Source organism: Leptosomus discolor, chromosome 1 (genome assembly GCF_034619465.1).
Source record: "Leptosomus discolor isolate bLepDis1 chromosome 1, bLepDis1.hap2, whole genome shotgun sequence".
NCBI classification, from domain to species: Eukaryota; Metazoa; Chordata; class Aves; order Leptosomiformes; family Leptosomidae; genus Leptosomus; species Leptosomus discolor.
Genome location: NC_141391.1, coordinates 24243474 through 24304421, shown reverse-complemented (window position 1 = coordinate 24304421; position 60948 = coordinate 24243474). Strand labels below are relative to the sequence as shown.

General features: G+C 42.7%; 1 protein-coding gene across 4 annotated transcripts; it reads left to right on the top strand.

Moving 5' to 3' along the window:
• The first annotated feature begins 1323 nt into the window (after positions 1 to 1323).
• HSPH1 (heat shock protein family H (Hsp110) member 1) lies at positions 1324 to 23892 on the top strand. 4 transcript variants are annotated; one of them, XM_086481860.1, is made up of 19 exons: positions 1324 to 1430; positions 2265 to 2322; positions 5383 to 5523; positions 7294 to 7416; positions 8561 to 8660; positions 11751 to 11884; positions 12381 to 12625; positions 13529 to 13757; positions 14111 to 14217; positions 15462 to 15595; positions 17760 to 17965; positions 18754 to 18885; positions 19605 to 19742; positions 20170 to 20295; positions 20842 to 20949; positions 21049 to 21168; positions 22357 to 22518; positions 23015 to 23165; positions 23430 to 23892. In XM_086481860.1, exons 1-19 carry the CDS (start codon positions 1324 to 1326, stop codon positions 23456 to 23458), a joined length of 2550 nt encoding a protein of 849 aa, XP_086337986.1. In that variant the 3' UTR covers positions 23459 to 23892. The 4 variants fall into 4 exon arrangements, with proteins under 4 accessions (XP_086337986.1, XP_086337985.1, XP_086337984.1 ...); XM_086481859.1 differs by having other exon boundaries at positions 23015 to 23892; XM_086481858.1 differs by having other exon boundaries at positions 17760 to 17969; positions 18710 to 18885; positions 23015 to 23892.
• The last annotated feature ends 37056 nt before the right edge of the window (positions 23893 to 60948 follow it).

Below are 60948 nucleotides of genomic sequence, written 5' to 3'. Positions count from 1 at the left end.
CAGGGGATGGGGACCTGAACGAATAGCTAGAGCTAGACGGCTAGGAGGCAACGGGACATTTATATTATAGCACGTTGTGGCACTGGACAGAGATACAGTCCTCTTAAGCACAGCAAGTGATCTGTACGAGTAATATGTTTAGTCTGTGCTTACTTTTTGCAAGCCCTGAGAGCGCCCCAAGAGCACAGTGGGGAAACACCTGTAACAATGCGACAAGTCGACTCGACAGGGGGGTTTCCCCGTGTATTAGAGGGGCAAGGATACCGTCACAGATAGCCGCCTGTCTTCCGCGCTCGCACACATACAGGCTCAGCAAAACACAAGTTCCTCCAGCAGCAGAACAGACTAACACACCCAGACCGCAGAGCGCCGCCCAACACCCCCTCCGCCCCAGCCCTCCCTCACCCAGCCCCCCCGCCACCGCGCTCCCTCCGTGGCCGGCGGGCCCTGCCCCCTCCGCGCCGCTCCACCCAGCCCGCCATGGCGGGAGCCCTGCCCCCCCGCCTACACCACGCTCGTTCCGTGCCGCCGCCGCCAAGGCAGGCGCCGCAGCCCCGTACCGCCATTTGCAGACACTTCCACAAGCCCTCACCGCCCCCACAGCCGCCCCCCAACAGTGTGTTTTTCGGTCAGAGAGCAACAGCAGAGCCCTCCGCACGGCCCCGCGACCGCTCCCGGCCAGCCCCCGGGCGGGGGGAGACCCGCACCGCCCCTCAGGAGCGCCAAAGCGAGGAGGAGAGGGGAGGCGGGGAGCGGAAGGGCCGGGGCAGGAGGGCGGCGGACCGAGGCACCGCGCGGAGGACCGAGGCACCGCGCGGAGGACCGAGGCACCGCGCGGAGGAGGCGCCTCCAGCGACCGCTCCCGGCCGCGCGGAGGAGCCGCCTAACGGCCCCCTGCGGGCGGGAGCGAGACACCGTCCCCCCGCCCCTTCCCGCCTGGCCCCGCCCCCGCCCCGCCGGCTCTGACACCGGCCGGCGCATCCCCGCCCCGCCTCCTCCCCTCGCGGAGTCGGCGGCGTCCGCCGTCGCCATGAGAACGGCCCGCGTCACCGGGCCCCGGCACCGCCGATTGGCAGGAATTGTTCGAGAACGCCGCCGAAGGCGGAAGCGGAAGCCGCACGTGGAGCCGGTGAGTGGTTGCCGCAGTTTCTGGAAACTTCGTCTCATTGTCATATTTAAAGCGGCGGTGCCGGCTCCTCTCCTCTCCCCTCCCCTCCCGCCTGCGCACGGAGCCGCTGCTGTGCTCGGTACCGGGGCCGGCGGCCGCAGCGCCGGGAGCGAGCCGGGGCAGGGCGGGCGGGGTCTCCCCCTGGCGGCGGGGCCATGGCCGTGGTGGGCTTTGACCTGGGCTTCCAGAGCTGCTACATCGCCGTGGCGCGGGCCGGCGGCATCGAGACCGTCGCCAACGAGTTCAGCGACCGGTGCACACCGTGAGTGGGGGGTGGACGGGGGGGGGGGCCAGGCAGGGGTCGGTCAGTGGCCGGCGGAAGGTGCTGGAAGCTTCCAGCTGGGTGGGATGGGGGTGGAGGTGTCCGCTGTGTGGGACCAACGCGGCCCCCGACACTCGCCGCCTCCTCATGGGCCCCGGGGTGGGGGGGGGCGGGGGGGTGGTGTGTGCGGAGGGTCGAGGGGGGGGGGGCGGTGTGCGGTGTGTGTAGGGTCGGGTGGCAGCGCTTCTGTGTCCCCGTCCCCTCCGCCCCGAGCCGGTCCTGGGGGCGCGGAGCTGGAAGGGGAGGGCAGCCCGCGGTGGGGAGGCTTTTCGGGGGATGGAGCGGCAGGCTGGGAACGGCAGCGGCTGCGAGGCGAACCCGCGTCGGGGCAGCCTGGTTTGAGTGGGAATCGGGGACATCACACGCACGCCGTTTCTGTCCCTCTGCGGTCGGGTGGGCTCTTGCCACAGCCCCAGAGCAGCTCTCCTTTCGCCTGGGGTCCGGTGTAGGAAGCCTCAGGCTCAAAGCAGGAGGTAGTTGTAAAGTTACGAGCAGCCAAACGCAGATGAGCAGGATGTAGTCTGGATGTGAGCTCTTAATTGCGATCATCGTGTTTAACTGTTTGGATAAACCATTATGAAAAGTCCTGGATTCGAGCCAAGACTTAAAAGATAGGGAAGAGTCTTATTGTAGCGTTTTACCGCAAGCTGGAAGAATGGCACTTCAACGGAAAGACTGTGGTGTTTTATTTGCATTTATAGAAAATGTATCTGTGGCAGTCCTCTGTCACGTTTATTGTCCGTACTGAGTTAATTAGCCTGTTGTTCTTTTCAGATCGGTGGTTTCTTTTGGATCCAAAAACAGAGCTATTGGTGTCTCAGCTAAAAACCAGGTGGGTTGTTTCCTGGCATTTGTGCAATAAATCGGCCAGTGCAAACTGCTTGGGTACCAGTGGGTGTAAAGAGAGTTAAAACCAAACAACTTCATTTTCCTTGTCAAGCCTTTTATTCTAGAAATGCTGCACTATGTTGCCTGCTTCCTTCAGAGAAATGCAAGATGTTTTTGCTAGAACGTTACTACTCTGTTTCAGTAATGATAATATTTTTTAGTTGAACATGTTCCTTTTCTGACAAGTTAAGGTTGTAGAGTTTCTTTTCCTACTGGTTGTGGGTAGGTTTTTCCTTGCACTTGAAGGAAAACATTTTAAATGCTGTGTATAGTTTCTTGAAACTAGATGCACAGGGAGAGTCTTGGCTTAGATCCTTAAAGCTGTTTAGGTGCTACCTTTGGTTTCACTGAAAGGTAAATGCCTGTGTGTTTGAGGGTGTAAGTCTTTAGGTTTGGTTTTTTTTAGCTTGAGGTACTCTGAAAGATTGAACCTTTTCTTCATTAAAGTAGTACTTTCGGTTTAGAAGGCAAGCTTAATTCTGACAAGTCTTAGAATAACTAAATGTGATGGTTAAATAAATCTTGAGGTATTGTGTTGTAGGTGGTTACGTAACTGCTGCCGGTGCAGACCAAGCGTGCAGCCTCCGCTGGCCTGTGCGGATCTCGTGTAGTAAAAGGACTGCAGTGGGTTTCCATGGAGAGAGCACTAAAGGAGACTTCCCCCCGCCACACACTGTAATAGCTCCCCTCTTAATTTTGAACAGCCAGGGCAGTATGAATAGGTTACATGTTCACAGGCACACATACGCTTTCAGCTGCGGGTCAACATTTGGACTAATAAAGTAAATGCATATGTTTGTGTTTTTTCTTTAAATTTCATTTCAGCTTTGCTTTTGTCTATTTGAATGCTTCTACTGTTTCAAGTTGGAAACTAGTATGCTTTGTCAGTGTGCAGAAATTAGTTGTTACTCAAAACAGCAAGCAATCCAAATTCTGTGTACTCTCGAATGTTTTAGTATTGTTAGATTATTCCAGTAAATGCTGTTGAAAATGTGAAGCTGAAAGTGAAGTAGATTGTCTCTTCAATTGCAGTTAAAAGCATGTATGTGCAGTGATGAGCACCTGTGACTTCAATTTCTTTCAAACTAACCTTTATGTTACTATATTGAGTCTTCTGTGCTTGATTGTCCTAGCAGTTGGAACTAAACATTTTTGCTAGAAGAAAAGAGTGTGATACTTAAAATGATAAAAGATTTCAGAGCATTTATTTCTCTTGCTGTAAGCAGTCCAGTTTGGCTGACCATCTGAGGTGTAAATCATGGTTTTTTATAAAAAAGTTTCTTGACATGGACAACTGAGAGTTATATTTTCAGTTCTAGGGTGTAGTAGCTACTTAAATCAAGAAGTAAAATGATCCCTTTGGTTCGAATGAGTTTCTTTGTTTTTTTAAAAAAAAAACACAAAAGAAAAAAAAAAACACAACAGTTTTTGACTGGTGGTGGCTTCAACAATGTGAGAGAGCTCATAATACTCAGGGTGCTCTCTTAACACTTGAGGAGCTGCTGTTAGAGCAAAGTTTCAGAGAATTTCTGTTTCCTTTAGATGAGTCTGGTAGCACTGGAGATGAGAACAGTATATTGGTTAACAGACCATAATTCTCAGCTTTCTTAATTGTGACTAAGCAGGAAGATATTAAAACATGCTAGAGACCTAATGGCATACAATTACTCTAAAAATATCTTAAGATTGTTCTCTTAGAACAGGCTCTGAGGTTAATTCTAAATTAGGCTGTAAAAGCTACCAGAGTGTGTGTGCTTCTCTGCCCACTGCATGGTAGTAATTTTTGCTTCTACATTCTTCAGCAATACAGCTGTGAATTACACAGCATTCAAGTACTCTGAAGTTATGGCTATGCAAATAAAAGAAGCCATTGGAAACCATCTTGGACACAGGAACCTAAATACTTTATTGCAGTAAAGTACTGGAATGGTTCCTGGCATGATTTTTGACCTGTACTAACTCATGATCTTACTAATAAATACTGAGTACTGTTTGATGATTAGAGTAAACCAAGGATGATTCCCAGTAGGGAGTTAGAGTGTGGCATCTTTATCTCCACACACAGAGCTTTCCAAAAGTTACTGTTTAATAGTATGGGTATGGCCTGCTGCTTTGCCAGCGAGCTTTTCTGGTGAACTGTCATAATTGCATAGTTTTCTAATAGAAGATGTTGCTCAAATTCCTCAATTCCATGACAGAAAATTTTTCATACTATAAGAAACTGGTGCTTTTCTTTGAGGGCAGTGAATGCTAGAAATCTTCCTTGGTATGCTTGTCATTTGAGTTATTATCATGCAATCTGTTGGTGCCCTCCTAAATCTATTCTGGAGAGAACAACACACTTTTATAGTTTTTCTGCAACAGAATAGGACTCATTTGACTCAGATTTAGGCCAGTCTAGTTGTCTTGTATTGCATTCCTCATAAAGAATGCCTCTCTAGGCCAGTTGGTTCTGTGGGGAGCTTGCACTGTAGTTTAGCATATACTGTATGCTGACATTGTTACCAAGAGTCCCATGTTTCTTGCTGTTGTCTATGCACTGTATCGTTTCATCTGCTAGGTGAATATAAACAGGGGAATGATGTGGTTTAAAAGCAGCTCAGGGGAAAAAAAAAAAAGTATTGAAATGTATGGGGAGACTTATCAGCTTGAAATTTAGTAACTGGGAAACCGGTTGTTTGCACTTCATGTGATGGGGTTTAAAGTGAACAGCCGGTGGTGAGGTGTCTGGGATTGGAGTGCCACAATGCAACTACTTGTGAAGCTGGCTCCTGTCTTTAGATGATGGTCCGTAAGTATCTATGTCCATGACTCATACAATCTTCTGCAGTAATGAGCTGATAAAAAGTACCAGATAGTAATTACAGGTGTTATAGAAACAGATGTGACAAGCAAGTGAGCAGTTGTCTTAAAACTCGACTGGTGCTGGAGGACATACAGAACAGCACTGGACATTGCATGTTGATTAAGAGTGGATTTCTAAATATCCTGTATTTCTTTACAGCAAATTACTCATGCCCACAACACAGTGTCTAACTTCAAGAGATTCCATGGCCGTGCATTCAATGATCCTTTTGTTCAGAAGGAAAAAGAAAAGTTGAGCTATGATTTGGTTCCTATGAAGAATGGTGGAGTTGGAGTAAAGGTAAGGTTGTAGTGTATCTTTTTAGGTTTTACACCTAAACTTAAAAGTTTACATTTCAGCACCTAGTGATGAAAATACTGGTTTCATTTAATTACCCTAAAGTTCTTTAACCTTTCTGCTAAAGAAGGGCTCTTGTATAAATAGACAGCTTCATCTTTAAGTAGTGGATGTTAACTATCAAATTAAGGTTCGTTTGTGAGTAATTGCTGAAATGAGAGCTTCCCTGTGGGCAATTGCACATCTAGCGCAAACATCCCAGCAGAAAAACTGCTAAAATAATTACAAGGTCATATGGTTTTAGTTCGAAGTATTAACCTTTATGTCACTCTTGTGTGGAATGCATTGCAACAGTCTAATTATGTGGTTACCAATTACTTATAAAGTAGTAGGAACTCTTATAGCAGTATTTTTTTTTTTAGAATAAATGAGCAACCTGTTTAGTCGACTGCCTGGTATAAGTTTCTTGCAACAGATGGTCAAAAGCAGTTTGTACCACATCGCAGGTTTGACTCTTGCATACATTTTGAGGAGTTTGCTGATAGAATGTCAGCTCTTCCTAGAATAGGTGCAGTTAATAACATTGTACTTGTTTACAGAAGTATGTAAAAATATTGATAATGAAGCTTTGCTGGCATAAGCTTTGCTGGCTGCTTCACTAATGAAGACCCTAGCTTAGGGCTGTGGATTTAGTTTGCTGCTTTTCTCCATATCTTGAGCTGGTGCCTCAAAACTTGGGTATAGATCGGGCTGAGGTAATGAATAGATTACAGAAGAGATTATACATTAGGAAGAAATCTGACTGGAAGCTTTACAAGAGAGGAGATGCTTTTTCTTATGTTTGACTTGTGAGGCTAACAGATAAATTCAGGTATAAGTTAAAGTTTTCCTTTAATTACAGTGTATGTAGGAGTCCTACTGTATGCGAGAGTCTAGTATTGGGAGAACTTGGTACTTGGTACTTCTTTGTTCTCAGGCTGTTTGGAGAAAAAATGAGTGTTTTTTCTATTTAACTGTGGTTAAAAAGTTTTAAGAATTAATTCAGTAGGTAACAGTAAGACTAGGATGTTTAGAGAACAATTTTTTTATTAAAACTGAAATGCTTGATTTTTCCCCAAATTGGAATGATGAGAATAAAAGGCAAATGCTGTTTTCAAGAATCAATTGTAACACATTCCTTCGCTTCATCATTGTCATTTATTCTATTACACAGAAAAATGGTGATTCAAGAATAATTTCTTCATAAGAGAGCAAAAAATAAACTTTTTGCTGAGCTTAATCTTAAGCTTTTAGTTGGTTTATGTGCATAGGTGAACTGTTGTGCAGTTCCTTCTTTCAGAGACTCTTCACATATTTGAGCAGAAGCATAAAAATGTCAGGTGAAAATAGTCAGCAAGTTATTCTGGATTTTTTTTTTTGCAGTTGGCAGCAGTTTGAAAATGAATGGGTGTTTTTACTTTTTTGGCATAATGCTGTGTGACCGTGTCTAGCTTTAGTCACATTTTAACTTGTGTCACTTTTTAAATCATTTCTTCACCATTTCTTTCGTCTGTAGAATTCATACGGTTCTAATTTTAAGTCTGTGAAAATGGAATTATTGCTTCTGCAGACAGTCAACTGGGGAATTAAATTGTAAAGTGAAGTTCTATAATGAAATAATTAAGCCTATCATGATTGGAGTATTAGTGGGCAGTCTATCAAAACCCATCAAATGTAAGTAATTTTTCCTTGAGTTGCAATAAGGGAATTACTTTACCGATTTCTTCTATCCAGGTCATGTACATGGATGAGGAGCATATCTTCAGTGTGGAACAGATTTCAGCTATGTTATTGACTAAATTAAAGGAGACTGCAGAGAGTAACCTGAAAAAGCCAGTAACAGACTGTGTTATTTCTGTAAGTAATTGTAGTGCACAGGAACATGATGTCTTTTAACTTCAGCTATTGAGGGCATTTTGTTTCTATTCGTGTAGAGTGAAAAAGAACACTGCATAAGGACTTAGAAAGGGATTAATCCTAACTAGCTTTAGAGCTTTTGACTTAGAGAAATCCAAGGGCTGCTTCCGTATTCCAGACCCTGACCCACTTCATGTACTCATTCTCTTGGAGATGACTGAACTTTTGGACCCAGAATGGTTCTGGGAACCAGGTATATACCCTTTTGCTGTAGCTTGTTTCCATTACTAAGCACACTAATTACTCGTTAAAGACACCTTTGTTTATCAAAGTGTGTCCTCTGGCAGCTAAAAACTTTAGTTTTGGTCCTGTTTATGTTCATTGTCTCAGTAAGTTAATTTTTTTTCAATTCATGACTGCACAGAAAATTACCTCAGATAAAGAACAGTCATACCATTGCAAAGCCTGAGTATAAAATAACATCTCCTTCTGTGTTCTCAATGACTTTGTGAACAAGCCTGTATCATGTTGCATCTAGGAATATTTAGTTCTGTTATTAGAAGAGTTTGTTCTCCAGCTGATAACCTGTAAAGTTAGTGTCTTCTAATGATGTAGTTTCTGTCCCTGAGGACATCAGAGGTCAGTGTCCAGTGCCAATGCTAGAAACCTGTAGCACACTTTCAACAACTTATTCCTTCAGAATCCCTTACACTTCTTGCCCAAACTAATTTTGGTCAAAATAGATTCTCTTTGTTCATTACCCTGTATTTCTTCACATCTCTCATATGTTATGTTGCTGTACTTCCTCCTTCTTCCCCCTTTACTTTCTTGGACAGGAGTACATCTACTAATTCTGATTAAGGTTATTCTATGTCTCTGTCTCCATAATACCCAGTTTCATATGTTTCTTGTTAGTGTGTGCTCATGTAAACTAGCTGATGCTCATTTAATTCCATCCCTGCTTGATTGAATAGAATATTTGAAGTCTCAATTCAGTACAGTAGTTGCATGATAAGACTTGCAGTGAGCAAGCGTCTTCCCCAAAGAGGAGGAATAGATACAATTTTAAATGAATACTTTAAAATAAACAGTGTGATGTCTCATTTTCTGGAAATAACTTCCCATTCTCACCTGTTTCCTTTAGGTTCCATCTTTTTTCACAGATGCTGAAAGGAGGTCCCTTCTGGATGCAGCTCAGATTGTTGGATTAAATTGTCTTAGATTAATGAATGACATGACAGCAGGTAAGTAGGGTAAAATAGCAGTTTCTGCAAATGAAAGATGTGATAGAGGGTGCGTTTAGTCACTCTGAGAAACAGGGCTGACTTGAAAAACCAGACATGAGACATAAATGTTCTAAAAACTTGTTGCTCTTCTCTTGATTTACAGTTTTTCCTTTTAATAATGTCTTCTGTGTGAAGGCGTAGAAGAAATGAAGCTTTAGTGATAGTTATCTCTCTGAGTACTTCTTCAGGAGTCACCACATGTGCCTGGACTACTTGTCCATTTATTTTACTGTCCAGATTTCATGGAAGAAACTTTATGATGTACAGTTGCACTTTAGGCACTCTTAAAAGAAGTTTCTTGCTTAAGCATCAACACTTAGTAATTTCCAAGGCTTTTGTCAGTATAGTTGTTTTAAACTGTGCGCACACACACGAAAAGGCAATTAATCTCCTTTGGTAATCTATTCAGAACTCTAAAAACACACTGGCAGAACCAAGAGTTTTTGTCTTTCCTAAAACAAGCATTCTTACCCTGTCGTCTTGTGTTTTTCCGTTTGTGTTTGGTGAGAGCGCATTTGTTTCATGTTTTTAAATGGCATGATAACTAGCCCTTATTTCCAGCGGGAAGGGTTGGGCAGTAGAGATCTGTACCAGAAGACAGTTACTTTTCTGTTCCTACTTCCCACGTTACTTAGGTAAGTAGGGAAGAGCTTACTTTGGGAGAATGTTCCATGTGAGCATGTTTGGTGCACACCAGCTGGTTTCATGCTTTTGAATGTTTTTTTTTTTTAAGGACTAAAGCAGTCTTAAATATGCATTGATGGAGTGTTATGTTAAAATGTTTTTCCCAGAATCAGTTTCAGATGAGTATATACATGGTAATGTTTAGGATTTCTAGCAAATGTAGTTTCGTAAGTGTTATGATCTTTACATTGAACCCTAAGTATTTGCACCTAATGAAGAGCAAATCTGACAGTATCATTGCAAAAGCCATAGGTGCATGTTTCTGTCATCTAGCTTTAGCTTTGTTCTTTGTTCATACAGCAGAGCGCTACAGAGAATGCGTGATAGTGTGAATTCTTGAGCTGGGTAAATGCAGACCTCACATTTGTTCAATGTGCCTGGATTCTTCTGAGTTATGGGGCTTGTACATCTCAAGGGTGACTGGAGAGAGGAGGAGGAAGTATGAATATCCAACCCTCTGTTTTTAACCTTCAGATTCCATTTTCAAAATGTTTATGAAGAAACTTTGTATCTGTAAAGGAAAAAAGTTAGTTCAGCACTCGGGGGGGGGGGGGGGGGGGAAGTGTTTTCCAGCCTTAGCAGTCAAAAAACCAGTATCTTTCCAACCCCTTTCTGTATTGAAGCAAAAATAATCCTTCACACCTGATTCAGAGATGACCTCTTGTGATGGGGTGATATAAGTCAACTAAAGGCCTTGCCAAAGAGGGTATTGTCACTTCAGTTTTGTTTGTTTGGCAGAATGCATCAGGCCGGTCTTTGGCCATGCAAGAGCCTTGAGAGCTTTTAAGGACTCTTTAGCAAGGATATTTGGAAGTTTTGCCATTGGAATGAACACTCCCCAGAAAAGCAGATAGCTCTTTTATCCCCTTAGCAGCACCAGCAGCTCTTTTTTACTATGTAGCACATAGCATTTCTAATTTTATTTTCTTTACCTTGCAAGGCTAATGAGTACTATCCAAGTTTTTCTAATACATTAAATGTAAAAAGTCTTTGATTATATCTTTGGGGAAGGGGTCCTGAGGTATATTAGGGCAGAAAAGAAAAATAGTGGTGGTGTGGGGTTTTTGTTTTGTTTTTAACAAAAGGCAAATTCTGCTGTGATCTATCAGGTTTTGTTCATAATTCTATTTTTATATTGGAAGCAGGGTTCAGTCTGGTCAGAAACACAAATGGTATGTGAACAAATAGACCAGTACACAATTTCAGTTACATCTTGATCTCAAGGATGTAACAGATACATTTTGTGAAATAGTTTCTGTTTTTAATTGACCACCTCTTAATGACTGCTTGTGGGAGGGATTAATGAGTGCTGGTGTTGGGTTTTTATAGACTTAGAAGAATCCACACAGATAAAGATGGCTGCACCAGCTGCAGAGGAACTTTATTAGACAGCAGAATCCATAAATCTCAGGTCTCTGATCAGTGGGAAACTTGGCTGTCCTTTTTCCAGATGGTCTGGAACTACTGCTTTTGACATGAGAGGGGGAGTCGGTGTCCCTTTCTCTTAAAGTGAGAGAATGTCAGTGACTATAAAACATTGCTCTTCAGAGCATGCATTTCCAGCCTTCCTTACCACATTCTCTAATGCTCTAATTCTTGTACCTGATAATCTGTCTAGTATCCTGGCTGTTATCTTCATCTTGGAATTTTCATATGCAAATATACGTTCTTGCACATGTTATCTCATGCAAAATCTCAGCCTTTCCTGTGTAACCATGTAACCAAGACTCTGTAGGGCTTTAGTTATCTTCAATTTCTGCAGCAGCCTCTTGCTTAGCTGTGGCACTGCTATCCACCCAGAATGAATGCTGCTGCAAAAATTCTGTCCTTTGACTTCGTCATCCTGTGTTTACATGCCCACGGGCTTCTATTTTACACTTTTGATGCACTTCACGAACTGTCCCTGCCTGATATTCTGTATAGACTGAGATTCTTCCCTTTTGCAGCCTCTGCTGACCACTTACACTATTCTCAGAGTGTTCATGTCTGGGAGGTACTCCTAAATACAGAACTGGGTTTGGGTTTTGTTGTAAAGATGCTCTGTGTCTTTAATTACTATGCGAAGCAAAAATAATGAGTTGTTAATAAACAGATTGAAGTAGAAGACCCCCAAACAGGGTTGTTGCTTCTGAGTTCTACATGCTTAAACACTTAGCATATACTGAGGAAGGATGTTTTGATATTCAGATCCTACAACATATATTAATAGAATAAAGCTTCCATGTAGGTACGACCTTGCATAGGTGTATGCCTGAATTTGTCTTGCTGCTTTTGATCCTATAGCTTAATATTCATAGAGGTGTGATGGCATGTGATTGGAGACTCACTAGTTTGCATTGATAATATCTGACACTTGTTTTGCAGTGGCTCTGAATTACGGAATTTATAAACAAGACCTTCCAGCTCCTGAAGAGAAGCCACGGATAGTTGTGTTTGTTGATATGGGACATTCTGCATTTCAAGTATCAGCCTGTGCATTCAACAAGAGTAAACTAAAGGTAGTAAGATTAAGTGAATATAAAAGGGTTTATGAGACATTAGAATCAAATAGCCTGTAAACCTGCCTTGGTTTTAAAATTCTGAAATAATTTAATGCATGGGAAGTGGCAATTAGTGAAAAGGTGAAGACTTTTATCAGTGTTCTTCACTTCACTAGGATGGTTTCAAAAAGAGGCTGTGAATTCCTTGCAATACACCTGCTTGTAAGATGTACAATACAACTGCTATCATCTAGTTTGTTTTATCTAAGTGTATGAATTAAAATTGTGACTGCTTAGGATTGTCACCTGGTTACTTAGTCGAACTTCTACTGTAGAAGTGAAAAGCAATTTTTGGCTGATGTGGTTGGTTGAAGTACTTAAGCCTGTGCATGGGAAGATAGGCTGACTTGTCCCCAACCTTGTTGGAAGCAAAGGCTTACTGATGTTGTAAGACTGGTATTCAGTTTGATTTTTACTGAGTGTGAGACTAAATAATCGTATCCTTTCAAACTAGGTACTTGGCACAGCATTTGACCCTTTCCTAGGTGGAAGAAACTTTGATGGAAAGCTAGTAGATTACTTTTGTGCAGAAATAAAATCAAAGTACAAACTGGATCCAAAAGCAAAAGTTCGAGCTCTTCTTCGTCTGTATCAGGAGTGTGAAAAGCTGAAGAAACTAATGAGTTCAAATAGCACAGACATTCCCCTAAATATTGAGTGTTTCATGAATGATACTGATGTATCTGGAAAAATGAACAGGTGAGTTTTGTACAAGACAGGCAGTTGCTTTGGTGGCTGTATTTCTTAAACAAGTGTTTCTTTCTGTGTTTGAAAGAAACTTACTGCGCTAAAATTAAGCGCAAGTGTTGAGTAGCTTTGGCATTTTTGTAATGCTAGAGTAACCAAGGCTGCGAAATGTAATGTTCAGCTACCTGAGCAATGTTTCAGTGTAATAATGCATGCATAAGAAGCTTGGATTCTTCTTGTAGAATGACACATTCTTAAAACCATGGATTGATGCATGCAAACCAGACGCAGGGGGGTTGGCAGCATATTTAGCCTCCTGCATATTTTAGGTAACTTAAATCCCATACTGCTTTTAAGATAGCAACAATTGAAGCTTTGTTCCTTTTTCATCCTTACTGTACAGTGGATATTGACAGAGAAATGGAGGACAGAAGCAGTGCTTATGGGGGATGACTTGATTATGGCTTGAGTGTAAATGAAGTCTGTGTGTGTCTCTTGCACACACTCACAGGCATGAATTAATTTGTAGTCACTGTTAGTCCTGTAACTGCTGCCGAGAGAGTGGTGGAGTTTTTCTTCCCTCTAGTATTTAGGCAACAGATTTTCATTGTAAAGGAAGTATCAGTGTTTTCTGTATTATCTGTAACCTCTGAGAGGCAAATACATAGCACCTGCCCAAACAATACCTTTATCTTACTTAACTGCATTGATGGCAGCATAGGAAAATCTGTAAGCAGCTGTTCATGTACTACCTTGTCTATGGTTGTCATTTCATCCTACTCACAGGCATTTAGCTTTAAGTCTCTTTGCAGTGTAGTTAACAAACCTGGTCAGCATCAGTTTGGAGACAAGAACACCAGGAAATCTTGGTGATGGGACAGTCATTCTTTTGGTTAATTCCATTTCTTTCCTTAGGTCACAATTTGAAGAATTGTGTGCTGACCTGCTGCAAAGGATAGAGATGCCTCTGCTTTCATTAATGGAACAAACACAACTGAAAGTGGAAGATGTAACTGCTGTAGAGATTGTGGGAGGAGCAACCCGCATTCCTGCTGTTAAAGAGAGGATTGCTAAATTCTTTGGCAAGGATGTCAGCACAACGCTGAATGCAGATGAAGCCATAGCTAGGGGCTGTGCTCTTCAGGTATAGAATCACAGAATGGTTTGGGTTGGAAGGGACCTTAAAGACCATCTAGTTCCAACCCCCCTGCCATGAGCAGGGACACCTTCCACCAGACCAGGTTGCTCAAAGCCCCATCCAACCTGGCCTTGAACACTACCAGGGAATAGGGCCAAAAGTCCCGCTAACCCATAAAGTATACGAACTTCTGTGTGAGGTTTCTGTTTTCTTGCTATACGCTGTAGAAATCAAGCAATTTGCCTAGCTCTGTTTTAGTAAAATCAGTTCTCTTTCTTGTTTAAAGGTGTTTATCTATCTTGGGGGTGGGTGGAGTAGAGAAGTTAACCAGCTTTAATGCGTGTCTGTTTTTTGTTTAGTGTGCAATTCTTTCTCCAGCTTTTAAAGTGAGAGAATTCTCTGTGACAGATGCTACACCATTCCCAATATCTCTGTTGTGGAACACAGAAGCAGAGGACACTGAAGGGTAGGTAGCTCAAACTCAAGTTTTGTGAAGCTTTTGGCCTTCAAGAATAATGTTCTTGGCTGCATTTAAATTAGGATTTTGGCATTCTGGTGCAGAAAACCCGTAGGTCATGTACCAGAGGGTTGATAGTGGAGATTGTGTAAAGGCAGGCGTTGAAATTTTAACCATAACTCCTTGTATGCTAAAAAATAAAGATTAAAAAACCAGTGATTGAATGAGCTACTAGCCAATATCTTGTCTTGCATTGTCCTTATCTGCTTGTCAGAACAATGACTGGATCCTGATCCCATTTTCCTTTCTGGCTTATTTTTTTTATTCAAGGTGTTCCTAACACCTGTCTGGATTCTTAATTTTATGCACTCTGTAAATATTGTGAGCTTACATGAATGCTATTTGTCTGGCTGAAAACAGAAGCAAGGATTTAATTCTTAGGTTTCATAAGAGAAATTTTTTTGCTCTGACCTCTGCTACTAACTATGTCATGCCTGTGGGAAATGCAGTTGCTGTCTGGGATGTAAAGATGTCTGAGCTGAACTTTTGGGAAGTTTAGAGTTCTAGAGGGACCTGTTCATACCTTTCTCATAGTCTTTGTAGTTCAGCCTTTTCCTTGGTTTTTTGTCCGTCTTCTGTGGAGATGCAGAATGTAATTGTTCTGCCACATGCTTCTGAGAGCAACCTGTGGGTTCACATTCTAGGTGAAGCTCTTTAATTTCTCATGTTTAGGTTATTAGATGAGATCCATCCATAGTTGGGAGATAGAACTTTGTTGGAAATTAGAATCAGACTGGCGTAAGAGCAGACAGACCCTAGAGGAAGAAATTAAAGTCAAGGTGGTTGTCTTTCTGCCATATTAAGGAATGAATAATAATTTGGTGTCAGAGTTCTCAACTGAGCTGTAGAAAGTAAATGAGTAAGGAATTAACAGGGCTATAATTAGCCTTTTGAGACTGAGGAAGAGTGCAAATTATGATTTAAATTATGCTATTCCAAGCTTAGAATGATGTCTTTGCAGGAAGCAAATTTTGGAGGTCTGCTGGTAGTCTGTCACTGAATTGTCACCTACATCTAAACCTATTTGCTTGAGACTCAAAATTAGTGGAATAGGACAATTTCCTATTACAGTACACACAGTAATTTTTTTCCTTACAGTAGTGAAGTATCTTTCTTTGAGTTGTTCAGAAGGGTGATGTTTCTCTGAAGAGTTCTGACCCTAGGTCAAAGGGTTTTTTTTCTCTTAATTATAGGGTTCATGAGGTCTTCAGCAGAAATCATGCGGCACCCTTCTCCAAGGTTCTTACGTTCTATAGGAAAGGTCCATTTGAGTTAGAAGCTTTTTATTCTGATCCTAATGGAGTCCCATACCCTGAGTCAAAAATTGGTAAGTAATTGTCCTGGAAATGGTGTTGTCTCCCATTGTTCAGTCTTAAAGCAGTTCTGTAACTGTGGTGTGTTACACTGTGGTTGTATGATCTCTGTATTTGTTTTTGTGTCTGAAGGACTCAATTTTCAGTTCCTCCATTTGATGGGTAACTGAATTTGGATTTTTTTATTTCTCTATCTTCTGAAGTTGCTTCAGTCCAATGAAGAAATGAGGGGGAACTATAACCAAATGCCCAGGACTATAATGGGACTATCACTACAAAAGATAACTTTTTAACTTTTAAAGTCTTCTCTTCTGCTTATCACTAAAGCAAGCTAGGAATACTTGAAAAGCATCTCCTGCATATAAAAACTTAAACACATCTTGAGTAACTAGTTGTTTCTTCCTATACTTTGAGTTTGACAAAATGCTGAATAAGTTTTAAGGCAGCCTGAAATAGTGGTGGCTACAAGACTACGGTATTGATTTGAACTGTCTAGGTAACATTTATAAGCAGCTCTTCCATCTTTATTGACAAATTACAGCATTGACAGCGTTGACACAAAGAGTTTGCAATGTAGTTAGTTAGAATAAATGTTGTGATGGTAAAAACAAGCCAATAATTGCTCTTGAGTTCTAAGCATGCGATTAAATGCTGTATATATGCATGTAGAATTACAATGAAAGCTATTACTAGTTGTCAAGTAACTGCTTGGTTTTGTTAGAAAGCTCAACTGGTTTTTTTTTTTTGAGTGGTAGAAGAAATGACAGATCTTGGTTAAATGTTTGACAACACAGCTGTCCTGTTGGTTAACAATGCACTTAAAATACACTATTGCTAGAATTGTAGTGTTAAAAATAAGCTTTATAAATATTCTTAAAATGAGTGGGAGAGCATACAGAGCAGAAACATCTCCATTTGATTTACCAGTATTTCAGCTAATACCTAATGCACTACAGTTAACAAAAACCATTATCCTAACAGGGAAACATCAGTTATTTTCTTTGCATTGAAGCAGAGTATGTGGTTGTTTCACTGAGTCACAAAGTTCAAATGCCATATTTGCACAATATTTTGTAGTTGCAGAAACAGCAGGCTTCCTTTCATGTTAACTCTTACCATAAAGACTGATAGTGGGATTTGTGAGTGTTCAGTTTGTGGCTTTAACAAACGAGATGTTTAACCACTGTTCTGCAGACTGGTAAGAACAGAACTGAAAATCAGACTGGTTTCAGCTCCCTCGCTGATTAACTCTGTGCTGAGAACAGAGTTAAGTAGTCCTAATGGGTGAGTCAGTAGTTCTGATGAAACTGCCAAAAGGGAGGACAGGTCACAACTCCAGTATTACTGGATTTACAAGAGGGGGGAATTATATCCTTTAGCCTGTAAAGCAAGCAGGTAAAAGCTTGTATGCTTGTAGTTTAGATCTATTGATAGTGGTGTGTGCGAGCACGTGTATATCCAGCCTGTGATGAAATTAGTGAACTTGTACTTTGCAGTTGTACAAGCATCGTAATCTCTAGGTCACTGTTTTGGTGATATACATACACCATGTAGTAGGCAGGAAAAACGTCTGCTCTTAATGTCAAGGAGATCTGATTCTTCATTTAATGTCTTTTACTAGTTGTCTGTTTCTTAGTTTCACAATGCTTGTTTCAAGTGTTACAGGAGTTACAAAACCATTATATTCTGCCCTAGAGTGAAAGGTAATGGGGACTTAGATGAATGTTAGGAGCCGAAAAGAACACGTCTAGAAATACTGTTTCTATGTTAGGCAGTAACTTGTATTAAAGAGACATACCACTTAACGATGGCATTAGACTAAATCTTTGTGTAGTTTTCTTTCATCCTACTATAGCATCACAGATAGCACAAGTAAGGGGGAGTGAGCTTTTACTTGTATTTACTATGTTATTAGTGATAGGAGAACCTACCCTAGATGATGAAAATAAATGTTCTCTCTTTTGATTTGTAAGGTAAAATCAGCTGAAAAGCAGCATACTGTTAGGTTTGGTGTTAGCTGTTTTTTTTTTGTAGTATTAGTTTCATTTTGGAGACCATGGAGAGCCTTCATCAAATATTTAGAAAATGTGTCCTCTGTGAAAAAGGGGGATGTCTTCCTGGCTCTGTTACATTAGCTATTTAATTCCCTTGTGTGAGTATTGATTCTTTTGTTTTTAGGTAGGTATGTTATCCAGAATGTGGCAGCCCAGAAAGATGGAGAGAAGTCTAAAGTCAAAGTGAAAGTCCGTGTCAATACTCATGGCATTTTCAGTGTGTCCACTGCGTCCATGGTAGAACCAGTTAAAAGTGAAGAGAATGAAGATGTTGGTGTTGAGACTGAAGTGGAATCTCAGGACCAGAGGCCTGTTGAAAACTCAAGTGATGTAGGTTGACCTTTCTTGTGCGTGAGTGTCCTTATTGGTGAAAGTGTGTTTTGCTGTTGCATACTCTGGAAGAAAAATACCTTTTTTGAAGGAAGCAAAATCAGGTTAATTTTGAGATGTGCATAGGTGTTGGGAAATAGTGTCTTTATAAGAACAGGAGAAAATTTTTGCCATCTTGAAAGTGTGTGGATTTGAAGATCAATTATTGGACGAAGTGCTAAATAGTGGGTGGGTTGCTTGAGGGTGAGGTTGCTTACAGCTGCTACAGTTATCAGACTGTTACAAATAGGAAAACTTGGTTTGGATTATTAGTCATCCATGCTCTCTGTGTTAAAAGAATTTGTGTGTAATTCTTTGTGTTTACTGTAAAGTTTTTGGCAACTTTTTATGAAAGTGGAAGCTGGATCGTTTTCTGGAACACTGGGGAATAATGCAGCATTGCTATTGCGTACTTGGTGTTTTAATAGTTTTCTGAGGGGGGCAAAAAACTTACAAGCTATGCTCAATACATTAAAAGCTACTTTCTGTAAGAGAAAGTGGTAGCATGTGCACACACGCACACAAGTATTGTGCTGCAAGCCTGGCACTGTGGCATTTTCACTAAGTCCTTCTGAGCTTGCACCTAGTGTATATCTCCTAGTTAAAGCGTGTGTGTTTCTGCGTGTGCACAGAATGCTTTGTAGGGCACTTTGTACAGTACGTGTGTCAGAAGTGAAGTGCCCTATAACTTGTATTAAATACAAGTGCACATGCCTTCTACATCCTTTGTGCCTGGGCTTTCATTTCAGAAAAATATCCAGCAAGAGAACAGTGAGGCTGGAACACAGCCCCAGGTACAAACTGATGGTCAGCAAACGTCACAGTCTCCCCCTTCATCAGAACCTCCCTCTGAAGAAAACAAAATCCCAGATGTCAAGAAAGTGAGTGACACTTTAACTCTGTTGAAAATGTTATGGTCTGTAATGGTGGCTGTTAAAATGGTAACATATTCCAGGAAAAAGTAAGGAGCTTGGTGCTCAGAACCTTTTTCATTTTTATACCTTTTCTGTTGTGAAAAATAACGTATGTATCTCATGATAATTTTCATACAGAGTTTGCAGAATTCCTACAAGAAGTCTCTCTACCACTTCCCTGGCTTTGTGTAGTGTTGTAGAGCTGATTTGTTTGGGTTGCAGACAGCTGTTAGCAGTCTCAATAAGCTTGGCCTTTGAGAGAAGCAGGGATCAGGAAATCATATACCTGAAAGGAAATAATCTGTGTGAAAAACATACACCTGCATGATATTACTAGTAGTTTGCTCTTTCATCTGTATAAGATGAAAAATGTTTTAGGTTAAAAATCTTACCACTGTCAGCATTGCTAGTAAAGTGCTAAGCTACAGATAGATGCAAATACACCATATATCTGAGAAGTGTCCTTCCTATAGCTCAGTACTTACTGTTCATGAAATGGACTGTAAGGAGACTAGGATAGGAGGTGGATTACCCAAAAGGAAAGTGCCTCACAAGTATACTTTGAAGATTCTGAAAGAACACAGAAAATCTCTGCATGTTCTTCCTGTGAATATTTCTTTCATCATAGTGCTACTTCATGAGATGGAAGTTGGGAAAATTATCGTATTTTCTTCTCTCCAACTCAGACAAATGAGAAGAAAGGTGATCAGCCCCCAGAAGCTAAAAAACCCAAGATAAAAGTGAAGAATGTGGAACTACCTATTGAAGCTAACTTGGTTTGGCAGTTAGGAAAAGATCTTCTCAATATGTATATTGAAACAGAGGTGAGTTAGTGTGGTTTCGACTGCTTTCTTGATTGCAGTTATTAACCATTTAACTGCTTTTTAAGGCAACCTCTGATCTTTTACTGTAACTCTAGAGTGTGGACTTGAATAATTTGCAGTGAGCTAATATCCAGTCCAGCTTTAACACATAACTGATACATTAATTGGAAAGATTGAAATGTTGTTTATAGCAATAGTATCAGAGCACTGATCCATGGAATGACATCTCAGATTACTTCAAGCTGTTGTAATCTACAGAAGTGCAACCCATTTCTTTAGGTGAGTCCACAGCATAGCAGTGAGAATTCCAACAGTTTCATAAGCCAAGGCTTCCGGGAGACTGCTGTGTTTTTTGGGAGCTGTGCTTTGTAGAATGTTGTTTGAACATAGGTAGTTTTTAATTAAAATATTTCCTGTGGTTATACAGGGAAAGATGATTATGCAAGATAAACTGGAGAAGGAAAGAAATGATGCAAAGAATGCAGTGGAGGAATATGTGTATGAGTTCAGGGACAAGTTGTCTGGACCATATGAGAAGTTTGTTTGCGAAAAGGTAGGTTATGGTTTCAGAAGCTTCTCTGAAAATACAGGTAACAAATACCTATTTTTGTATTCCTTGGTCAAGCTTTCTCATAGCCACCCTGGAAACAGCTGAAAACAGTAACTCGTTTGAATGATGGCTGGGACTGATCCAGAATTAGGTTTAGGCTTAGCAAATAGTACATATCCCTGAAAAAAGTTTTCTTGCAAATAGAGTAAAGTTTTGTTTCCAAATATAGTTGGTGACTAGAAGGGGAAGCTGTGTTGCTGTATCCATAACAAAAACCATGAATTGAAGCCACACCCCAAGCATTGGCCTAGTTAAGGTCAAAAGGCTATAAATGCTACCTATGTTATAGATGTGTGTTTCTCAGTTCTGGAGCTGGTGTGGTTTAAGCGACTTAATTAGGCAAAAGCTGCAGTAGAAATGTAATTTTTCATGTAGGAGGTTAAGAATTAATATGTATACTTACCGCTGTGCTGTTACTGCAAGACAAACAAACACAGTCAATTGGTGCATATTTTGATGTTTGACTTGTTGAATTCTGTTGACACATAGGATCTGCAGGGATTCTCTGCACTCCTAACAGAGACAGAAGGCTGGCTGTATGAAGAGGGTGAGGATGAAGCTAAGCAGGTCTATGTAGACAAATTAGAGGATTTAAAGGTAGGTCTGTTAGTATGCCCAAAATGCAAATTATCCAAAATATCACATAAAATGTTAATGTTAATGAATTGCATAACACATAGAAATTGCTTTTTCTAGAAATTAGGTACTCCAATTGAAATGCGCTATCAAGAAGCAGAAGAACGACCAAAGCTGTTAGAAGAATTGGGACACAGGCTCCAGTATTATGCTACAATAGCTGGGGAATTCAGGAATAAAGTAAGTGGCCTCAAAGTACCTTTCTTTTTACCACATGGTGTTTCACTGAGGCTCACCAGCTGGCAGAGGCTTCAAATTCACTCTCAGATGAGCTGCAATCTACTATTATAGGTTGCGAATGTAACACAGAAAATGTTTCCCAGCACTCAAAAAAAAAAAAAAATCTCGCACAGTGTGTCATACCTTCAGTTGCTTGATACTTCTGGATGTTTTCAGGCCAAAAAGAATGTTCTTATAGAGAGTGAGGGTTAGACTGTGGTCTGATTCTTGATCTTTTAAAAGCTGATCTGACTTTTTTAGAAGTGTGCTCTTCTAGTTTTTTTGGGAACAAGAACTGTGCCATGGTGAGAAGCATTAGTGTAAAAGCTACTCAGGATAAACTAAAACATCCAGCTTCATTATATAAGGATGTTTGGGGGTTTTTTGCCACTGGTATTTGAAGGTTACTTTCTTGATAAGCATTCTTGCCTTTGAAAATTTATTCCTTGACTTTCAACTTAATGAATTTTAATAGGGCAGCTCGCAACACTCAATCTAACTCAGTTTGAGGTTGAGACTTGCGTCAAACAATTGTGTCCTCACAGCTATAGATTACAAGATTGTCGTTATTAAGTCCAGTCATTCAGTAGTATTACACAGTCTTGTAATAACTAGCATCATTGAAAATAGTGTATTTAAGACTTGAATCCATATTTAGAGTTCTTAACTGAAATCGTAGGTCGTGTTGCTGGGTAGGTCATTCTCCTGCTATCAGTTCATTGTGTAACTGCAGCATTGTAGGAAATGCTCCTAAAGTTGGACAACTCTGATCCTTTCCCTTTCTGTGTACAGCAGAATCACACTGTCTAAACTACCTTGGGCCCATGTATGACTCTCCAGGAGGGGGGGATGCTTTTTTTTATCAGCCCTGTTAAGAATGTTACATTTTATTGTGTGACCTGTTTGTGAAGTCTCTATTCCCTGTGTGAACTAGGTTTCTTGGTGGATTATTGGGTAAAGGAAGCTTTATTTTGACATCTGTATTTCTTGTTTTCTCTTGCTGTAACAGGTCTGGCTTGTTGCCAACTTCTGTTTATTTTGAAAATCAGTAAAGATTAGAAGCTGTAAATAATTGGGAGAGTCTTGTTGGCATAACAACGGTGCAAACTTGTCATTATTAACTAATACAAAATGTTTGTATTTGGGCAGGATGAGAAATACATCCATATCGATGAAATGGAAATGATGAAAGTAGAGAAGTGTGTTAGTGAAGTGGTAGAGTGGATGAACAATGCTGTGAGTGCACAGGCAAAGAAGAGCTTAGATCAGGATCCGGCTGTGCATTCAAGTGAAATTAAGGCAAAGCTACAGGTAAGTACCATAAGAAACCAATTTTAGAGGCTGGTGCTAAAGCTAGACTGGTATCTGTCTCCCTCCCTCTCCCCCAATTTCATCTTACTGCTTCAGTGTTCTTAAAAGGTAGTTGGAAAGTGTGGACAGAAGAGATTCAGTAGAAAGCAGAAGAGCTGTACTACACTGTATACAATTCTGTGGAGTTTATTGACATTTCATGTCTTTCAGTCACTTAAAATATCAGGTTATTTTTCAGTTACTGGTAGGCACAAAGTAGTCTTGAAAAAAACCCATGTGAAATCCACACCTTTAAGTTGAAGAACTTTGCCCACAGGACTTCAGAAAGCAGGCCAGTTAATTTATTTTGGTACAGTAAGTACTTTTCTGTTTGGACTTTGGAAACAAATGCAGAAGCAAGCTTTCAAACAGTCTTTTGGGCACAGGACTCTTCACACTAGTGAAGCTGCTGAGTCTTTAATATATATTCTGAGCACATCTTTTCAATTTCTTTTAGGAGTTAAACAATGTCTGTGAGCCTGTTGTGACACAACCAAAACCAAAAGTTGACTCTCCTAAGGAAGAAACCCCATTAAATGAACGGAGTGATTATAAAACTGAAGACATGGGAGAAGATGACAAGAATTCTGAAATGCCCCAACAAAATGGTGAATGTCATCCAAGTGATCAAAACACCATTAGCATGGACTTGGACTGAGCCACTGCAATTGCAGAAAGTTATTTCACCCCATGACAGAAGATATTTTTGCCGTTGTATGTGATGGGTGGGTGGGAATGCATTGTTTTGGGACCTATTTATATTTTTTTTTCCTAAAACTTGTCCAGGATATGTTGTATCATGGGAGGAAGATTAGTAGTAATAGTGTTGGTCATGACTATCCTAAAAGGAAAATTGCCTTGGTAACTTTCAGATTCCTGTGGAATTGTGAGTTCATACTAAGCTTCTGTGCAGTATTTAACCATTTGCATCACTGAAGATGAAAAGAAGCCCTTGCTCTGAAATATACTGCTCCTTCAAAAGGTGGTAATCGAAACCTTCGTAGGCATTTGTAGATGCCAAGGTAGTTTTCTTTTGTCTGGACATCTAATTGGGTATGTCAATAAAAAGCCAGTGTCTGTCCCGTTCATAAGGACTTTCCAGAAGAAATCCTACTGTTCCAAGGTTTTTGATTATTGCAGTCTAAAGCATTTAGCAGATAATAAGATGGTGAAATGTGTTAGTAGCATGCAGAAACGCTTACGTTTCATCTCTTGCTAAACAATACATTTTTCATGTGGGGTACATAAAATGAAGGAAATACTGATTCTGTTAGTGTTATTGTGAAGCTTTTTAATGAGCTTTAAAATAAAGTTCACTTTACTGGTATCTCCTGACTTGTTGGGTTTAGCTGTTTTCAGTACTTCTGGTGTGTTGCCCTCTTCACAGCGTTGAAAGTAACTTAGCTGCTTAATGAGTTAGGCCTCTTCCTTTTCTTTGCCCCAGGGGTTGTACATACCTGAAAGAACCTGGAAACTTCACAGATGTTGAAGTGTAGGACAAAAAGCGCAGAATGCTATAGCTTAGAAACAGTAATCTGCAGTTCAGAATAAGATGTTAAAACCTGATTGAATACTTAGGCCAGGCTTTGCTACCTTTTGTTACAGGCTAAACTGAAATGGTAAAGTGAGATTTCAGCCCATTCTGCTGAGCAAGTGACTCCAGTTAGACCTTGGTAAACGTTTTAAAAATTAAGAATTCCTCTCAAGTAAATCCCTGTAGTCTATTGAAGAAGCTTATTTTTAGGTACTTGGAGCAGGGGAGGATGCTGAAAGAGATTGTTTGTATCATCTGTGTTAGACATCAAATTACACTAGGAAATCAGGCTCCTGGAGTACTGAGGGAAGGATTTTTCTTGGAAGTGGATTCAAAGGGTGTTACCTCTACTGATGCATTGGAGTGTAGACCCCATCTATAAGCATGTGACACCAGATGCTGAAAGATCTGTGTCACTAAATACCAAGTTGTTTGTTTGGGATTTTTTTAAAAGAGTTAGTGTGGCTCCAGCCGTATTTTGTCTGCAACACAACTAAAAAGTGAGAAATTGGTCCCACTGGAGCTACTGAAGAGGGAGTACAGGTGAGAGGACTGGTGCTTTCTACAGCCAACTAATCCTAGACGAGGTGGGTGTTTTGTTTTGTTTTTTTTCTAGTTGGTGCTTTTAGCAAAACCCTAAGTCTTCTCACAGCCACAGGCAAGGGCAATACTACAGTGTGTGCAGCTTCCCACAGTAGTGCCCAATTTTCTAAACTGACTAAGCAACTGGATTATCAAAATGCAGATCCCCGTTACTGGCTGCTTTGAGCTGCCTGTTCTTTACCTTTGCTGATCCATTAGACCATTGTATACAGTAGGCAACACTAAGAATACTGTGATTGTTCCCCACCCATCCTTTTCCTAGAGCTAAAGAATAGGAAGTCAGACCAGACTTCAACACCATGTTTGGAGTGTGGGACAGTACTTGTGTGTTGGTAGTGGTAGCGTGGTAGCATCAAGGGTTAAGTTTTTGCAACAGACTACTGCTTGCGTAGATTATTGCTGGAATGGAAACTGTGGTACTAGCATCATAAAAGATACGAACTTACATTGCAAAATCAGTAGGATGCCATAGCAGGAAGCTTAGCCTGATCAGAGGAAAACTTTGTAGAGACGTTTAAAGTAGAATTCTTTCAGAATATCTAGTCCTGGATCTACAAAAAGAAGCTTTACTGGCCCTGGAGTGAGGGATTTTCACGTGTTCGCTTACCTCTATAGAAGGTACTGCTCTAATTTTCCTCTAATGAACCTTCATAAAAGAAATCTCCACTGAGAAGAGACAAATCTGGGTTTTTTTTTCAGATTTCTGGAACATTAACTATTTCATAGCAGCTAATGGTGTTGTGAGTGATTGATCTTCTATGATTAAGTGACTTATTTAAATTCTTAGTGCTTGTGCTTTAACTTGGGGGGGGGGGAGGGGGGAAGAAATGAAAGCAGAAATCAGTGATTCGACTTTTCTTCCTTCCCCTTCCCCCAGTTTAATGAATTTCTTTCTAATGTACCTTTTAACAGGCACACACATGTGTGTTTCTACTTTGTTCTCAGCATCAGTCACAGGGAGGTGAGGATGTTCAGGATGGCAGTTTCCTTCATGCTGCACATACCAGAAGAACACTCAGCAGTGCAAGGCATAGATTGCTGGCCAGTTTAATCTTACTGGAACAGGGATGTAGTGGCCTTACTGTGTTACTGACTACATATTGCACAAATATGTAGGTTTGCATCTTTTGTTTGTTTGTTCAAAGAAGGGAACTTGGTTACTCTAAAACAAGCTTTTAAAGTTCTTTCAATGGAGTATTTTGGGTAGTGTCTGTGAAGTAGTTACATTTACTCACAATGTGCTTCTCTAGGTTCCAAAATTTACTGAAGTCTTTACAACTTTTTGCTATAGTGACTACTAATAGGGAGAATTTACGTCAGTACTCAATGTATTTTTATTTTTGCAGTAGGGTTTTCTCAAGCTGCGTTCTGAGATTGTTTGGACTCCACTTCTTTCAAAGATCCTAGAAAAGTGTCTAACAAATACAAACCTTCATTAGATATATAAATATTTCTTAACTGCCACTATCTTCTTGACGTAGTAGACTTCTGAATTAACTCTGTCTTCAAAATAAAGTTTATAAGCTCACAACATACACCAAATTGCCTGAAATTCAACCTTTCTGTAGTTCTGAACCTTAGATGATTCAAACTTAGGTGAAATATGAGACTTACTAGAACTCTTGTATTTTACTTTGCCATTATGGGTTTTTTTGAAAGGTTATGGGGAACTAAAAATTGTGAAATTATGCACAGCCTGAGAAATTATTATAAATCAAATTTTTAACTATTTTAAGCCGCTAAGATCTTAGAACCACAAAAGGATAAGGACAAAATAAATAATAAAAAAGGTAGAATCTTAGATGTACTTTTATCTGCTGTGTAACCTCTCTCAAAGCTTTGATCTAGAAAGTTTTGATGGACTAACAGTGCATAGACTGACTACTATTAAAGTTCAAATGATGCATTTAACACTTGGTCAGGTATCTCGCCCCTCAGTGAAGCGTTCCTTTTATTATTTGCTGCTTCTCCCATTTTTGTGATAGGTTTTACTTTCTTCATGGTTGTATGTGATGAAAATGATGGAGCCAAAATAAGATAATCTGTCTGGAATAACAAATACACTTGCTGCATGTCTAATGAAGTTTTAATTTATCAGATGGTAGTCAAATACACCTCATGCTGAATTTCATCCTTTTGTTCCTTAGCCTGTTGTAGGAGATGCAAAGACATGCCCCAAGTGCACCATGTTGTTCCCACCGCTTGTTTCCCTGGAGGAGGCAAGGTGCAGGCCCTGGAGACTTTGCCTGTTGTACCAGGAAAAGCCCCTGCCTGTGCACAAACCTCAGGCACAGGCTTCTCCTGAGCTTTGGGTTACTGGTCTGACTGGAGGATGTGCGGGACAGAAGATACTCCTCCTAGCGCTAGGGGAAGGGGCGGGCTTTATGGGTCTGTTGGTGTTTCATAGGGAACCCAGGGGTGATTCCAGGAGGCAGGAGTGGAAACCTCCCAAGGCTCAGCCTGACCAGAGGTCCTGGGGTGGGGGGAGAGGGAAGGTAACTGTGTGAAGACGTGCACAAGGAGAAGTCATCTTAAAGCTCAGGGTAATACCAGTTGTAAAGCTGGTAGGAAGTCTTCATTTAGCTTCTGGACAGAGGAGGAGCAGAAAGCAGGATCATGACAGACCTAACAGAAAGCTCAAACAGGGAAGTGTCACTGTTTAAAACAAGTTATAAAGGAAGGAGAGATTTTTTGAAGGCTTGCTATGACTGATCTTTGGCTACTGCCTCTTTATTCATGTGAATTAGGGCTATGGGTTCTCTTAACTCTGTAGATAAGGATACTGGAGACAGGTGAGTTACTAAATTGGAGTGGAGGTTTTAACTTCTATGTTACAGCTGAGCACCTGATTACCAGGGTATCCACTGCTCCAGGACAGATAATGTTTGTTAGATTGGACATGAGGAAAAATTTCTTTACTGAAAGAGTGGTCCAGCATTGAAACAGGCTGCCCAGGGAAGTGGTGGGGTCACCATCCCTAGAGGTGTTCAAAAAACATGTCAGTGTGGCACTTTGGGTCCTGTTTTACTGGGCATGGTGGTGTTGGGTTGATGGTTGGACTTGATCTTAGAGGTCTTTTCCAATCTTAATGATTCTATGATATATTTCTGTATTTTGTATCTCCTTGTGATTAAGACACAGCACAGCTCTGAAAAATATTCCAAATATATATACATGTTTATGTAGTCTTCGAAGTCAGATGCTACTTATTCCATGGACCTTGATCCATCCTCCAAACTGTTGCTGGTTTTGGTGGATGTTAATTCAGGTAGTTTCAGCTGACTTTCAAAAGTGGTAGAGACAAAACCACATAGAAGAAAATAGCATTTAAGTGTAAAATTTCCACAGTGTTTTTTGCTTATTAAAAAAGCATAGCAGACATAATAACCTCTTAACATCTGCATTTTCAGATTCTGAAGTGTCTTAAAAGCTGGCCTCTAGTTCTTCTGGCTGAAGGAAGTCAGTCTTGAATATTGACGGTGGTCTTCCTCGTTGGAATGTAGGATGCATATGGGAAAACAGATGAAGTCAAAGATATTCCCTGTGGAATGAAGAAACCTCATCCTCTCACTCAAATGTAGCCCCTAGTGATTTAAAATATAGATGAAGACTGAAACAGAAAATGCAAGACAGAAAAGTATAGGTCTAAACACTAAATGCAATCCATGAATCTATGCCATAGGGCTCTAGCAGTAGAGTAATTAGGAAAGGCCAGGTTGGCTTCTGGCAGATATTTCCTTCATGTGCATCTGCTGTGTGCCATTTGTGTGCTTAGTTGTCAGCGTTACTTACCTATATGTCCTCCAGCTAGGCTCTAGAGGCGAGCTGTGCCATCTGTGGATGAGGACAGCGGGCCTCTGTCTTCGTCCCTGTCTTGGTTTGAAAAAAGACAGGTGTCTGTGGAGGAAGGCAGGAGCCTCCCTTGAAATGGAGAGTGCAACCCCCTTCCCTCCAAACTATTATAATTTTGAAATTAACGGGCCTTCAGGCAAAGATATGGGGAATAGGAATAACAGTTCTTTACTAATATATATATATATATAACACAAGGCAGGGAAAAAAACAAACAACCCACTGGTTTACACTGACAGAGTCAGGAATACAACCTGACACCCTGTTAGGGTGGCAGTAGCAGTCTGATAAGATGCTGGCTGCAGTCCTCCTGAAGTGATGGGTGTAGTTCTGTGGAAGCAGCAATCAGGTAAAAGAGTCTGGTCTTCCTCCGGAGGTCCAGTGGTCGGCAGGTAGCTCTCGTCCTCTGGAACTCAGGTGGGGGGAAAAGCTCCTCTGGGAATCCAGTGGAAGAAAGGCGGCTAGGGTGTTCAAAATCTCCGTTTTTATTTGGCATGGACTGCTTGGCTCCTTCCCCCCCCCTCCCCGGGCGGAGCATCTCACAATGGGATGGGGAGTCGTGAGGCAGTTCCTTGATGGGCCATTAACAGGAGATAGCCCAGGAGCGAGTTACCGATGGGTCAGGCGATAAGGCATTGTTGTGCCCAGTAACAGGAGATAGTCCAGAGGGGGGGAGGCAGGGAGCACTGCCCCACCTGGTCTCAACAGCTCCTGAAGATGGTAATAGAATATATTTTTTTTCTTTTGGCACATTTTACACTGTAACCCAGGACAGTCCCCTCCGATCTATCAAAGTAGAGGCAGAACAGCACGTAGATGCACACAGGCCTACCACAAAACCTGTGACAGCATCGCTAGCTAATGGTGCCTGTTGTTAACCTCTACCATCGGCAATGGCAGGTAGCTTTAAAGATTGACTTCAACACACGGATGCTCATCCCTCTTGGGATCCTGCTCCAGAGAATGGGGAGGAGAGGGTTTCCCCAAAGAGACATTTAGCAAGGGAATTGAGGGATCAGACTACAGAGGGCCCGAGGGCACCAGCCTTCTCCAACAGAGGAGTGCTGGCTGCACGTGCAGTACCTGTGCCCAGTGCTAATGCTGTGACCCAACTGCTTGTTTTGAGGAACTGAGGCTCCAGGGGGGATCAGGCACATCTGAATGATGCTGAAGTAGAAATAGCACCGTGAAATGGCACTTCACATGATTTGAGAAGCGATCACCGCTGGCAACCTCTGGACCACGCAGAGGGCAGTGCTGAGGTTTTCTGTGCTGCCAAGGGGGATGATAATTAAGTAACCTAATCACATTGCCATTGAAAAGCAGCTGGCTCTACATCTGTGTACTTTGTGGATATTTCCACAGCCCAGACTGAGCTACATAAGACCATTCTTACAATACAGCTGTGTTTATGTGCGCTCACCAATGATACATATCTACAGCAAAATAAAGAATAAATCTGTAATATTTCATATGATTTGCAGTAATACACAGGTATAGGTCAATAGAGAAGAGTATGTTGCTGAAAGAGATTGCCAAGAGGCCATGCTTTGTGCAGGACCAAGCACAAAGCCTAATAAATGAAAACTAAGTGCCTCAGTAACCCTGTTTCAATGCGACAAAATGTTAAAATAGTTTTCATGCAGAGTGTGAAACAGACCCACGCGGGTAAATAGCTCCCACTAAACTGCAGGGATGAGAGTGTCGCAGGATGCTATGCCAGAGTCCTTGCTGAGATTTTGCTCGGTCCTTACCTCCTACTGAATTCAAAGTACGTTTGTCAGCATTTAGCCAATGGGCCATTAAATTGTTTTACTTGAAATGCTACACAGGAGCAAACTTAGCGGTGCTGAAAAGAAGCCACTGCAATACCAAGGGCAGATTTATGAGAATGTGCAAGAGGAGAAAAGAGATTAACATGGGGGAGGAGAGAGGATTTTAATTTGTTTGGTTTTGTGGTTTGTTTTTTTCTTTTTTTTTGTATAGCCACAAATCATAGGCAGGAGTTTGCTCATTTAAATCCTTATTTTTTCTTATCGTGTTTGCTCAGATGCACACACGTACATACAACCCCTTGAACAGTTCATCTAGGTAGTAACAATCTGCATCATGTACATTGTGGTGGCTCCTGCCCTGGATTCCCAAGGACATAATCCTTGGTGCTGTTGGCACACACACACACCCGTCGCCATCAACTGTGAGGAGAACCAGCTCATGGGGAGGGACAGCTGAGCTGAGCTGTCATTGCGCTGCAGACCGAGACGGACATCCAGGCCGGTTGTGTGATTAACCAGTAATTTACAGTCTGTGATAATACAGCACGGGCTGTTTTAATGGATGTGCACCGTGTCATGTGGGGGCCTGTAACAAACCCAAAGAGGGGATGCGTGTCTGCAGCAGCTCGTCAGTGTGGACATACTTTTCCTCCCTCCTTTCACACATGGTTTGTCTGGAGCTACATGAAGGGTGCCAAGCTCTGCTCTGCGTGCTGTGCATGTGCTGGAGGGCAAGCTTACAGGTGCAAAGCCAAGCAGGCTCCAGGAGTAGAAGGAACCTGCAGAAAAACAAATGGTGATGGCAAAACCATTTCTCATTAATGGTGGAATGTGACTCTGTTGGGAGAGAAACGCACGGGGTGAAATTAGAGTTAGAAGCAGCGATCCAGTGATCATTATGCTTACAAGATATTTATTTACTAGTGCTCCATAACACACTACCTTTCTCATTTTTATTATTCACCTCAAGTATTCTCTTAGTATTTGTCTTCTGAGCAAATGATTACTTTCATGCAAAACTTTAACATAAAATGGCAAAACCATTTCTCATTAATGGTGGAATGTGACTCTGTTGGGAGAGAAACGCACGGGGTGAAATTAGAGTTAGAAGCAGCGATCCAGTGATCATTATGCTTACAAGATATTTATTTACTAGTGCTCCATAACACACTACCTTTCTCATTTTTATTATTCACCTCAAGTATTCTCTTAGTATTTGTCTTCTGAGCAAACGATTACTTTCATGCAAAACTTTAACATAAAAGGGAGTGATCAATAAAATATCCACATTTAATGAAAAAAAACCAACCCAAAAATAGTTAAAAAAGATTAGAGCAAGTCCTGTTACCAGGAAAAACCAGAACTCTCCCACAGGATGGATCAGTGTGCCATGCCAGGGCCAAAGGTCCTGCAGATTTTACCCACAGGAGAGGCGTGTTTTGTCGTCACCAATTTGAGGGTTTTGTTTTAAGATGCTGAAAAATCAATAATCTGCATCTACATGCTCACAGATTAAAAGCAGAGGTAGAGGGAAGATTAGTTATGACTGTGTACTGAGAAACAAATAATTAATGGTTTTCCAAAAGCACATAAGTATAGTCTTTTTTAAGAAAAAACAGCATTGTACAGATCATTTAAAAAACCCACCCCATACAGCACAGACCTGTGACACGTGCTGGGATGTGCATGACATCCCAGTGTTAATTCCTGCCTTGAGACCCACTGGAAATGAGAGTTACTGCTCCAGACCCCAGCCCAGCCATGCGAGCCTGTAGAAATACTGCTTGGGTACTGCTTGTGGCTGCAGCTCGGAAAGCAAAACCAACAACAAAAAATTGTATACGTTCACTGCAAGCCTGCTTAAGTGTGAAAGAGTGTAAGAATTACTTATATTACAGAATTCAGAATTACTTTTCTATGATGAATAATGTTAAATGGATAAAATACACCGTGTTGACACAGCAAGATGTCCCCGTTGCTGTGTTGAAATTATGGTAACAAACCTTTGCCTTTTTCTGAAGCAGTTGCAATAAATTTGTTAGAGCTGCCCTTTCACAGCCTCACAAAGCCACTACTGGTATCAGGTATTGCCACTGATGGCTTCCAGCAGCTAGTCAAAGAAAGACGGAAACATTTCACGCTGGAAAACTTGAGTCTACTGAAATGCAAAGCAGGCTGCTGAATGATGGCTTTTACTAAGGTTTCACTTTGCGGTGACACCTTAGGAAAGAAGTCCAGCAAGTCTCTAAAAGAGGCTCTTTTAGTAACTTCAGAACAAAACCAGTTTTGTTTTCCTTTAGAAAAACTTTCAAATTATGTTTATAAACTGTAAGATAATTGTATGGCAGAAGTAACCTCGTAAAAGTCAAAGCCAACCATTTCAATCTATCTGAAATACTTTTCTGATGTTCCTTTTGCAAAGATTTTGGAGAGCTGAGGGAGATAAATATATATTCCCAAGCAGCACGCGCCTCCTCTGCTGACACAGTCAGTGGGCAGCATCACGAGACGTTTGCGGCAGACACAGCCAGAGGGCACGCTCCAAACTATGGTGTCACCTCTGCAACCAGCTGAGGTGAGGAGAGTCGGTGGACAGCGGCCAACACAGGCTATCTTCTTTGTGGCCATGGGGATGGATGGAAGGAGCGAAAAGCCACGAAAGAAAAAGTGTTCGTTGTTCCTTTTCATTCAGCAGGTTCTTCATATTGATCAGACCATACGCATAAGCCTCATCCGGCCACAGGCTTGGTGGTGCCTGCTTTCCCCCTCCCATCTCAGTTCACAGCCATGCAGCCTAGCCCTCCCCCAGGTCAGATTATTTCTGCTGCTGACTTCTCCTCCTGGACCTTATGAAAACTAGTGACTGAGGACTGTGCGATGCTACAACTGAATTAACAGTTTAACGTGAAAATCTCATTTGCCTGAATTAAATCAAGACCAAGTATTTATCTGTTGTGCCATGCTGACTTACACTACGCTGTAGCTTACTGATTTTATTAAATAGTGTATTTGAAATACAGAGTCGAGGTGGACCCTTACTATGTCATCCTGCCAAAGGGCTGAGTTTTCTGAGCGTGATGGACCTCATCTGCTGAGTCCTGGACCAAGGAGATCAACAAGGGAGAGGTTGGTTTGGTCGCTGCCAGAAGAGGTTTGTCCTCCTTGGCCTAGACACATGCTCACTGCTTGGGGATGGGAAGGTCAGCGCTACAAAGGTTATGCGGACCTACTGGCAAAAGGAGCTAGCCAGAAAATGGGAAATACACTTCACAGACATTAGGGAAGTTTCTGACTTTTGCCCCCCAGTTTTGGATAAAATTAACTACTTTTTTCTTTTAAAGAGAAAGCAAGCAACAGGAATGTCCCAGAATAGCCAGCACCTCATTACAAGCCTTTTTCCCCACATTCAGTCCCATTCCCAACATTGCTCAGTTTGTTGAAGCCAATACATTTAATTTCAACAAATGACTGTTTTGTGATGAAAACCTCTTTGCGGGAAGATGCCTGCTGGTGCCTCTCCGGGGCTCCAAAAGGAATCCCAGCTCTTGTAAGGAAAGAGTAGACCCTCCAGGTCAGCAGAAGTAACAAACACGCTTCCTCTCCACATTTCAAATTCAACCTTGGCCATTGACACCACAATTTGGCTACCCAACAAAAGGCAGCAGGATGCTTTCTTCTCTGATCGCTGACAAACGCAGCTTTACACAGATTTTTTTTTCCCAATGAATGGTCCAAGATTCTGTGTTCAGAGGACAATAAAACCTCGTGGTGCTTCTGCAAAGATGTACAGACATACCTGGCTCTCTGCACTGATTAGTCAAGCTGACCTCAACAAATTTCTTCCAGCTCCCAAAGTCAGCCCACAGCCAAGCGACTGGGTGTTTCCCGGTGGGGCAGAGTGGGCAGGTGGCAAGTGTAACATCGCTTTCCCTGTGGAAAGGTCCCTGAGGACTTGTGTATCTTGGGCACAGTTTTGGTTTCAAGCCCAAGCAGCAGGTTCTAGTAGTGGCAAAGTGATTTTTTGCTCTGTTTTATTTTTTACGAAGATCTAAACATTGAATTCAGGTTTTCCTTTGAAACAATTTTATATTATTTTATGCTAACAGATCATCTGGTTTAGACGCAGTCTTTCTACTTAGAAAGCACACATTCATTCTTCTGTCCCATCCAACAGCCACAATATACCTAGGAGAACATTCAGGACACTGCCCAGTATGTCTTTGATACATCAACATACTTTTCCAAAATTAGAAAGAGATATGGTATTTAGATATGGTTAGTTCAAATATTCAAACATGTGCAAATTTACCCACTGGTCTCCAAAAGGACAGCATAGTAATATTTTTCCATTCTGGAATTTCTGTTCCTCGTGGAAACTACAGAACCTTTCATCGGTGTACTTGGCCCTGTGCTTACTGCAATAGGCTCTGACTTGTGTGCAATGCTCTAAACCAAATGGTGCCGGTGCGTTGTCTATGTGTAGCAGAGAAACGGCAAGATAACTTGTTTTTTTGGAGCACCATCTGACTTGTACACACTCTGCGGGTGTGCAGACCCAGCTATGGACATCCTGAGCCTGCATGGTCAGGCAGGGCAGCTCCATCTGCTTACACTACTGCTCTGCTCGGGTTTATTTCTGGTTTGTTTTTTCCAGAAAATGTACTACATGGAGGCACACGAATCTGACTAATCCCTCAGGAATGTCTCAGGGGAGGAACTTCCCACAGAAAAGCACAATTACTTGCAGCATAAACTCCCACCCGATGCATCTGGCCCTGGGACAAGGCTCACGCAATGTCAGAGAAAACCTTACTTTCTCCTGTTCACCTCCGCATAGGCGCAGTCACAGATCTCATCGCACTTTCCTTCTGCAGGGAAAAAAAAAAGCCCAATCCACTCTCATTTATGTCCTTTAAGTGTTTTCCAGTCTTCCAGAAATTCGCAAAGTGCTCACCCCTCTTCAAAGTATGCAGACAACGCCTGCTGTTGTAACTCCCTATCTTCAGGCATCCATCTCTGCCTCCTGTAGCCAGCCTAGCACAGAACTCAAACACAGCACTCTTTGCTGCAGGCACTGGCAATGATGCCTACAGAGATGAACCCAACACAAAAAGAAATGTAGCTTCTTCCACTGCTATCAAAAGTCAAACAGGTGATTGTTGCCTCAAATAACTGCTTTCCTGTTTCAAAAGCACACGCTCCAGCTGTCTTTAAAGGAAAATAAAACCAAAAAAGACAGAGGAAATTTGGACTCTAAAGTAGCTCAAACTTTCTGCTTAAATTCCCAACCCTCATCCCCAACTTCATGCCCCAGCTTTCTTTTCTGTTGAACAGCATGGAAAAGGCACGTCCTTAGCTTTCCTTTACTGAGATCACAGGTGTCTCACCAATACTAAGAGGGCCAGAAGATGAGTTTGGGAGGGCTTTAGTACTTAAAGTCCCTTTGAACAAACTTGGATCTGGGTGTCTAGAGGCTTTATTTAAGCAGCCACTGCTGGTTGGGTACACAGCTTCCCAGGTCTAGGCTGCATCACCGTGTACATTGGTGGGAGTCACAGGAGAAGACAACCATGGCCTCATTTCTGGGCCCTGTGACTGTGCTCAGAGCACACCTCATCCTCTTCAAATGAGGGATGGAGACAGTAGTGTTGCCAGCCATGGTTTAACCCAATATCCAGGGATTACCTGCGGTCCCTCCTACAGAAGCTGTTTGTGTGGGAGATGCTCAGATGCTTCAGAGAAGGGCTGGAAGTCAAGAGGTCTCAGGGCGAGGGACTGAGGCCACCCTGCTGGTTCTTATTGCTGCTTGAGTTGTTCACCCAAGGGAAAACCCACTGCAGGCTCTGGACCCAGACAGTGCGATGGGAGCGGGAGCGGGAGCAGGATAGGGAGCAGCATAAACAACAGTCGTGTTCCTGGAGGCAGTTGCTGAGAGGATGACCGGGTTGTGCAGCTACATACCGTATAGAGAGCAGGGTGTTAAACATGCACAGCCCATGTCCCCCCCATGCTCCCAAGGGAGGAAGGGACCACTGGCCACACTGTGCAAGCCTCAGGGAAGGCAAGAATGCTGAGCTGCTCTGCATCGTCTCCCTGATACATCAGCCACACAGGGGAAAGAAAGACATGGGGCTTAAGCGGCTCTGAAAACCAAGATAAGGAGAACGAGGCTTTTAGCCGTTGCAAGCAACATGCTCCTTATCTGGCCCCATTACAGCACTCCTGCAGTCCTTACTGAGCTGTGCTTTCACGTTCCTTGCGCCAGCCCAACCGCAGGCTTCGAGAAGAACACGACAATGCAAAATGCCGTCCCCTGTGGAGTGTTTCACTGAGAGGACCCAAGGTAAAACTAGAGATAGCTTCAGCTCTGGCATTTCCCTGTTCCTGAGGATTTGACTTGAGATTTGTAAATGTTCTTCTAACGCCAGCGAAGGGCACATGTTTATTTCACATGGATTATGTATGAGTTAATTACACATTCAGAAATTAGACAATTTCAGCAAATTTGCATAGAAAGAATCAGAGTATTGTATCGGTAACTTCTACAGACCTCAACAGTGGACTTAGAAAAGATTTTAGCATCTTCTTCTGATATGTGGAGGTAGAAGATCGGTGCCGTATAGCTTCTACGTAGGCCTGCACATTGGCTGAAAATTAGATAAGAACAGCTCCACATTAAGCAGTTTCCATCTATGAGTTTCATATTATGCCAAGTCAAATGTAATGGGCCCAAGTCTATTAGCACTTGTGTTTTGGAGAGCGAAGTTGTGTAAGTTTTCTCAGGAAGGTTTGGCCAGCAATAGCAACCTTTTTCTGAAAGGAAGCAGAGGTACTGCAAGCATTTGCCTGAAGAAAGTAGCTTTTCCTGCTAGTTAGTATAGCTCCTTGGCTTCCTTGTACCCCGTCTCTGCCTGCTGCCATCTCCCCTGCAGACTCTAAGTCAGCTGGGCTCCTGGCATCCCCTCTCTGAGCAGTACCCGGCAGGTTTGCAACAGCCTTGGTAGCGTACAGTGATGCGGCAGGACCCTGAACAGAGCCGAAAGCCCTGCTCATCTGAGGGGCATTTGTCTGGGCAGAAATCATTGTGGGATTGAAAATTTGGGATGAGGAACAGCTCCAGCTAAGCTCCCATTGAAAACAGTTTGTGTTTCTGCAAAGCATTTATTTAAAGAAGTTATTTTTCTATGAGGTTTGTGTGAGCAAAGTGATTGCAGTATTAAGAGCAATGCAGTGCTGCACCCTGGGCTGTCTGGCCATACCCGAAGCAGTGCAATGGAGCTATGGTCCTGAGCTCCCGGTCAGCAAAGACACCAGTAACACTTCCCACACTGGCAGCCAGGACACCATTAGCTGGTGGGAGCTGCTCGCACTCCACATCCAGCTCTGTGCCAGCACACCGCAGTGAGGGATCCCACAGCCCCTCACCTGGGCAGGTCAGACCACCAGGTCCCTTCTGCCTGTCACAAGCAGGTCGTGCTTCTTACTGAATGCAAATGCTTTTACTCCCTTGTGGGCTCTGAACACCATCTGGTTCCCTCCTCCTCTCCTTGGAGGAGCTCCCATGACCAGCCACCCTCTCCTTCCCCTCAAGGCTTCCCCCTACCCCTTTCTCTCCTTCACCTGCAGCTCAATGTGAGCAGCACCAACAGTGTACCCTGGAAAAAAGCGGGAACCTCCCTCAGCACAGCCAGGCAGCTGGGGGGGTCCAAGCCCCTGCAGTACCAACCACCTTTTGTGAATTCAGCGTTATGATCCTGAGTCACTACATTCTCCTTTTTTTTTCTTAATTTTAGAAGTAGTTAACTCCTCTTCTTTTTATTATCTCCATTCATTCCTCCTCCCATACCCATAAGATTTCCTAATCCTCGATGACAGCTACCGAGTTTCCCATTAACTGACACCGAGCTTTTTTGCTCTTCCTTAATAAGTGATCACAACCCCAGCCCCCTGGCTATTTTTTCATCTTTACTTGAACTTCTTCCAGTTTGTTAGCAACCCTTTTCCTAAGGAGCATGGTGGACTGACTGCAGCTTTGCTGGTGTCTCTGCACATGCCACTCATCCCGTAGCACAGGCACAGACATGTCTCGTGCTGGCATCTGGGCAGCTCCGGGCAAGGGGGAGCAAACAAAAACATTATAGTGACCAAGGGTTTCTAAGAAAATTTAGAAATTAAGAGAAAAGCAAAAAATTCTGTCATCTTGCTCCAAAACCAATATTGTTTTCCTAATACAGAGGAAGAGGAGTAAGAAAAGCCCAAGACAGCTACAAACCAGCACCACGGATGGGGTTGAAAAACTCTCTTCCCCTTTGATAGTCCATCTCCCTTTCCATGCAGCCTGGAAGTTGCACAGAGGTAGATCTGGTATGGCTGTGATCTGCTGCTACTGAGGATCAGAGAAAATGCTGCCACAGAGTTTCAGAGCAGAATAATTGTCTATTTCTAACTTTATAACCTTGAATTAAGCACACTCTCCACTTAGGATCTAAGCAGGAAACATGAACTTTGAGACTGAAAAGCAATGCGTGTTTATAGTCAGATCATGAAGAGCACAGTCATGGTTGTGCCGGTGTCGGCTCTTTTAGATAGCTTTATGTCTGCCTGCTGTCTGGTGAAAGGAAACCATAGACAGTGTAATATCAGCCTTGTCTGCAGTTACCTCACTTAGGCTGAAAAAAAAAATAACCTTCTTGACGTTTATTGGGTCTGCAGTGTCGTGAGCAATTAACCTTGTGCACGTTCTCCATACTACACTGATGATAATATTTGATTAACTCAGAGCATTGCTGTTAAGTAACGACTGTACTTTGCATTGAGGTTACTGGAGGGAAAGTGCTATTCTCGCATATTATTACAAGAAGTGATTTGGGGTAACCAAACAACACCATTTTTTCTTCTAAGTGCCTGGGGACAGAATGACATAGGGGCCTGAACTGGGAAGGGAAAGACTGAACTCCAGAGGTTTCAGGTTTTCAATGTTCCTCACGAAAAGGTGATTTTTAAGAGGCATTGCTCCTGTGGTTATGCAGCAAAGAGGATCTCTAAGTAACTGAAACAAAAGGACAGTAGCCTCATCATAACTGTTGCTCTGGATGACTGTAAAGAATAACTTAAGGGAAAAAATACAAGAAATATTGCACCAGAAGTTAATTTGCATTATTTCCAACAATTCAGCTAAGCCTAGAGAAAACAAATATATGGGTTTAAAGATGGTTGCTATAGAAACCAGAAGAGATTTCATAGCTGCTTATGAGAGTAAAGGAGGTCCTGATTGATAAGACAATCGCATTCATATAGTCACTATGGAAACCCAAGGTGACCTGGAGGAGACGTGATTCCTCTCGCTCTGCTCCTGTGGGCAGATGAAGGCAGCCTGGGTGGGGGAAGGTCTGGGCCAGGTGCTAAAGCACGCAGTAGCAAGGCAGCACAGCACTCACCGTGATGCTAGAGATGCTCAGCCTTTTCACATTTCAATGCTGTGCGAGTGCTGATCTCTATAGCGGTGAAACGCATTTATTGACTTACCCTTGAAAGAGGGTTTTTCTGTCACTGAAATCGACAGCAACCCTGCAGCTGACATCTTTGGGAGCACAGCAGATTTTAGAGACCTTCCTTTGTCTTCACTCCATCAAAACAAGGAAGTACACTTACATGTCTCCTGTGGAGCTCAGTGTTTGGCAGCTGCCTGCGCTTTGCTGAAATGGGGCCATGGAGTTGCTGAGCACTTTTTGGCTTCAGTAACAAGACCTGTGCTTACACTATGGTCCCAGAAATAGGGCAGAAAGCGAACTGAATATGCAAGGTTTTTGCTTGTACATTGGTCATTTAAGGACCAAACAGAGTTAGTCAGCCTACACATGACATAACCTCAAAATGAAGTAGCTTGATAATACCTCAGTAACCACTTAACATTTGTTTACAATATCCATTTTTTAAGTTATTGATAGGAAGTTAGATTAAAGAACAGGTGCTCATCACTCCTGGACACAGCTGAAAACTAAAAAGTTATGCCATATGTCTACTTTTATCTAATTATCTTGATTTATGCAAAGTGTTAATGCCGTGGATGTCAGCTCCAGGTATTTAAAACAAACTAATTCACCAGTAAGTGTTCAAACTGGGCCAGACCCGCCCCCCCCAGTTCCTCTGCCAAGCCTAGATACACTCTTCTCCTATATCATTTAGAAAATCTTTGATTTGCACTACCCACATACAATCAAATCATACAGATATTAATCATCAGAGGTTTTTATCTTGCATTAGTCCTAGTGAGGTAAAAACCAACTAGTTTGCAGTCTCAGGAAAACACCATTATTTCTGAGATTTCACCAAGTTTCCAGTGTAAATATGCAGATAAGAGGGAACAACATTGTCTGAGAAAACCTGAGGATGCAGGTCCAGACTGCAGGAATAGAGTACCTTGCAACTCTTACTCCCCTGGGTTAGCTGCCAAAATTGGTAAGAGTGGCCAGGAAACTAGTCCAGCCCAGCTGCCAGGCTGCTGCCTTTTCTAACCAGTCTTGATGAGTTTAGAAATTGCCCTCATGGGTAGAAAACCTAGCCGTGCTTGTACAACAGGTAATCTATTAAAACAAACAAACAAAGAAAAGAAAGAACTCAAAAAGAGAATACTGCTTCTGCGTCTGTCATCAAAGGAAAAGTTTAAACCTTGGGCTAATCCTAGAAATGCAGGTAGCACTGACACTGTAGTGGGGCTGGAAGCAGGGAGAGATGGTCAGACACACACCGTCTTGAAAGAAATTCCTACTGGCTTTAAAGATAAGCAAAATCGTTACCTGTTACTAAAGCTGTTGACTTGCAGCTGGAGGTACAAATCACTGCTTTAGCAGAGTCATAATAATTCAGCTACAAAGAACAAGAGAAAGAGAATAATATTTAATAAAAGACGTGCTCACAGGAAGGTGCAGACTGCCAGGCAAGTTTCTATTCTGGTTTTGCATCTGTAGGAAGGAAACACGTAAGCAAATAAATAAGAACAGGATAAGCTCTTGGCATGGCAGTGAAAGGTATAAATGTGTGTCTGAGGCTTTTAACCTCAGCCCACTGCTGCTAACACTTTCCCTCGTCAAATGACAGAGCAGCTCTTCTTTATTTTAATTTTTTTTAACTTGTGTAGCCCAGTCTCCATGCACTTTCCAGCACATGTAGGTCAACCAGGAGAGAGAACAGTGCCCTTGAGGCGAATGCTTGGCAGATTTTCAGCTTTGGTAGTTGTTCCAGGAAAAAATTCAAGGTGTAAAGGTGGGGAGAAAGTCAGCAGCCCTTCATGGAGCATGTGGAAGTCACCTGAGAGGGATCACAATGTGGTTTTCCCCAGGTGCTCCGTCTCCCAAAGCGCACATGAGAACCTGACGGCTTTCTCCCCTTGGCAGTGAGGATGGATAGCACTTCTTCACCAGTGCTTGGAATAGCTTGGGAAGATGTGTTTCTGAGAGCTTATCACCCTTTTCCTCTGGGCTGAAGCGGTCTCAGAGAATCCCTCCTGGAAGCACACACTACTCTGTATTACCTGCAAATCATCCCGAATCACACAGGCTCCCCTGGGCCTCAGCAACCCCGTACTAAAGGCATAAGCTGTCTCTTACAGACTGCTTCTGCAAGCTCCACTTTGAAACCTGTCCAAGGAGATGGTACAACTCGCTCTCCTCCTCCCACCTTCCAAATTTAAAGAAAAAAACCCCAAATTATTATGATGGCAGAAAAGCAGCATTTTGAGAAAACAGTCCGTGAAAACAACCAAACTCGTAGGGGGTTGAAATCATAAAGCTCTCAACACTGTGGGATGTGTTTTGCTTCCAGAGCCCAATCCTTCAGCTCTCTGCAAAGTGACAAGTAGCTGTGAGCCTTATAGCTGTTCTCTGGTGAATGCCATAAATAAAATACTGGATAGCGTAGGGTTTCTCCGAGAAGCGTGTAAAGGCAGTAAGCACCATCTGCTGGCTTCAGCACGAAAAAGGAAACCAAGGAATTTTTCGTCTGGTTGCATGTCTCTTCGGCTGTTCTGCCTCCAGTTTTAGGGCAAACTCAAAGAAACTGGTGCAACAACACCAAAATGGAGACCAGCATGGGGTTTCCTAACCAGAGGTAGACTGCCTGGGGAACATCAGTTATACTGCAGATAGACCAAGATAGTATAGGACAAAAAGAAGAAATATAAATGCAGTGAAAATTCGTGATAATTTTGTCAGCGTTCAAACTGAGCGTTTTTAAAGACCTTCATTTCTCACCTGGTTTTGCATTATATTTGAAACATAAATGCTTACCTCCACAGAGGACATGAACCAAATATTGACACATCCTTAAAAACAAGAAAAAGCCAATAGATGTTTTGCAAGAAAATTGTACGCACAGACTTGTTTTTCCCCCTCAGCGCCTAATGTCAAATAAGGATGTAGGGATTTGGCACAAATATAGCGGGGCAGCGTTTTGCAGATGGCTAATTCATGTTGTAGATATTGCTTACCAAAGGACCAGCAATTAAGCCAGCGAGAGCTGGAGGCACGCATCGGCTTTGCAAAGCTGCTCAGCAATTTGCAAAAATTGAACCCAGAGCACCAATAAGTTACAAACGTGAAAACTACCAGTTTCCGAATAACCAGCAGAGCCAGCCCTAGTATTTTGCATTCAGAGTAAGACACAAAATGCCACATTCACAGTTAATTCACAAGAAAGGCAAATCCTGCAGTGCTGGGGCCCAAGACTTGAGCATGTCCCTGGCAGTGGGCACGCAGATCTCCCGGCCCTTCCTTGGCTTGGCCCACATGGCAGCGGTGCCTCCTCTGTCCAAGGCATCTTGTCCCTTGGCCGTAGGGTCTGCATGGAGCAGACAGGCCAGTATGCAATGGGTCAGAGAAGACAAAGGGCATCTCTGTGCATCAGAGGGGAATTTGCCACTCCATCCCTCCTCAGGGAGCGCTGGGGTTTGTGCTAGGAAGAGCTGGTGGAGGGAGTCTTGCTCAGGTGCACCAGATCAGGCTTCCTTCTCCCTTGCTCAGCCTGAGCACTGTGCACCCTGCTTGTTCTGCCAGACAGGGATAAAAGGGACAAGATACCTGTTTTGCTAGCTCTAACCAAGGGATAATTCTTCCTCAGAAGACGCCTCAGTAAGCATTTGGAGGTATCACCTTAGACTACATCTGCAATATGAAAATGTTGAAGTTTAGTTGTTTTAAGCGTACTCTTGCTTTTGACTGCAAGATGAAGCCCAGTTAGTACCCTCATCCTGCCTAGGTTTGTCCTGCCAGACATCCACGGGAAACAGCAGTAGTGGCTGTTCTATGCTTGCACAGCACAAACAAATAGGAGATGGCTTAGCACTCTGCATTGCTGTGATCAGGTCAGTGAACTAAGAATGTAACGTCTCTGCTCTCTGGTCAGATTAGAATTAATCCCTAAGAGTTCCTTATATCCACAACCTCCAGCTTGTTGAGAACAAGATGAACAGCAGGTGTTGGAGTTTTCACTTCAGCACAAACCCTTCAGATGTCTTCTGCAAATTAGAGAACTTAATGGTAAATGCTGGATATGTTCACGTAGCCATAATCCACTGAGAATGCCTTACTCAGGTTATGAGCCATTATTTCAATGCTAATGCCGGCACTCAGGTCATCTAATACATCATTAAGTACAGCTTGACCCTACCAGTATCTTTAAACATTACCCGTCAGCAAAATTCAGCTTCATTACAGCCTCTGCTAAAACATCCACATTACTCCATTACAGTAGCTCCACAATAACATGTTCGTACATTGCAAGGTTTATTGCTCTATCATCCCACTAACCCAACCTTTTGTTTGGCAGAGGTCCTACCCTTATACTTATTTACAAACAGATAATACTAAGCTTCCCAGGAGCTTAATTGCTTTTGTTTGCAATACTACAGCTTAATATGAACAGCTGTTTATAGGTGCTTAGTGTGTACCCTTGTAGTACCTGGTAATAAATCGTGAAACATCATGTGCAAAATTAACTGGTACATGGCTTGTTAATTATAAAAGGTGCCCTAAAGTGCATGTTTCATTTAACAAAATGATTAGTGATAAATATTTTAGTGCAACAGCAGGCTGTGTGGTACGCTGCATGTTAGTTAACAGGGGCATTTTGTCTCATTGGGTTCAACCCTGCTTTTTGTGACTTGGAAGGGAGCTCGATTAAACCTGTTCACCCAGTGCTTTCCTCAGGCGAACAGTTCCTAACTCCTGCAGCAGAAGGCAAAACGCGTTTCTCTGGGAGATGTAATACATTTTCCCCCATCCTCAGTGTAAAGCAGGGAATGGCTAGGTATGAGGAAGCATTTGGGTCACTAGCTAAGCGGGTGACTGCATGGCATTGTGAATCAGTGTCATCTCCCATTTGTACTGAGTATTTCTTAGTGCCAAACATTTCAGAGGCGGGTCCTCAACAGGCATTAGCTGCGTTTCACGTTCACTCACCATCAAGGGCAGGATGCACCCATGTGCTACAATTAATGTCTGACTTCAAGCCAAATAAACACCCAAGCACAGAGGGGGTAATGGGTAGAGTAATAAAATTAAGATTGTAATGAAGAGAAACAAAGTGACCTATTTAGCAATATAGTTTTGTAAATCCAGTGGGACATTGTGGAGAAACATCATGTGAAACTCTAATTGCTGTCAAGGTCAGGGGGATCCAACATTCCAGCAGGATCCACTCGTGCTCTTCCCAGGAGCAGTTTGTTATACTGTGTCAAGACAGTGATAGTCAACACCTGCTTAGGCTTCTCCTTGATGAACTTCTCCTAAGAAGCAAGAAAGGACATTGCCATCCCCATGCTCCGTGAGAAGACAGGGCGCTGCTGTCAGGTCTGGTCTCTGTGCATGGCTGCCCTCTGGCGCCTCCAAGGACCTCAGACAACTTGCAGAGATCAAAGGCAAGTATTATGTGACCCCCACCAGACTGAGCGCGGTGTAGATTGCATCCTATTAAATATAATGGAGAATGAAGAGCCGTCAAATCCTACCCAGGATGAGCCCCTCGCTCATCACCTATAGCACTGACAGATCAATTATTCCACAACAGCCTTTTTGTCGATGGAGCTGACCCTTGCCTCGTGTGTTCTTCACAACGTACAGCCGCATTTGGGAGTGGCGTGACGAGGCTCGGGTGGTTTTTGGAAGACTGTCCGGCATGTGCTTACTGCTGCGCAGGGAAAGGAGCAGGGACAGCGGTGTGGAGCCCAACTTTGGGTCCATTTGAGAAGGATTAGGATATTAGGATTGTTTTCCTAACTTCTTGCTCAATGTGCACAAAACCGGAGAAGGAAGCTTGGATCCTGTACCAAGGAAACTGTTGCCTAAAATAGAATGAAAACGTGCATTTTACAGAAGATTTTTAATGTGAAAATTTGAATCTCATTTCATACTTCCTCTCTTTAATATACCGTAAACCATGACTTAAATCCTATTGATGAACTTCTGAGGCTGCCGTTCTTACTCCTGTTTTTGGCTGAAAGACTTGTTCTCCAACTGAAAAAAAAAAAAAATTAAAAGACCCTGAAGCTGTCCCCTATGCACATTCACCCACTGAATTCTTCCTGTTGCAACATAGACTTTTTTCATGAGAAGTTTTTCAACTTGATCATGACTCTGAAAAGTGCATATGGTACAACTTTGAGACAAACATGTTATGTGAAGAGTAACTGAATTAGTATGCTTTATTTTCATAACAGATTTTTACTCATCTGGAAATAATAGGTTTTGCAGTCCCAGTTTCCATATTCGTTTCTGGACAAGCATCAGAATTTCGGGAATAATTTTTTTTTTCAAATACAGATCAGATTAATCCAATTATGGGTTCATGTTACACAAAAATGCCAAATCCATCATGAGTGAGCAAAAATTAATGTGCCCCGAATATAGTTCAGTTCTATTTGTAGAGTTATCTTACAGTCCTACTGTTTTTACTTAAGGCAAACAACCCTCCCTTCCTCTTTTTATAACCGTAAACAACTAACCACTCTGGATACAGGGAGAAAATATATGTTTAAATTATAGCTTTTCCATATTACATATTTTTTGATTTCTAATATTCTGGGTTTCAGAATATTCTGGGAAATTTGGTGGCTTCAACAGCACAGAGGCTGTTGAAGTATCTCCTGTCTGCAGAATTAGGTCCATAGAGCAGAGCTACGCTTCAACAAAACGCAATGCTACTTCTCAGGCTTTTTAAAATTGTGGTTCACATACTGTGCTATGTGTGTTCATGCACTTCTTCATTACCCACTTGACTTCTCTGCATACATTGATATATAACCCTTCTTTTCTAACTCCTGGGAGTGAAAGAAGCAACCTAACATTGCTGAGAAAAAGTATATTTGGTTTGCTCAAAGATCATTCATTACCAGGTGTGTTAATGTAAGCCTACACTTCTGGACAATTTCATCTAGAAATACAACAATTTTCTTAAATCCCGCATGAGTTCATTATTCCAGTAGTTGAGAAAATCTAGCTTTGGATTAGCACTGTGGTATGGATCCTGTCACCTGACTCCAGCAAATCATAACAACTGCGTTTAAATCTGTTCTGCTTTTTGCAGCCTGGCTATACTATTTAATAAAATGAAAACCTGTTTGGCTACTTTTTAGTCATCTGGACCCAGTGATATAATTATTGTTAAATAATGAGGGAAAACAAAAGCCAGGAAATAAGCCCCAGGCTTTCTCTGCACTACAAAACAAATTATGGTAATTTCAGGCTCCTTAGAAATATGTTGTTGAGAAAAGAACAGTTTGCAGCTTGTGAAAAGTCTATGTAGATACGAAAAAGTACTTTAAAAATGTTATGGGTCAGGTTAAATTACGGATCTTGTGTGTACCGAGTGCGACTGTGGGACAATTTTTCCTGGATATGAAAAAGTCCTCTTGCCACCTCCAAAAAGGAGACCTACAGCACTGCTTTCTGATGGGTCAGAGTGGATCTATCTGAACGACATCCAGGCCTAGAGGATCAAGATTTTTGCTAAGGAGTTGGATAGAGATATCTTGAGAAAGGTATAACATGTTCAGGTGGCCTGTCTGAACAGCAGAGGATGGCAAATTGGACAGGGACGAAGGTGGCTGGTGGTGTTTGCCATCTGCCTGGGCAGTGGATGGGGTGGCAAGACAAAAATGACCCTGAAGGCTCTGCAGAGATCGATATCCCCTTTGGCCTCCTGGGGCTTGTGAGGTGGAAAGCAGCTTTCATGCAGTTGCTGACAGGTAAGCCATGTCCCCAGGCATCCAGGAGTGCAGACCAGTGTCCCCACTGCAGCCCCAGCATCACTGCAGCCCCAGCATCACTGCAGCCCCCTTGCCCTCGTCCCCACCTTTGAAAATATGAAAATGTGCTTGCCAGGAGACTAACTTGAGAGTGGCCAACTCATTCACACTTTTCCTCTCTCCTGCCACCTCTGAAGCTTGCTGTTGGATCTGGGCTGATTTTCTTCCTTTTTGCACATCTTCCCTGGGCTCTGACACTTTCTTCTCCCTGGCTGCTTGGGCTTGCTCCTTTCCCTGATCCATCTGTTCCACTTTTTCCCCTCTCTTTTTCCTAAGACTCAGCCTGTTGCAGAGTCCAGCCCACAGAACAATTCCCATGGAAAAAAGTGGAGAAGCTGGGCGAGTGCTGCATCCCCTTCCTGCAGCCTTGCTCTCTGACCAGCCCATGTCAACTCTTCACACAGCCCTTGTCTCCCCGTTTCTTTGCTGACCCTCATGGCCATCAGGGCAGTCTGAGCCATCACTTAATGGGCCAGTTTCAGGAAGTATGATCAAGCCAGGTCATCTAGAAACCAGGGCTGTCTATTTATTATTTAAAGGGTTGCAGCACTATTTCCAGGACTTGAACCCAGCCAGCTGGGAAGTTTTGCACTGCTGGCAGGGTGCTTCTCCTGCAGAGTCCCCCTCTTTCTGTAGCTGGACTTTTGACTCCAAGCCAATCAACTAGTCAACATAAAAACCCCCTTTCATTACTGCCAAAATTCCTATGCTGGACCAGCATCCCGAGCTGGAGCATAGCCGGGAGCACAGGCAGAGATCTCAATCACCCATGCGCCTCACCACCCATGGCCATGCCGAGCACCTCCCTCCACGACTCCAGCCTTTCATCTCATGAACAGCAGCAAGAGAAGGGATGTATTGAGCTGCCCAATTAAAAAATTTTGGAGGGTGAGTAAAGGAATAGTGCTGCCTCTTTTGCTGTGCCGCAGTCCCCTTTGTGTAGACTGTCCAACCCTTTCCTCCTCCAGCAGAAAGATCTTTCCCTTCTGACAGCTCTTGGCTCCCAGAAGACACTGGAGACTAATCCCAGAGCACTCCCTTTTCCCTTCCTCTTCCTAAGCTGCTTCCTCCTCCACAGCCAGACAGCAGGCATCATGCTGAAGAAGAGTAAATGTATCACCAGCAAAGCGCTCATGACACCAGCAGCCACCAGCTGGGTAACTGGTCTGTGCTGGGGAGCCTTTCCTCCCTCCACCTAAACCTTGTGCTGGTTAAGGAGATCCCTCCGGCCAAGAGGTCGTGTCTCTCACAGCCACTTGGCACAGTTCTGTTGTCCTTAGTGGATCCAGGCACTGAGAGCGTTGCTCTTGGCCTGCTCTGGGCATTTGTTCCCATGCTTATCCAGAGATAAAGATTTTGCTGGCAAACCCATATCTGAAATACAGAATTCAGCCCCTGAAGTTCTTCAAGAGTCATTTGTTGTTCAATGTTGCAAAGTAACAAAAGAAAGCAGGTGTTAAAGAAAGAAGTCACCCACAGTGCTATTAGTCACACTCACAGTAATGCTGTGCAGTGAATTGCCTAGAGCAGTGCCTGGAGTGCATGCTTCCAGAAAGGGTAAGTCTGAATTAACTAGCAGACACTTCTTTTCCTTTCATATTATTTTCTTAAATAAATTTACTCTATCTATGCAAATGAGTGTTCCCTAAACAAAAATCTTTCCTGTACCTACCGAAGACAACAAGGTTTCAACACTACCTTTGATGGGAGCATCCTATTTTTAATCCACCAGCACCTCCTCATTGCAAGCTAAGTGTCTTCTCCCGATAGCTTCTGGGAGCTCACTATATTCCTTAATTTGTATATAGTTCCCAGTGAAATCAAATATGGTTATGGAGAAGCAAAACATTTTCTGTACCTTTGCAGTCATCCAAGGAAAGTGCTTTTGTCTACTTTTCCCCTCCCTTTCTTAGATCAGGGAGATGTGTTTGCTGCAAGCACTCCACATACTATTATTCATTCAGCAGAATGACACACAACAGTTTCAAATTTTCACAGAGCTGCATTCATCAATAATTTACTGCATAAATAATGCTCCTTGAGCAGCAGTAATTAACAAGATCCTGAGATGGTAAGTGATGGGCCAGAGCAACAATTTGTTTCCTTATTGATATACATATTCCTGATGGCATCAGCCAGGGATGGATCCAGAGCCATGATGTCGTACTATTGACACTGTACAAAGGAAGGGGCAATACTGGAAGTAATGCAAGTTTGCTCAGCTCCCCCCTTCCAGAGGCAGTCCCAGCAGGGTTATACAGCCATCTCCAAGTGACTGGAGAGCCCAGCGCCAGTAGCTCCAGTTGCTGCTCCTTTTAGGGGGCATCTCTAGCTGGATTCCCCAACACCTTGTCCTTTTTGTCCCCACCACCACGTGAGAGGGGAAAGGAAGGGGTTGAGCCCCAGGTTCACATTTCCCAGAGCATGGGGAGGGAGAGGAATCCCCCCTGCATTGGGAGATCTCAGCCAGACTTGACTTTAACTCTAGTCTAACGCCATGTTATAGCCATCCCAGGCTTGGCTCCTTCCCTTGCTAATGCTCTCAGGTGGAATTGCTGGCTGGCTTCCTTACAGCTCTTTCTTGTACACCCAGAGGGTGGCAAAGCCAAAGGATGACCAAACAGACTCCCCATGCCAGCAGCGACAATGCATCTTCATGCAGCCATCATAATAAGAGCATGCAATACTTAGCATTTATATCGAGAATTTTGCCTCCTGAGTAGCAGACATAGATTAAAATTCTAGTTCTGATCTTGAATACCAATATCTGTTGTTAGTCTCTCTCTCCCCCCATCCTGCTCTCCCAAAAGTGAATAAATAATTGACTGATGAGAGACATGGTGTTTCTTTATCCAGCGTGATCAGGCTTGTGGAAATCTGTTATTCACACCATGCACACTCAGATCCTGCCCACAGCCTCAGCATTGTCATTCCCCAAGAAACAGTTTACGTCGCTGTGTCCCCTCAGAGACCTAGCCCTTCTTAGAAGACAAATCAGCCAACATTCATGGACAGAAGTTTCCTCCCGTTGATTGTTTACCCTATGTCTGTCTATCTGCATCTGCTGCCAGAAGTTTGGCACCCCATTAGCTTTACTTTTCTTCAGGCAATCCTGTAGGCTCCAACATCTCAACTTCTCTTTCTCAGTGTTACCTCCTACCCACACATTCTTGTATTTTCTCCTCCATCTCTTGCAGGCTGAGCTCAGTCAGGAAAAACAGAGTTCTACCTTGGCTCCACACTTTAGGGTTCACTGTCAGCTTGTGCCCTGGCTGATGCATACAAATGACTGGGAATGGCTTGCCTGAGCAGCAAACTTTGGCTTGGACAGCTCATGCTATGGAGATGAAAGGTTTGATTTCTCTGCCAGATTGGAGCTGCCTGTTGCAGAGCCAGTAGCTAAGACTATTTTAAGTTTGAATTGCATGGCCACTTGGATGTGGTTTTGGCTGTCTCACACTCTAACTTCCATCTGAACAGCTACCCATGTCATTTAGCATGCCATGAACAGGTTTTTTTCTACATTACTGGGTAATTGGGTTCTCCCAAACCACCAGTGACAGCTCTGTGTCTGGCTGCCTGGCTCCTCTTTGCTAAATCCTATTTACAGAAGAGACATTTAGAAGTTGAGGGATGCACATCATAGTATTTATCATGTCTTTCCTTTCCAGAGGGTCTTTGCAGGGTTGAAGTGATGCTGAGCACTTGCACTCTCTGATACACTTATCATGAACCCGAGAAACTTACCCTTTTGCTGCCCTTTCCATGCCTCCTTCACCAGCCATTTGGGGAGGGAAGAGCTATCCTCCTGGGCTGCTTCCCTGAAGCTTTTGGAAGGAGATGCAGCTTGCAGCCCAAGGACTCCTAGATAAGCCAAGGCACCCAAGGTGCAGGGTGTCCTGTGGCCGGTGGCCCATGGAACTCAGTCAGCACCCTGCCAGAACCAGCTGCAGGACAGCGTGTTAGACAATGGGTGGTGAAGGTGGCTTGTTCCCTACCCTTCCTTTATTTAGCTGTAGAGAGATAATCTGAGAGAAGAGGTAGAAAACCTAAACCTTTGGGAAGGGGATGATGAGGCGAATCACACCCTATATGAGCAGTAGGTCCTGCTATATACCGGTCATGTTTTGTCAGCAAAGTTGAAGCGCTGGATGCAAGCAAAACATGGCTGCAGTTATGGACATGTTGGCTGGAAGGGACCTCCGGAGATCCCTCGTCCAATCTCCTGCTCAAAGCAGGACCATTACCGAAGATAGATCAGGCTAGGCTTGCATCACCTAGAAAAGTCTTGAAAATCTCCAAGGATGGGGATTTCCCTCTCTGGGTAACTGTTCTGGTAAAAAGTTTACTCTTCTGGTAAACCTTTTATGTCCTACCTTAAAACTCCCAGATAACAACTCATGGCTGTTGCCCCTGCTTTTATGGTCTGGCATTACTAGGAAGAGTTTGACTCCAAGGTCTTCTCAGTAGCCCTTCCAGCAGTTGTAGGCAGCATTAGGTAGTTCTTAAATCAGTCCTTAGCCTCCCCTTCTCCAGAGTGAAGCAGCACAGGTCTTTCAAGCTCTCCTCTTGGTTTGTGGGCTCTAGGTCCCTTGGTACCACCTTGGTAATCCTCTACTGGATCTTCTCCAGTTGTTCCATAGCTCTTTTGAACTAGAAGGCCCCAAACTGGATAATGTTGAATATTAACCTGCAGCTGTTACTCAGATACCAGCTCTCTTCATCCATCTACCTCCTCTTTGCTGCCCTTCCCATGAGAGGAAAGCTCCTTGTTACCACCAGTGGTACTTCTGTGCTCTTCTTTCCACTTGTTAGCAACTGTGGCTTCACAGTACAAGCACACACACAAAAAGTCATTATGTCCAAAGAGCTCACGTTTTGCACAGCTTTACAAACCAGTATTATCTTCCTACTATGACCTTGCCCCACTTAAAAAACTTTGACCAAAAATGTTAGGCTGCTCATGTGCCAAGACCACTCTCTGCCATGTTCACTAGGATTCGTATTTGTATTTTCTCCTTTAACTTATTACACAGACTTCCTTGTCCTCATGTACTTCATATATACATGTTACATGTACTTCAGCTGTAAACTCCCATAGTGTAGCTCATCACTTTCTGGGTTCGTGAGTCACTAGCTTACCAGGAACCTGCTCCAGAGCCAAGGCTCCTGCACAGCAGCTACTGTTAAAAGGAATGTGCTTAATACTGAAAGCAACAGAATGATGCCATGGTTGGTGCTTTCCAGCACATGCTCTAGCTGCACCTGAGAAAAACACAAATGAAAGCTAATTTAAAGGAAGAAGAAAACTGTGGTATAAAACACAGTCCTGAAAAAGCCATCTTCAAGTGACAATGATGCTCATGCTGTGAGATTGCAGAAAAGAATCAGTTTTGTCAGAAGAATCTGCGATTTCCAAAATGTTAGTAATCAAACACACTGTGTAACTGAGAACAATATGCGTGTAGCTCAGATCCCTGTAATCAGAAAACAGACAGTTTCTTCCAGGCTCCAGCATGAAGAAAAAACCCAAAACATCACTGATACACACTTGAGCAGAGATTACAGCTGGCAGAACACTAACAATCCCTGCCTCCTGAAAATCATGCCTGTGAGCATCCTCATGAAATTGTGCGATGGAGCAGCAGTCCATATGGCAGGTGGTGTTCTAGGTCACCCGGGAGACTATACTGCAGCACAATGTCATGGCTTGTCAGCATAACTGAGCTTGAAATCGTGAGGGGGTGCCTGGTTCATCCATTACTGAGATATTTTTTGTTCTCTTTTGCAGCCACAGAGTGAGAATTATTTCTCCTAACACACCAGCAGTGGGGGAGGATGTGGGGGAAGGCTGTACGTGACTGCCACATTGTGCTGTTAGCATGAAACGCATGCATAAAGCTACAAGTAGGCCAAAAATTCTTGACTCCTAAGCACTTTTCACGTCAGGCTGGAATTTGTGTCACGTCCACCACCCTAGTTCAAGGGAAGAGCCGACTTCTCCCAGCGCGTTGAAACCCTGGTTTTGTGACATCTTGATTGTCCTGAAGACCTGTCCCTCCCTGCCACAGAGCTTTATTCCTGGACAAACACAGTGCTGTTGAGATGAACAACTGGCTTGTGATGGATGGTAAAATGACAAAACACTTCTGTATGTCCTGTCACCATATGACACTACTGAGACACAAAGAGCCAGAGATTAAGTAATGTCTGGTAAAAAATGATGCTTGTGCCACCACTGTATCATTTTCAACAATTTTATCTTACTAACTAGCTATTAACCTATGCTGTTACTAGGGTGTTTTTGTTTCTATACTCTTCCTTATGTCCCTGAGCCACTCAACCATGAATCTTTCTTTTCACTGTATTTATCAGTTCCCTTCACCTGACAGCTTCTAACTTACAGCAGTTTACGTATTTTATGATGTTTTCGATCCTAGCTAATCTCTGCCCCTTTAGGACACACAATCACACCCACACTCTCTATTTCTACTTCAGTCCAAAGCTTTCGGTTTCTCTTGCTCACAGTTCAGACATTTCTTTCATTTTGACTCTGTCCACTTCCCTGGAAACCATGGCCACAGTGTGTCTGTCCAAGTAGTCTTCCTTCTTTCAGATGTCAAGTAGTGGGGAACATCTGCACTTAGGAACTGCATGTACTGTCCTGTTTGACAGGCTGTTACGGATTTACAGAATTCCTTATCCTCGTCACTCCCTCATGAAGAGATGCATGATAAAGAGCCAAAACCCAACCCATAGCCCTGAAACTAGATTACACAGTTTGGTTTTTGGACACTCTGGCTTAAGGCTAGCTCTATCTACAGATTCTTCTTGGAAAGGGATAGCTGGAGTAGTCCCAAAGAGAGCCAGGGTATAAGCTATCATTCACTGCTGTAGATAGTCAGGTTCCCTAACCATCTCTTATTTTGCAACATGAATGCAACCAGTGGTTGCAGAATCAGGAGGCAGGTAGCCTTTGCTGCATCTCCAGCAGAAATATCTCACTAATCATGTTCAGCCACACAGAGAACAAACAAATCAACAACAAAAAAGCACATTTAAAATGTTAGTCATTGGTTTCTTCTGCTTCCAAAGAAGTTGTGCAGTTTTTTCCTCTAAAACTCCTTTCTTGGATTTTTCTCTTGCCTGGTGAAAAATGGCATGTTTGGAGGGAAGAAACAGTGGCTTGCCAGTCACAACTTTTCCAGCAGAAATGTCCTTCCTGAGCCACGCTGTGTCACAGCTGGTGCAGGACAGCCCAGTGGTCGCAGGGACATGTCCTGCTGAGTACTGGAAGACCAGTTCAGTCACATGAAGTTGAAACCTGCTTCATTTCCAGCCCTGCCAGGAGCGAATGGCCATGGTATGGAAGAGGGCAGCATATTATGCACAAATACACGCTGGTGTCTCTGTAACACATTGCCTCTGGTGAGTGTCACGGTCACAGGAACATGGCACTTGGGTGACACAGGATACAGTCTGTGGCATGGAGTCTGTGATGGCTCAATTGATCTTGGTCAGGCTCGACTGAACACGAAGGCACTGGGGGCACAAGGCAGCACATTGCCCATGGATGAGGTTTTGGATGAGGACACAATTCTCCAAGTGCTTCTAGTTACTGGGGGTGAACAGAGTTTGTAATTATTACCAATCAAGCATTGTTCCCTTATTTGAATGTTGCTAGTAGGAGTTATCCTAACATTTAGTCATTTTGCTAAATTTGGAAAATTGGAAAATTGGACGAGCCTTCCACAAGGAACTAGTACCACATGAGGAATGGGTCACAAAGACCAATTTGAGCTCTGTAAACTATTTGTTACCACTTATTCCTGCCAAGTACTTACTCCTTCCTTCAAAATCTCCTCCCTTGGCTGTAAGAAACATGCAACTTTTCAGTACTTTTTCCTAGAAACCAGAACTAACTTTCATGTTGCAACTGATGCTCCAGAGAGAAATTAATTGCAATAGAATGAGCTCCAAAGCAATAGCTGGTCAAAAAAAAATCCATCAAAAAATTTCGTTTGCTGTAGAAACTGCATTTATGTGCAAAAATGCACATGCTGAGAGGTGGACGTGCAAGGTCTCATTCTCCTCCTTAGAGACATGATGTTCTGTCCCCGACAAACTTTAAGACCTGAGCTGCCAGTCTGGAAATTTGAGGCAGCAGTTGCTGCCTGCTGGACCCCCAGCCCTGGCTGGTGGAGGCAAAGGTGTGGGGCAGGACTTTATCAAAACTCTGGCCACATGTGTCCCCACAGCCCACTCCTCTCAGCATCATGCAGGAAGGTGGGGGTGCATGGGACACATAGGGTGCAGGCAGCAGGGCAGCCCCACTCACGCCACGGCCATCACTCTGCCCCCAGAATGGCAGCCAAATCCTGCTGTGAGGCTGAGAATTTCTGATCCTGGGCTTGGGGAATATGGTGTGAAGGAGTACAAGGCTCTTCTTGTAGCCCTGACCCCCTCAGCATAACAAAACAAAAGCTGTAACCCACAGATCTATGCCAGGGAAGATAAACTGCAAAAGAAAATGAATACCACTTGCTACCATGGGAATTAATAGACTTTTTTTTGGTGTTAAATTCACTGAGAAAGCTGTAAGAGAGAGATCATGTGAAAAGCTACTTATCCATGTGTCTAGTGTACATGGAGAAGCAGTGCTAGTAACTCTAGCCCTAGAGAGTTACCTGAGGTTTTCTATCAATATATATCTCTCTCTATATAAGTATGTGTTTATTTCTTCAAATTCTTTGATTTTTAATGCAATCATTCTGAATTCAGAGAGTTTTTGTGCCTTGATGAACCACCTGCCTGAGTTTGCAAGTGTGTTGACTGCCTATGGTTAAACTATTTTATTTGTTAAAAAAACAACTTAAAAAAACTTCAAAACAGATTCACTACCTTTTACTTAACATTTATACTACTATATACTGTCATCAATCATTTGCTGATGGTTATCAAACATTTCCCTGTTTTCATGTGTGACTTAGTCTGGTGCAGGAGCTTTTACACTGTTAAAGAGAAACAGCATTTTTTTTCTGCAAAATATTTCATGAACTATTTTAGATAAATGGAAAAATATTTCACCCTAAAGGTGGCTAAACACTGGTACAGGTTGCTCAAAAAAGCTGTATAATTGCTGTCCTTGGAGATATTCAATACCCAACAGGACTTGTCCCTGAGCAACTTGCTGTAGCTGGACCTGCTCTAAGCAGGAATCAAACTGGATGATGTCCAGAGGTCCCTTCCAACCTGCATAATTCTATGATTTTGTTTTATTTTAAAAATAAAACCTGGGGGAGATAATTTATTTTAACTCAATAATTTAGCAAAAGTAAAATAGAAAAGACACAAGTTGTGAGAGTCGCTAATTTAGGGAATTGAGAGCTCCTGGTGCTGCTGTGCACAGGAGAAGCAGAGAGTACATTTAGTCAAGGTGATTTATTTCAATCAGGGAAGAGGAGATATGTAAATTTTTCTTTCTGTGAAAGAAAAAGGCACACGAAAATGCATTGTAGCAGTTTCTGGATCAGGAAGAGTGCTGTGCTCTGCATAAACTGAATGACAGCTCCTCTTTCTGGTAACAATATATAGGGTGCAATTTCATGACCTCTGCCTCTAGGACATAAATACAAGTGAAGGAATAGGGGGGGTTGTTCTTCAGTAATTGCATATACCTTGAGTGGAGTTTTACTTCTCATCAACAGTATTGCTTTATTTTCAAATTTTTTCCTTTAAGCTACCAGCCCTAAATTCAAGCCTGGCATAGTTCCTCCATGACTGCTAGCTGTGTTACTACATCTCCCATACTTCATTGACCAGAAAAGAGCTAGAGGCTCCAGGAAGTCTGTGCATGGAGCGTATCTGAGAAGACTTTACTTTGCTGTTGGCTCAGAAACATCTCTTTGGTGAATTAGCCCCAGCCATCATTTGGCTATTCCCAAACCACATGGCTCCTGGAGAAGATTTTTCTTAAAATGCCATCATTAATTACTCTGCTACCATGGGCTGAGGGTGGGAGTAGACCAGCAGCCTCACATGGCCTGGAGGGGCTGGATCTCCTGGTCAGGCCACCCGTGCTTTTCCAGGGTTCCTCCAGGCATGCTGTGCCATAGGGGAGCTGGGACAGCAGTGCATAAAGGGGAGAGAGGAGTGCTTTTCAGGCACATTTACCTGCTTTACAGTTCACAGACTTGACAGCATCCTCTCTGAAGGCGTAGGGGCACCAGAATAAGAGCAGGCATTCCATGGTGAAATCCTTTTTCATTTATGCTTGTGTAATGCAGGTAACACCCATTTGACTGCTCTTTGTCTGTTACTCCACCTGCAGTACTGCGTCCAGCTCTGTGGTCCCTGGCACGAGAAAGACGTGGACCTGTTTAAGCGGGTCCAGAGGAGGGCCATGAAGATGCTCAGGGGGCTGGAGCACCTTCCCTGTGAGGACAGGCTGAGAGAGTTGGGGCTGTTCAGCCTGGAGAAGAGAAGGCTCTGGGGAGATCTTATAGCGGCCTTCCAGTACTTAAAGGGGGCCTGCAGGGAAGGTGGGGAGGGACTCTTGATCAGGGAGTGTAGTGATAGGATGAGGGGTAACAGTTTCAAACTGAAAGAGGAGAGATTTAGATTAGATATAAGGAAGAAGTTCTTTCCTGTGAGACACTGGCACAGGTTGCCCAGAGAATCTGTGGATGCTTCTCCCTGGCAGTGTTCAAGGCCAGGCTGGACGGGGCTTTGAGCAACCTGGTCTAGTGGAACCCTACAAGGCACGGAGGGTTGGAACTAGATGGTCTTTAAGGCCCCTTCCAACCCAAACCATTCTGTGATCCTGTGTTTCTATGATGTTACATCTATGACCAAGAGCAGCCTCCATCACCCAGACCTAAGCCTTCCTCTTGCTTGTAAGAGAGCATTTAGCTGCCTTAGTCAGATCATCCCATCCATGTGAGACCCAAGTACAGCGCAGATAATTTCCTTATAATCCTTAATGATGATAGCTTGTTTAATGTTTGACCAAACCAAGCACAGGATGGTCTCCCTTGCCACATGTCTCAGCAAAAAATACAAACTATTTTTTTTTAATGAGCTTCCAAAAAATCAAATTAACTTGGTGCAGCTGATAAACAAACACACTTCTTAAATTCCTACAGTCTTTATAGGGAGCTTTCTTCTTAGGAGCCATCCTGGGGCATGGTGCTCATTATCTTTAAATGCTCATTCGTTGAAGTCTTTTGAGGATCAGGCCTGGGGTCCATGTTTCATCTGGAAGAAACCTGACTACTGACAAAGAAAAGGTTACTGGAAAAAGAGTTGGAAATGAGCTCCAAGAATGATCACGGGTTAGACAGTACTTGTGAAGAGGCCAGTCTCAAACTGTCTGGAGCCAGTTTTTAGGAGAACTCACCAAACCCCCTGTTTTTGCTAAAATTCAGGTTATAATAAAATTACATGAATTACTATAGCAACAAGTGGAGGAAGAAAGAGATTTCAGTACAATAAGACATTACTTTGTATAGCAAAATAACCATATGTCATATTTACTCTGAAAACTGATGGGAGAAAATGACACCATCAAGGCCAAGCACCGAGATACCAAGATACGTGCCTGAGGAAGCGTACCTGGCAGGTGCGTTACCCTCTGCCCCTGAAACATCCACAGATGCTGCTCCGTCCCCCAGATCCAGTGAGCCGCCCCGAGGCAGCTCCACAGGGGGAGATGGGCATCCCAGTGGAGGGAGAGACAAGGCTAAGCACTGCCACAGGGCAGAGGAAGTCTCTGAGCACTCTATTGCTGGGCAGCAATGGAAATTGTAAAAACAGATCTCTGCACATTTCTCAATTCATCACAAAGAAACTCTTACCCCTCTTCTGAAACTGCAGTGTTGGTCTGAAGGAAATGAGTGGAAACTTGCTTTACAAAATGGTAGGCAATAGAAAAGTGTTGTAGCAAGCGGTAACAAAGTGTTTTCTGGCAATTTGTTCTTTGCTTTATAGACTGAAATTCCAAGTGTCACAATTTGTAACAGCATTCTGACTTCTGATTTATGTTGCAAAGCATGTAATCAGATTTGCTATTTACCAGTGGCTACACGTGCTGAGGAACATACTTGATTCCAGCTGGACGTAGCATCTGATTTCTGCAAAGCTGGTGCTTTGTAAATGTAAATATTGTCTTTATAAGGTACTGGATAAATATTATATTTCTGCATAAATATTCAGACAAGAAGAAGAATACTTATCACATCTTCATCTGCAGATCTGGAAGTGCTCATGCCTTGCTAAAAAGCAATATACCTGCTGAATTTTGGTACTAAACTATAATCCCTGCTTCAGAACAGATGCATTAAGTTCAAGGGCAAGAGATGCAAAGAATTTGATCATTTCTTATTGGCACATTAAAAAAATATGTAACTCTGACCTTGGCACTGAAGTATCATCTCAGTTACTAGATTTAAATATCTGTACATATACAAAAGTACACAGGGAATCACTTCAAACTAATATTGAAGCAAGAGAGTAAAAAGCTGGTCCAATATTAAACTTAGTCTCACAAAGTTCACCAAATCACATAAAATCCCAGAATCATCTGCTATAAACTGTACTTGTTTGTTGCTACAATGCTTCAGCGAAAGTAATGGCGTGGCAGGGTGAGGAGAGTGCTCCCTTTCAAGTAAAGCACCCAAAAGCAATTTCTTCTCCTGTAGACATCAGAAGCCCTTGCAGATTTGGGATTTTGAGGAACAGAGAAGGCTAGTTACGAAGTCTCTTCTGCACACTTCCTTTCAGTCCCTGTGCACCACTCTTCATTTCACAGCTCTTCAGTGTGATCATATGCAGCATAATGTTTCCATCTGAATAATTTACAAGCTAAAAGCACTGAAAAAGGGTATGATAACATTTACAAAGACGCAGATGTAAAGATGGTTTTCACTGGGCCACTGCAAGGTACTTTTATGTTGAAGCTTGTGTCGGTAGCTCCAATGAATAGCTACCTTGAATATAAATCATTTTCGTGAAATATCAAGTGTATTTTTATGCTTTATTTGAATCTCCACATCTGAGTTGCTATTTGGTTAAATCTTAAGAACATGGGAAAAACAGCTGGCAAAAAGTGTGTAAAATAACTTTAGGTCACATAGTCAGCATTCATGACAACTACCAGCAAATGGCAACAGCATTAGAGTGGAATGCATTACCGCAGCCCAAATGATCAACACAACACATTCTTACTAGCACAGTTAGCACCAACTGAACTCTTTATTTTCAATTGAAAGGGTTTTAAATACAAGGAGAAAAAAGACAGAATAGAAAATACATACTGTTTAAGGAGACATTTT

Coding starts and splice junctions, on each gene's coding strand:
- HSPH1 (XM_086481858.1), top strand. CDS start 1,324: ATGGCCGTGGTGGGCTTTGACCTGGGCTTCCAGAGCTGCTACATCGCC. Junction 11,885..12,380: donor TCAACAAGAGTAAACTAAAG/GTAGTAAGATTA, acceptor CTTTCAAACTAG/GTACTTGGCACAGCATTTGA. Junction 20,950..21,048: donor ACAAATTAGAGGATTTAAAG/GTAGGTCTGTTA, acceptor TGCTTTTTCTAG/AAATTAGGTACTCCAATTGA.